Consider the following 72,089-nt stretch of genomic DNA (forward strand, 5'->3'; position numbering starts at 1 on the left):
CACCTTGCTGTCTTTGTCTCCTTAGGTGTCGGAGGGCGGCCACGAGATGGAGAGAGCGTGATGGAATGCTGAAGTACCGCCAAGCAGGTGAGTTCAGCGCGGCGCCGTAGGAATGCGAAGCAATGCTTCAAAGACTTCTGTCTTTCAGCTCTGTGGCGAAATGGATCAGGATTCAGGTAAGGATTAAAGTTAAAACTCCTGTTCTAACCTTTATCCTTCTTTTCTTCTTGTTTCAGGAGTCCCAGGACTGAAGCGGGCGTGGCTGAAGACTGGAGCTTCTGAAAACACGGTGAGCGTTACGCTGCAGCAAGCAGAATAACGCGAAGCACTTGTGGCTGTCCGGGCGTGGTTTTAATAGCCTTGGAAGAAGATCCAGGTAAGTATTCTTCCACAGCCCCAGCCAAGTAACAAAATAGTCCCTTCAGTAAAATAGTTCCTCCTAAGCCTCATTTGGCTTGAGTCTTCATGCAGCATGGTCTGCCTCAGGTGAGTATGCAGCATGGTCTGCTTCAGGTAAGTTATCAATAATGAGACTGGCGCCCATGGCGCCAGGACTGACTTTATCTTTATGAGCCTGGCGCCATAGGCGCCAGGACTGCACCCAAACAGCCCCTAACTGGGGCTTTTGGGCATGCTCGAAGTGGCATGAGGCCTGGTCTGGTCTTCCGGGGGCAGGCATCATGACAGCACTCCCCCTCAAGACTCCTCCTAAAGTCGTTCTCCCCCTTGGCCGTGGTTTGTCTGGAGATTCCCGATGGAACCTCTTCACTAAACGAGGTGCATGCACGTGGTCACTAGGTTCCCAAGACCTTTCCTGGGGACCATAACCTTTCCAGTCAATTAGGTAAAAGAGTTCTGATCTCACTCTTTTTGAGTCCAAAATATTCTTGACTTCGAACTCGGGCTCCCCGTCTATGAGGATAGGTTCAGGTGGAGTGGTTAGCCTAGTTCCTGGTTGCACTGGCTTCAAAAGAGACACGTGGAAGACGGGATGGATTCGCATATGAGCAGGTAGGTCCAACTTGACGGCCACCGGGTTAATAATTGCCTTGACAGAAAAAGGTCCCAAATACCTGGGGTTAAAGGTCCGAGTCCCCTTGAGTGGTAAGTGCTTAGTGGCTAACCATACTTGGTCCCCTATTTGGTATTGAGGAGCTTCACTTCTGTGCTGATCCGCATCCTTTTTGTATTTTTCCTTAGCCTTTTGCAAATGGATGGTTGCTTCTATAAAGGCTTGTGTAATAACAGCGTGGAGATGGTCCACTGCAGGCATCTCTAAATGCTGGGGTGAGTCCAAATCCGAGGTTCGAGGATGGTGACCATAAATGGTAAAAAAAGGACTTTGTCCAGTTCCTGAGTGTACGGAATTATTGTACGCATACTCTGCGATCCACAGAATGTCTTTCCAATTCCCCTCAGATTGATTTAGCATACAACGGAGGTACTGTTCAAGAGTCTGGTTGGTCTTCTCCGTTTGACCGTCAGTCTGAGGGTGGTGACTGGTCGAAAGCCTAACATCAATTTGTGCCAGTTGGCAGCATTTCCTCCAAAAATGTGAAATGAATTGACTGCCCCGATATGAAATTAAACACCGAAGGAAAGCCATGCAGGCGGACAACATTTTCAAGGAATTCCTTGGCCATGACTGAAGCTGAAGGTATCCCTTTTAAAGGAATGAAGTGGGCCATTTTAGAAAAAAGATCTAAAATAACTAGAATGGTATTGTAACCTTGGTATGGGGGTAAATCCGTGATAAAGTCTAATGACAAGGTATGCCAAGGGGTAGGTGGTATGTCTAATGGTTGCAATAATCCAGCAGGTTTTTTCTTTTTCCCCTTTATTTTGTGCGCAAATGCCACAAGACATGACAAATGACTTGACATCCTTTCGCCAGGTGGGCCACCAAAATTGCTTCCTAATTTTAGCTTCGGTTTTTGCAATACCCGGATGCCCTTCTATTAAGGTGTCATGGTAATGGGAAATGACAAGTTCCTGTAGTTCTTTTTGCGGTAAAAATAGCCGGCCTTGGTAATAAGGTAAATCATCAATGTCGGAGTACTCTGGACCTTTCTTTGCCCAGTCCTGTAGGGCAACGGAATCAAAGAGTTGGTGGATCTTGTTTTGAATGTCCTCCAGTGTCTCTATGGATGTCAGGCCAAGGATTCTCTGTTCCGGAATTATGGGTACGGGTTCTAAAGTTATTTCTGCTTCTCCCATTCCAATCCGGGACAAGGCGTCTGCTTTACCATTCTTACAACCTGGTCGATAGGTTATTACAAAATCAAACTCGGCGAAGAACAATGCCCAACGGAGTTGGCGCGAAGATTGGGCTTTGGCTGTCTTTAGGTATTGGGCCTCATTAGGACCCAGGCGGTAAGGGGTTTACGGCGGCGTAAACAGCGCCGACCCTTACCGCCTGATTCCGAGGTCCTTTAGCGCCAATGGCGGATTTAACACCTGCTTTTAGCAGGTGTTAAAATCCATGGCGCTAAGGGACCATGTTGTTAATTACGCCACCGTAATTTACGGTGGCGTAATTAACGCCTTCCCCACTCCCATTATGCCCTATGGGGCAAACATGGGAATGGGGAAGGGTAAATGGGGATTGGGGATTTACCGCCCCGCCGACCTCGGAATGGGGCGGTAAGTCCGCCAACCACCATGGCGTAAATGTAGTTTACGCCATGGTGGTAAAGGTACGACCCAGGCGGTAACTTACCGCCTGGGTCGTAATGAGGCCCATTGTAAGTTGCGGTGATCGGTGATGACCGTGATGATATGTCTGGCACCCAGTAGATAGTGCCGCCAAGCCTTGAAGGCGGACTTGATGGCCAGCAGCTCCTTGTCGGTTATGGCATAGTTTAATTCGGGGGCTGAAAATTTTCTTGACCAAAACGCCACTGGGTGAAGCTGGTTAGTTTCGGGATCCTTTTGGGAAAGGACTGCTCCCATGGGTGAACTGGATGCATCTGTTTCCACTATGTAGGGAAGCTCGGGGCGCGGGTGTCTTAATATGGGAGCAGATGTGAATTTAGCTTTTAACTCTTGGAAGGCGTTCTCGGCTTCCTCTGTCCACACAAAGCGTTTGTTTTTTCGCAATAGCGTCGTAATGGGATGTACAATGTGCGAGAAGTCTGGGATAAACCTGCGGTAGAAATTGGCAAAGCCAAGCATGCTTTGAACTCCTTTGATTGAACTTGGCGAAGGCCAATTAAGAATGGCATCCACTTTTCGTGTATCCATCTGGATTCCTCTCGGGGTCAGAATAAATCCAAGGAATTCCACTTCCGTAGTGTGGAAGATGCACTTTTCCAGTTTAGCATATAATTTATGCTGGCGTAACTTCTCTAGGACTGCTCGGAAGTGTTTTACATGCTCAGATTCTGATAAAGAGTATACTAAGATGTTGTCGATGTAAACGACCAAACAAACGTCGATAAGCTCTCAGAGGACATCGTTCATGAAGAACTGGAAGGCTGCTGGTGCATTGCATAGTCCGAAGGGCATCACCTGGTACTCAAATAGTCTGTACTTGGTACGAAAAGCAGTCTTCCATTCGTCACTCTCTTTGACACGTACCAGATGATATGCCCCCCGAAGGTCTAGTTTCGTGTATATACAAGCACCCTTCACCTGGTCTAGTAGTTCTGGGATCAAAGGCAGTGGGTATCGATTCGTGATGGTTATCTGATTCAGTGCGCGGTAGTCTATACATGGCCTAAGGTCGCCTTCCTTTTTCGGTACAAAGAACAAAGCTGAAGATGCAGGGGACTTGGACGGGCGAATGAAGCCATTAGCAAGGTACTGGTCTGGGTACTGGCGCAAATGGAGATTTTCAGGTTCCGTAAGGGCATAGATTCTGCTGCAAGGTGGTTGTGCTCCAGGTACAAGATCTATTTGACAATCATACGATCTGTGAGGTGGTAAGGTGTTTGCCTGTTCCTTTTGGAAGACATCCTGAAAGTCTTGGTATTCAACAGGTAATTGTATGGCTACTGGAATTACTGGGGCCAGGACTGAGTTTTGAGTTTTCCTTGGGTAGCAGGTGTGAGCTCATTCTGGGAAGGTTAGTCTCTTCTCTCGCCAATCAATACAGTGATTATGTTTTTCCAACCAAGGTATCCCCACTATCAGCTGAAACTGTGGGGCCTTGATTAAGTCAAACACCATAGCCTCTCGATGCCCATCTTGACTCAGCAATGTCATCTCTGCAGTGGAATGAGTTACGGGTCCAGAGGCAATTTCCGTTCCATCTACAGTGGTGACAACATCGGCCGTGGTCTTGCGGGTGAGAGATAGATTCATTCTGGTAACCAAATTTCCAGTCCAAGTAATTTCCTATGGCTCCACTGTCTACGTACACCTTTACCGCGTGCATGCGTGATGGCTGCTCTGGATCTACAAGGACCATGGGTATGGTGAAATGCGAGGTCAGAGTGTCCTTCTTTAAGCTCGGCAAGCGGACCTCTATGCTTGCCGGGCGTGGTCGTTTCCCGAGTCAGATTTCACATGGTTTTCATCTGCTGCTCCTATAACTTTCTTGGGTGGTTTTACAGGGCAGTTCCGAAGAAAATGACCAGTAGTTCCGCAATATAAACATAATTGCAGTTGCCATCTTCTATCTCTTTTCTTCTGGGTTAAGGGTCCTTTAACCCCCCCGATTTGCATAGGTTCTGAGACATCTACCCCCTTGGAGCTTACGTGGGTTTTAACCAACACCCTGTTCTCAAACTTGGTTCGGTCAGCCTTCCTGGTTTGAAGTCTGTGATCGAGCTGGACCACTAGATCTATATATTCAGCACAGTCATGAGGAGGGTTCACGATTTGGGCCAAAACATCTTTGAGTTCTCCCCGAAGTCCTCGATGGAATAATGTGATTCGCTTGGCTTTAGGCCATTCAGTTTCCACTACTAATCTATTGAAAGTTGCAATGTAAGATAAAAGATCCTGGTTACCTTGACGTAGGCATAAAAGTTCGTTGTCCAAAGCCTGTCCTCGGGAGTGTCGGGCGAATAGTCTTTCCATGCTTGATAGAAAACCCTGGAAATCTCGAAGAATCGGGTCATCCTGGTTAACTAGTGGAATGGACCAATCCGCCGCACTGCCGCTGAGATATGACAGTACAAAGGCTACCTTGGCCTGATCGTTTAGGAAAGCTCCAGGTCTACATAAAAAGTGCAAGCGGCATTGATTCATGAATGCTGCAAACCCTTTTGGGTCTCCGGCAAAGCATTCAAGCGGAGCCAAAGGAACGGCTCCAGGTAAATTTATCTGCACCGGGTTACTCGATGATACAGGAGCTGGACTTGCCCCAAGTCCTGGTAGAGGTGTTTGTCCAGCCTGGCTCTGTAATAGTTGTCTGGCCAACTCATCAGTTCGTTCTTTTGACACTATCAGTTCCCTCCTGAGGGCATTGGTTTCTTGGCGGGCGGAATGCACTTCGGCCCTTAATTCCCCTAATAATTGGGCCAACTGATCAGTTTCCAAAGTCTCCATGACGCCCAGGTGGGTATTTGTGGGTAGGCTTCGCGTTCTGTTACGCTCACCTGGTTCCCACGGGGGCGTCGACCGGAACTGGGCCGCTGTTGTTTCCACCAGTGTGACGTGTAGCGCCGAGATGACTGACTGGACTGGCCCAGCCTAGTTTGTCTGGCTCGCAGGAATATTCTTCTGCAAAGGAGAAGAGGAATTAACCACCCGTGGAATTGAGTGTCAACCCACCTTTCCCACTCCCGTTATCTTCCCACAGATCTCTCTTGATTTCCCCTCCTTAGTCTCACCTGATGGTTTGGAAGGATGAGCTCTCCCTCCTGCGTCGACCGCAGGGGCGCGTTGATGACCAGTTACTTCACTGGCGTAGAGGAATTGGTGAGTTCCAGTATTGACTCTAAAGTCCAATTGTTCATAAGAGTTCAAATGTCTGATCTTCACTCTGTCCGATTCCTTGCAGGTTGCCGATTAATCCACTCAAAGATTTCCAAATGGCAATTGGTAAGATTCAGGTAAGTCTATTGTGGGTTTCCCCTTAGGGGCCGGGGTACGGCGATGAAGCAGAGTTGACTGCGCCGACTCGAGATGAGGTGAGTACCCCCCGTGGTAAATCAGGTAAGTCCTTGGGGGTAGCTTGTACAGCCTTAGAGAGTCCCCTTGCTCACCTTGCTGTCTTTGTCTCCTTAGGTGTCGGAGGGCGGCCATGAGATGGAGAGAGCGTGATGGAATGCTGAAGTACCGCCAAGCAGGTGAGTTCAGCGCGGCGCCGTAGGAATGCGAAGCGATGCTTCAAAGACTTCTGTCTTTCAGCTCCGTGGCGAAATGGATCAGGATTCAGGTAAGGATTAAAGTTAAAACTCCTGTTCTAACCTTTATCCTTCTTTTCTTCTTGTTTCAGGAGTCCCAGGACTGAAGCGGGCGTGGCTGAAGACTGGAGCTGCTGAAAACACGGTGAGCGTTATGCTGCAGCAAGCAGAATAACGCGAAGCACGTGTGGCTGTCCGGGCGTGGTTGAAATAGCCTTGGAAGAAGATCCAAGTAAGTATTCTTCCACAGCCCCAGCCAAGTAACAAAATAGTCCCTTCGGTAAAATAGTTCCTCCTAAGCCTCATTTGGCTTGAGTCTTCATGCAGCATGGTCTGCCTCAGGTGAGTATGCAGCATGGTCTGCTTCAGGTAAGTTATCAATAATGAGCCTGGCGCCCATGGCGCCAGGACTGACTTTATCTTTATGAGCCTGGCGCCATAGGCGCGAGGACTGCACCCAAGCAGCCCCTAACTGGGGCTTTTGGGCATGCTCCAAGTGGCATGATGCCTGCTTCCGGGGCTGCTGGGCCTGGTCTGGTCTTCCGGGGGCAGGCATCATGACAGTAAAACTCTCGATTGGCTCCTCACTCTCAACTCACAAGTCACCATTGACTCTATCCTCCCTGTAGACTGGTCAGACCATTTAGTTATCAATTTTACACTGAATAACAACATCAGAGACCACAATATCCCTAAAAAACCTGATACCTTCAAAACCAGAAATATCAAGAAGCTCTCAGCAGACAACCTCTCCCCCGCACTGAACGCAGCACTAGCCAACACATCGCCAGACACCAACAATCTTGCTTAATTAGCTGAATGCTACCAACAAAGTCTCACCCTTACTATTGACTCTCTTGCACACATCACAACCAAAGCCCGAAGGCCTGATAAATGTTCTCGCTTCTGGTTCAATGAGGAACTAGTCTCACTGAGACGCATAGAAAGATCACTTGAGCACCTCCAGAGAAAAACTAACACCTCAGAATCTGAGAAAGCTTTTAAAGCAGCTAATAAAAAATACAAATCAGCAGTAATCATTCAAAAAGCCAATGCCTTTAACTTTCGTATCACCAATGCCTCCTCAGACAGCAAATAACTTTTCTCTATCCTTAGAGAACTAGAAAATCCCTGTCAAGACATAGCACTCACTAACGCCAGCAAAGCCTGGTGCACCACTGTACAAGATGCCCTAGCATCCAAAATCCTACTACTACAAAAAACAATTGACAGTAAAAAAAACTCTATTAGCAGAATAAATTGTGCTGACCATCATAGTGAACCCAACAAACACCAGTGCTGGCACTCCATTTCACTTCACACCGGTCTCACACAAAGAAGTGTTAAACACCATAGCCAAACTCAAAGCCTCTAATTGCAAAGAAGACCAATTCCCATCCCACCTAGTCTAAATCTGCACCCCCACTCTAACACCCATCATTACTGAATGTACTAATGCATCCTTCCACACCAACATGGTCCCCGTTAGCATTAAAAAAGGGTGGGTGACGCCCCTCCTAAAAAAAATGACTTTATACCCGTCAATCCCCACAAACTACCAACCCATTACAACGGTCCCTTTCCTTCTGAAAATAATTGATAAAATAGCTTACACCCAAATACAAAACCAACTAGAACACCACCGATTACTGGGGGACCGACAGTCAGGTTTCCGCCCTAATCACAATATGGAGACAACCCTTCTCGATCTGAAGATCCAAATGGATGCCACCAGAGAAGCAGGCAAACTCTGCCTACTAATGCTACCGGATCTCTCAGCGGCATTCGATCTGGTCGACCATGACAAACTCTGTGACACACTAGCCAACAACTATAAGCTATCCAAGGATGCTACTGACTGGATCAAATCATTCTTAGCAGACAGGAAATCAAGAGTCACCATCGGCAAAGAATCAGCAGACCCCATACCAGTTCCCGTATGTGTCCCACAAGGCTCCTGCCTATCCCCCTCACTCTACAATGCCTACACTAAATTACTCTTTTCAGGCCGGATGCCATGGATGCCATCTACACTAACTTTGCAGATGACACCCAGATCCTCATCCCACTAACAGGCAAAACTGGATGGCTAACAACAACCCTTGCCTCAATGATGATAAAATGGAGCTACTCATATTAGGTTCCTCCTCCAAAATGGACTCTCTTCAGCCTGTTTATACATCATTCATCATTGATGGCACCATGATCCCGGTTCTGAAACAAGTTAAGACACTTGGTGTCTATGTAGACGCCACCCTAACCATGTCAAAACAAGTAAACACATTAGCCTCATCCACCTCCTACACCTCTAAACTCATCTCCCTAAATCACAAATTCCTCTCACCTGATAACTGCGTTACATTTTCAAGAGCACTTATACTTTCCAAGCTCGACTACTGTAACATGCTCTTTCTTGGCACTTCTAAAACCATACAGCCAAACTCCAACTCGTGCAGAATAAAGCGCTCCGATCTGCCCTAGGCATAAAAAAGTCTGAACACATTTCCAATATCAGGAGAGACACCCATTGGCTCCCCATCAAAGCTAGGATACTTTTCCAAACCCTAAGCATTATGCATAAATGCATTACCAACAAAGCCCCCAAATACATCATCAATACAGTTACGAAAAAATCTCATACCAGATTACTCAGATCCAATAATAACTCACTCCTCGAAATCCCACGATATAAAAGAGAGAACGCGGAGGTAGCAACTTCAAAGTCCTGCTCCCAAACATTGGAACACCCTTCCTACAAACATCAAGAATTAAACTTCTTATTCACAGTTCAAAAATCATTGAAAACTTGGCTACTCAACCAATTTTAACGGAGCCAAGACCCCTAACCCAATTAGACTAGGCCTCCACCCTCCACGTGTATATATAATGTATGTAACCTTACCTCTGCTTGGTATTGTGTTTTCTGTTATAATATGAAGATTGTACTTACCCACTGTCTGTAACTATGCCGTGGTACCTCCGGGTCTTGGGCGTATAATGAATGTAATAAATAAATAAAATAAATAAATAAATGAATAAAATACAGGAATACATCCCATACTGGTATGGCTTGCCTTGACTGTCATGGCATGCATGTACAGGGTCTCAATGTATTTATTACACTTCTATAGCCTCACCAACAGCCAAAAGTCATTCTCCCACAAGTACCACTTAAACATTGCACTGCTGTCACATGTATAGAGCTTACAGCTTCTATAACAGTACCTCAGATTAAGCATATCTTCCTCTCAGTGGTGTTATCCTAAGACATACACATACACCACTGCAGCCCCTCACGACCAGCAAAACTCCTGAAGTGCACAATCAGGCCTACGCTACCTACCAGTGCATGCATATAAACCAAACTCATGGCCTGCTCACATCCCTATAATCTCACAATTGCTAACTGGTGACATCAACCCACCATCATTTAGGCCATACACTTTCACCCATAATTATAATTGGTTATTTATAATGTGCTTAATACCCAGAGGTTTCTAAGCACAGACCCAGGGTTCAAAACTGTGTTGCTCCACGTCGTCTTGCTTTCAAGGTGAGTGCGTTGCCCCTGAGCTATCCTCCTGAGACCCATGAGCAATGTCACAACCCCCATGAGAGGTTTACACTATGCAACAAAGAGGGATTATTGTCCTAAATTGCAAACCCCAAAACCATGATCCACATACATTTCCTCAATGTCCTTCTACATGGTACATAGAGTAAAAGGCATATATTCGTTTTCAAAAATGGATAAGCAGATTTTTCTAATTAAACTGTCCTTATGATCAAATAACTGTATTTTATTTGCAATTTTGTACAATTATTTTAATCTCAACAGACGTAATTCATAATCACAACATGTGATGAGTCAACAATGCAGCATTTTTGTGTATTCCTGAAATAAGACACTCATGAGATCAATGTCTCTAAAATGTAAAGTGTATTACAGGGAAGCACGCAATCCTCCTATTCTGAGAACTGTGCAAAACTCTGTGCAGCTGGGTGCAGACCGTGTTGTCCAGGGCAGTGCCGCCATATATTATATAGCATCTCCATTATGTGCTATGTAAAGTGAAGCTTACCTTTCATTGTTAGAGGAAAGTCAAAGCTGAAGAGTAAAGAGCATTGTGTTGCATCAGGCCAGGTAATTTAAAACATCAGCTGGACAAGATTCCCCTTGCCAGTAATTCTAATTAACTGGATTCAATATAAAGATAAATACTGCTGTTGGTGGTAGACAGGGCATGAAACAGACCAACAACCCAAGTCAGGTAGCTCTGAGTGTAGCATTACTAGGCGTGCCACCCTTGGAAGCAGTAGTTTTCACTATTGCCACACCATACTGCCAACCAGTGTGAATATATTTATTTTCTCAATTATTTAGGAAGGCACCTTAGTGTGATTTCATGCACAAAAACGTCCCTTACAAAATACAAACAAATATAATCAAAATGGAAAATAACTATTTTCAGGCTCTGAGGGTAGACTGGGAGGTGCACAAGTGACTGAGCGGATTGGGATGGACGACTCGAGTGAGAAAATGGGACATCGGGTAAAGGGACTCCAGTGGGGCCCCTCGAGAAATGCAGCTAAGGGAATGATCACCAAGATGGCAGACAGGAGAGAAGTGCAGGGGGCCAGTATGGAACATGGGCAGTCACTTTCCGATTCTACCTGCATTGCTGGCCTCCTGCTTGTCTTGTGCCTCTCCCAATGGTGCCAGTATTACAGGGCCTGTGGTAGCGGCCCTGTAGTTATGGTTAAGTGATCAACTCATAGAAATAACATTTTTGGGGTGGCGTACATCTTAAGTGCAGGTCGACAAATCCTCACCAAACTTCGCAAACAAAGTTATTGGCCACCTGGGAATGATTTTGCAAAGTCTGGTGCGGTTTCATCTAGGGGGGCAAAGTTATAGGTGGGTCCCAAAATGTTTGACATCCACATAGACACAATGGGAAAAATATTTTGCTTGTGCCTATATCCCAAATGGTGGATGTATTTTCAGCAAACTTGAGGCAGGAACTGCGGGTTGGTCCCGAAAATGTGCGTTTGTAAATGTGGTGTTAATCTATCCAGTAGTTTTTTTAAAACATTTTGAAAAAAATGTGAGTAAATAATTTAGTGATATCTGGGTCCAGTTTGCAGACTCATTTCCTAATTTGGAGTCCCCGGACACCCCTGGACCAATCATGGGGCAGCTCGATGTCTGCAGACAACAAAAACACACACTGATTGGATGTTCAAAAACTTGAGGTGTGTCAGACTTTTAGAAATGGTTGACATGTTGGATCCACGTACATCGCTGGTGACCGCAGACAGCACCATGAGAAAAATGTCTGCAAAATGCATTAGGCATTATGTTGTGGCCAAAAAATGTCCTGCAAAGGGTGGGGATTGGGAAAAAGTTGACAGGGCGCTGTTTTCATGGGTGAAAAAAAGTGGTGCGTGTGCCGCCGAGTCTGCGGTCATGTTTACTGTTCACGGATGTCATTGGGAGTGTTGTTATTTTAATTTTATTTTAGGTCCTTGTTATATGGTTTTATTCTATTGTGGTGGTTGTGGCCAGTGGCCAGTTTCTTTGGGGCATGCCTGTAGTTATATGTGTATAGTAATTATTGGTATTGTAGGGGGAGTGCATACTATTTGTAATATGTTGGGCTGATATAATTGAAGTATATATGGTGTTTATGATCATAGCAGAATTTAAGATAGTGGTTACAGAATCTGTATTTGTTTCTTTGTGATGAAGAAAACAATAGGACAATAGGGGGTATGGTTACTTATTTGCATACGGTAATAAAGCTGGAATCTCTGGTTCTTTTTCTGTGAAAAAAACAGTGCATGATAGTTTAAAATCGTTATGTGCATACAATTGTACATTTAGATTTACTTTTTTGACCCTCATAAGTAGTCCATTTGATGTACTATGTTTGGTACAACATTAGTGTTTGGTACACTGTTTTGTATTGACATGAAATACTCATTGGGTCATTAAAAAAAAACATAGTGGATTAAACAAAAAACAACTGTATATTTATATACAGTTTTTTTACATTCATATAGTTTTAAAGAATGGGCATGTTACAGAATACTTTTGTGTAGTAGTATGGATATATTATGTGAGTGTAAGTGTGACAGAACGTTTGTTTGAAGTGTGTTGTATTTAAGGGTATGTTTAAAGTAATTAGATACTTGTTGCCGTATTCTACCTAAATTCGAGTTTTCAAGAAGTTGAGTAGTAACTGTAACTCTGATGGCATATTTGAACTGTATTACAATGAAAGATATTAAGAATATAGTTAGATACCCGTTGGCATATTCTAACTATATTGGAGTTTACAACACATTTTGTAGTAACAATAACTGTGATGGCATATTTGAAGTGTATTACAATTAAAGGTATTATGGATGTAGTTAGATTCCTGTGGTGTACTCCAACTGTCTTGGATTTTAAAATTAGTATTGTAGTATTATGGATGTAGTTAGAAACTCTTTGGCATATTTTGTCTTGGATGTTAAAATGACTATTGTAGTACTATGGACTTTGTATTGTGATATAATTTAGTGAGTACATTTGGGTTGAAGTAATATGAATTAGGCATTTGTGAGATTTGCTGATAACTTATGTTTTGGAGTAAAGGAAGTGTCAATTAAACCAACCACTTCTTTTCTTGACAAATGCAGTATGGGGGCCTGAAGTGGTTGTGGCACCAGTGTGGTATATTATGCCTACTGTTGTGAAGGTTTTCTGACAAGAGATACTTGGCCGTGGGTAAAGCTAGTGAGCTTGCAGTTATTTTTGATACATCTGCATTGTACACTAGAAGCATTAGTATCACATATTGGCTATGTGAGTTTATTTGTATGCTGGAATGATTGTCTAAATTACAAAAAGGGCATGATATGTGATGATTTGCATTCTGCAGATGCTGGTGAACATGAATGAATTCACAATTTGGTATGGATGCATACACAGAAAGTTCATTAGGGATGTGCTCTTGTGAAACATGGTTACATAGAGTGTATGTATTTTCCATGTGTATGAAGTCTTCAAGATTTCATTAATAGGGATCTTTTGTGTTTCTAGTACTTGCAGAAAGTACATTAGGAATTCTTGTGGATCTCCCTGTGTGTTTATGGTCAATTTTACCATTCCTGTACAGTAGTTCAATGTTTGCTTTATACCTGTGACACTGTAAGTGCTGTCAGGATTATTTGTGGCATTTCTATGAAGGACGAGCATTTCCAAACACAACTGGTCTGAACTTTTTAAGTAAATGTTGTGAACAATATTGGTAATTGGAAGAGAATATTGATTCCTACATCTGCATAGCAATTTACTCCAGATGTGTTGCTGAATTTAAATAGACCAGAGAGATGTGCCTCTGTATACTTTGATAGTCTTGCAGTTTTTTTTGGAGAAGAGACATCTGTCTCTTTGACTTCTGATGGATGTCGAGTTGTATTTGGACTAGAGAGTTTTGTGGTTGTATTATTTGATGGAGTAGTAATTCTTAGTTTTTTTAGTGGCATTGCTGGGAGATCTGCTATAGGTTCTGTTTGAATTAGTTTTCATTTTAAAGTTATTTTTTAGGTATAGAGTACATATCTAGATGGGGCGTACAGTGCACATAGTTTGTATTATTCTGGGATGAAAGGATTGTCAGTGTTGACTTGGCTTGCATCAAAGTTAACAAGGAAGAGACCATTGTGTGTACATAGAGACATGATCGTGTTATGTAACTCATACCTTGTTTGAAGACTGTGCTGCCAATGTTAATCAATGCATGATCTAGGGTTAGACGTTGTGATTTGTGAAATAGTGACAGCATATGCAAGAGATAGAGAGAATTAGTCTCTGTGTACGTACATGTTTTTGAAAAGACCAAATGTGCTATTGTGTAGCCATTTTTTAACTTCTGCAAGGTTGTCAAATTGTATGTTGATAAACTGAATGTTGTTATTATGTGGATATGTTTGGACGCCAAAAACAGTATCAATTGCTCCTTTGATTAAACCTTTTTGTATATCAAGGTTATGTTTTAGGATCATCTTCAGTTTAGACACAGAGTTAATACTTTTTCTAAATGTTTTCATTTTGCCTGAATCTGGGGTCTTCAGAATGCATCCGTAAAGGGCCATATTCTGATGCTGTTATTGGTGTGGATCTTCCAACATATCTTACTCGTTTTTCTGTAGGAAAGAGTAGAGGAAAGGCATGTGTGTCTACAATTTTCTCCCATATGCTGATTGGAGATCCTTTGGCTTGACGCATTTGATATGTTTCTAATGCATCATATATGGCTTCTTTTGAGTGTAATGGGTGAATTGTATACTGGGACCAAAATATTGGCTGCAATAATAGGATCTAAACATTCAAATTGGCCCGTTGGTGATGAATTCTAAATTATTTGGGTGGTTTCTCTTAAGTTCTCTTCAATGTTTATATCTTTGTTGTACTCATTGTTTTCTTTTAGATATTGTAGGACTTTTCTAACTTAGTTTAAGTCTACTAGTTGTTGCCAATGTTTTGTCTTTTGTTGGTACACCATTAACAAGGATAATCAAAGATTGATCTATTGGCCGGTGCACTTCTAGAGTTTCTACATTTTTGTAAGATCTAATGGCAAATATACTACTTTGCCACAAATGCCTTTTCATAATTCAGAAGGATGCAATTTGGCTATTTTGGGTTGAAGGCATATTATAGCTTGAAATCGTTGTTCTGTTTGGATTGTAATGCTCTCATACAAATTCAGCTGTTGGAGCGATTTTAGAAAATGGGAACATTTTCAAGTTATTAGTGACAACACATGATGGCATTTGGTTATTACCAAGCTTTGTATAGCAGTATGTTCAAAGTATTGAAGGGTTACTTATTTAGTATTTATTTTCTGTTATAAGATAGAAAGATAATTGGAGCCTTTGGGATTCCTCTTTGTCCTCTCTTTTGTAATACACATCTATAATTTTTGTGCTCTTTTTATAATAAAATTCTGTGAAAAACACACACATACTTGGTTTGGTACTTCAGCAGATGTTCTTTCAAACTTTGCTATTTCTTTTTTGTATGTCTTTGTTAGAAGATTGGTGTTTGTAAGGTTTTCGCTAATGTTCTCTAAAGTTACTGAATTTTCTAAGTGATTTTCACTTCTGAAATATGTAATTTGGATGTGTTCTATTTGTTGAAGGAGTTCTTTGGCTGTTCCATGTAATGTTATTGAAATGTTGCAGTCGTAAAACTGGAGTTTTTCCATAGTACAGTCTCTGCAGAAGATTCTGTATAGTGGAATGGTGTGTCCATAACATTTTGATGTGGTGGAAGCTGCTTTTGCAAGCAGTTCCCGAAATGCAGGCTAATTAATGTCCTTGTAGTCCAGTGTATTTGCGCACTCGACAGGGGTACATTGTTTGTAACATGTTTATTCTAACTGTCTCACTGTCACATAGTGACTGAGGAATTGTCATAAAGATTGGAAGGATTTTTGGCGTACATTACACATTGAGCTCCATGACCATTTGTAGACTGGATGGATTGTTTGTGTGAAAGGAACAGTTGATTAAAGGTTTGTAGGGGATGTGTTTTTGATAAGGGTTTCTTCTGCCATAATGGTGTTTTGTACCATTTCATACCCCCTGCCATTAGTATGGATGAGATTTGGGCTTTTCTGTTCTTGTTCAAAAGAAATATGGTTATGTGCTGCTTGTGTAAATCCATTCACCTTTACAGAAGTTTCAAATGTTTTCTATGTTGACATTGCACATGTTTATAAGTACGTTTTGTAATGTACTGATTAATTTTGTTAGTGGTTTCATTCTGTTTAAAATTAATATAAATCATTTTTTTTGCAGAATTGTGCTGTCAATTAGAGGTCCCAGGATTAGTCTTCTGCAGTAATTTGCAAGGGTAGAGCGTGATTTTTCAGCTGTATTCACAAGATTGTGAAGTACTCTGCGGTGGAATATTTTTTTGTTAAATAATTTTTTTGGAATACTTCACTATGGCTATGTTATCATTGTTAGATATAGAAGTAGGGTCATTAACAGTTTTCTTATTCTTTATACATTGTCTTTTGTTTTTCTTTTTTTGAAGTGGGGCCCTAGTTCTTTTAGTGGTTGCTGGTTTACTTTTGTTGACTGATTGTATTAGCAGTTTGTTTTGTAATGTGTTCTATAAATTCTGCTAGAGGAGCATGAATATGTTGCATGCTTTTATTTTTATTGACTCTATTCTTTCTTAGTTTTTTTACAGAGTTGGTTTTTAGTAGTCATTCAGTTCTGTCTGTTGGAGACAAAAGGAAAGGGTGGGTTTGAAAGTTGTGGGATATATATGCGTGCATTTTGAATGACTGTGTGATTATGATGGCAGACAAAAATAGAGGGCTGTCTGATTTTGTAATGGATTGATATTTGTGGTTGGCAGTGTGAATGAATAAGAGAGGACATTACAATGGTTTCAGAATAATAATGGGTGTTATAATCATGGTGTTTAGGTGCGAATAGAAAGAGTATACATGTTGAGGTGTAGTGACCAAGAGTGAAATACATTTTGATTTGAAAGGAATTTTTTAGGCATCTATGCAGCTAAACTATACTGTGAAAGAAGAAAATTAGAGGATATACATGGTAATGGTGAAGTAATATTAGTACAAGAAGACATTATTTATGAATGTAGGAGGAGTTGTTGGAAAGAAGAGTTACTAACATTGGGCCTCATTGCGAGTATGGTGGTAACCCTGTCAGTGCTGCTGATGGGTTGCAACTAGATTCCTAATCATTGTTGGACACCTAGCTTCCCAGTGCCACCAGGACATTACAAGTCCTATTGGCCTGGAAAGTCAGGTGCTGGAAAATCTCAGTACATATTCCTGTATTGTCCCATAGGACTCTATGGGAATGAGGACATGGTAGCACTGGCTCTGTTGCTAATGGGGCCATTGGTCCCATGAAAAGTATGCCTAACGGGGCTGCAGCAAGAAAGTGTGACATTTCTATACAATGCAAAATGAAAAATGCTGAGCGTTTAAAAAACTGTCTTATTTGGGAGGCTGTATATGAAAGTTGAAAAATGGTTTTGTGCATTTATAGCACCACAGTGTATAACTTTTCCATAAAAAAGAAGTGAAGTGGAAGTGGAGATGGAAAATATTTGTAGAACACTTGTATGTGGCACTGTTGTAGCATACTTGCCAATGTGATGCATTACAATGTGTAGTTGCTTATTAAATTATGTTATTTTGTTTCTTTGTGGGAGTTCTGTTTGCACTTCTGTCATTAGAAAAAGAGCTCTACAAGTCCCATAATGCAGACAAAAATATAGGGGCAAATAAGCACGTACATATTAGAAAGAGGAATGTTAGCATGTGCGTCAAAGTTAATAAAATTGCACACACTAAGTGTTATTTCAAAATGTTGCACACATCGTTGCCATTTTCTTTCATTTATTTTGTAAACATTGCACACAGTATTGTTGTAAATGTATACATGCATTCATTAGTTGTACTTGGAATAGTGCTGAAATAAATATTTTAAACGCATTACATTTTGCCATTTTTCATTCCACGTAGATGATATGCTTTAGTAACATACATGCAGTTTATGTTTTGACTTTAGATTGTGAGAGTTTTAGTGTAACGTTGTTAGTCGGAGAAGTGGTATTAATAGTGGCAGAATGAAAGAAAAAATAACCCATGGTAGATTACAATGGGTCATATTGGCCAGTATGCAGGTACTCTCAATTTATTGAACTTTCGCTCAGGATCTGTCTTTTCAACAAGCTGTTGAGGTGTTTTAAATGTGGTTTTCTTTTCTTTCACAAAAAAGACACATACAGTGGTGCTGGAATTGCAAATATGTATTTTTAAATTGTTATGAAAATGCTAATTAAAATAAAACCTTGTAACAAGACAGCATTGTAAGTAACTGCCACTTGATGTCAGGAGATGGGACAAAAGAGAGTATGATTATTGAGAAGGTGAATGCAGGGTAAGTGGCAGGAACCCTGTTTAAATGCATGTGTAGAGAGCTGGCAAAATAATTTTAAAAATATATGCATACCTGTACTTTGTCTTGATAGATGCAGATGGGGTTGAATCTGCAAATAGAAATATTGGAGATTTGTATAGTAGTTTTTGGTGCAGGTGCTTGTGAGTAACAGGAGACAAGTACTCTAACAGTTCAACAATACATCTGAAGTGTTGAACTTAGATGACAGAGTAAGTAGTAGAGTTTTTGGATGTGATTGGTTGAGGGGTGTGTGACTGCTTGAAAGTAGCCAATGAGGGAGTGCTACAAAGCTTTAAGTGGAAAGGGAAGAATGGCTGCTCTGTGTCACAGGGTCCATGGGCAGTAGGGCAGTCCATGGACAGTGCGTGAGACATCCCAGTCTTTTGAGGATGGCTAAAATGGAAAGGGAACTCTGGGGATTAGTGAATGAGGTGTTCTGTTTGTGGTTTATAGGACGAGAGAGAAGCATTTATTTTCATTGCACTGTGTAGGAAACATGACTGTGGTTGTTGGGATGAGAAGTCTTACTGTGTGGACGGCGGGAGATTCCTGGATGGTGAATCTGAAAGGTATACAGAAAAGTCTGGCATTTCTGTTAATATTGGATTGGAGAGAGTGGAGGTTTCATGGTATGGTGTGCCTGGCCAAAACTGGGAGAGTTTATTTTCATATTGCAAAAACATGTCTCATTTCCAATGTCCAGATTTCATTGTGGTACATTGTGGAGGGCATAGTTTGGGCTACATCAGTGCAATATCTTTGCGGATTGCATTGAAACATATGCTGAAAGAACTGATGGAACTATTTCCACGTGGAAAGATAATCTTTTCACACATAGCTCCTAGGGCAGTATGGAGATGCGCCAATGTGTTTTGTCCCCAACCAGACACATGAAGGTGCCTTGTGAACAAAGGGGTATGTTCATTTTTGAATGGTGTTGGGATGACATCCTACCCAAATGAGAACATTGTGCCGAATGATGGACTTGATTTTTTCAGTGATGTTATGATTATCACTGATTTTGGTAATGCAATTTTTCGTCAAAACATTCAATATGCACTCAGAATGTTCCTTGAAATAGATGTAAAGTGCATATGGGTAGTTGTAGGAAAACAAAAACAAAAATATAAAAAGCCCCCAAAAAAATCCAAAACTGAAAAAAGGTTCTTTTCAGAGCCACCACTAAAAATGTTATGTCTTATATTGTGTTCAGTTTCCCTCACCACCCCTTTCAATTGGGCGATCTGTCTGTGGACACTGCGTTAGTCTGGGGATCTAATGTGCCACAGCTGGGTCTTTTGAGGATGCCAGGCATGGAAATAGGATTGTGCAGCCGGGGGGATTAGCCAATCAGGTTTCCTGGGAGTGGTATACAAGGAGAGAGTCTCGCAGAAGCGTTGTTTGCTATGAGGCTATGGCTATGGCTATGTGTTTCAGGAGAAAAAAGTGTATGGATTTTGGGAGACTAGTGGATCCATTGGCTAAGGGTGTATGCAGAGCACTGTGAAGTGGCTGAAAATCTTGGATTTGATAATGTTCATGTACAATGGTATGGAGTGCACAGCATGAAGTGGGTGGACATGCTCCCATTTTGTGTCAATATGGTCACACTGAAACATCCAGACATTATCATTGTTTGTTGCAGAGGGAACAGCTTAGGGTATGTCACTGGAAGTTCAATGCAGTGTGCAATGATGGAGACATTTGGCAATTGAAGGAAATGTTCCTGAATTCAAGACTGATTTTTTCTCACATTACCCAGAGACAGATGTGGATGCTCTCGATTTCATTTGCTCCACAAATGGAGAAAGCGAGGAGTAATGTCAACAAGGCTGTGTGCGGGTTTTTGGGAGATGTTGGCATGATGTATTGCCATACTGAAAATATTAAATTTGACATTGCAAACATTTCCGCAGAGATGGAGTACATCTTACTGATACAGGTAATCAGATTTCTCTGCAAAACATAAAAAAATGCTTTGAAGCAGTTTTTGTAAACGTACAAAGCATTTTTTCAGTAGGTGCAAAAAAACATACATGGAAACACAGGTAAAACAAAATGCCTACTTTTTGAGAAGAGAACTGGCATTAACATTGCTAAAAACAATTGCCAGATGGAAATCAATATCCTTTTATCAGAAATGCATAGAGGAAAGCCTGAAAGGCGCCCTGCAGGTGTTGAAAAAGGCAATGTAGAATCCAAAAGAAAAGCTTCTCAAGGAATGGCTAATCATTTGCCGGTTAACGTGACAGACTCAAATGAATCGGAAGAAACATCGGTCCGAGAGCCAGGGAAGATCAAGAAAAAACTACATATTAATCACTTGATAAACATGCGGGAAGAGATTTACAAATACAAACATCAAGTGGATTTGTGGTCCGGAGTACGCAAATTGAATGAAATACCCAAATATTTACAAATCTTCCCGAACTGGTTCCTGAGAATGCAATATATGAGATTCCGGCTAAACATCATATTGACATGTAGATGGTTAGAAAGAGGAAAGGAAATTCAAAATGCCCGCACATGCAGACTGTGTCAACAACTTGATGAGGCAGACTCACGAAAACATCTAGTAATCAGCTGTCCTGTGCTGCATAGTGAAAGCATTCAAGAAATGGGACCCATTATCGCAAAGCATGGATCGCGGTGAGCAAATACATGGTGGCAGATTCTAATTGAAGCAGATAAAACCCATATCATATTGGCAGTGGCAAAATTCCCGTTAGCAATTGCCGCAAAATTGGAAGTGGCTGGAACAAGGGATCAGGAAGAATAATAGGACATAAATACTCTAAAAATGCAGGAAAGAGACTGTAGAGAACAGGCACCGTTAAATAATAGAAGATCAGAAGAAGAGCTCTGGAGTAACTAGACTTATTCATTAGAACATTTGCTACTGCACGCAAATGTCAATGTTGATATATGTTTTAAAACATTTTTTATTGTGAGTTTTGTTTAGTCTTATTAAGTTTTAAATGTTTGGCTAAAGGTTTTCAATATGGTATACCATTTTAAGTCATAATATATTTTTTTAAATGCCTACTTTTTTGCAAGTTTAAAGAAATAGTTCAGTTTAGTAGAATGTTCTTTCGTTTATTTAAAAACTGAAAAAAATTATAAAAAATAAAATACAAAAAAGTTTCTTTTCAGAGCCACCACTTTCCCATGCAAAAGTGTTACATGTTTTTGATGCCACCACCACACACATCTTTTGATATCCGTGGACTACCGCACTGTACACGGATTCCACAGGCTGCGTAGGGGTACTTTTCTTTTTGAACTGTGAAAGGTTGCTCTTAAAGGAACTGTTTTTTTGTGTGTTTTTTGTGTTTTATATTTTTGGGGGGTTCTGCAGGAGAGACAAGGGAGCGGAGGGAATGGAGGGAAGGGACACCAACCACAGGGGATAAAGGGCAGGTGGAGAGAGGTAGATGTTGGGTGGCCCTTAATCAGGTAGGGGACAGTGTTTCTCATGCTCCTTGATTGTAGCCTCAAACGCACTCCAAAACTGTTACCCGCTAAAGAGCTGTGTGTCACAGTACATGCACAGCACTGTCACCCTCGAAATGTAAGGGTCGACTGTGTTATTTATTGCCTGTGAGGCTTCCGCTGGGATCCTCTGCTCCACAGGAGGGTTCCTTTGTGGTGACAGGAGCAGATGATGGGGATGAGGTAGTGGGCATCAGCCTAATTGTCCCATTGAAAGGTACGATCTTTTGCACTGCTACCTTGTGATTGGACTTGAGGTGGTGCCGCATGGAGGTGGTCCCGTAGGACTACAGAGCTTGTTTTCCTCAACTGAGTAGAACCTTGCACTCAGTGCATCAAACCTCGTCTGCCCTAGCCTTTGCTACACCCCCAATGGTGGTAAAAAGCTGTCACACCTTGGACTCATGACAGTAGCTGGAGAGAGGGACTTCCATACCTCATCCTAATCTTCCTCTTGATCGACTTCTGTATCACCACGCCTGTTCCCATCTCCAGGCCCTCCAGATGGTGGTGGTGGTGGGGGAGCTGTAGTGGCCATAGCAGATGCCATTGAGGTATCTAACAAGCCCAGAAAAACCAGCAGGTGGTCTCTCCCGGATAGCCAGATTTAGAATGAGGAGCAGTAATGTGTGGGTCCCATTAGAGGGACCCACAGACTATTGAGCCAGAAATGGTGCTTAAAAAGTTATAAAAAGTTGTCAGATCAACTAATACATGGTCTAGGAGCTCTGCAAGGGTAATGTTTCAGCTTGAACCCCCCTATATTGCCCAAAAATGCAGTTGTAAACTGTCTGGGGGTACGGACACTCTCTGCGAACATTTCCATCGTGCCACGCGGCTGCATTCACATGATGTTGCCTACCGACATCTGGGGACATGACAGCTGTCCTGCAGACACCTGTTGTGTGGGTGACAATGTACGCAGGCATGCCAGTGTCCGCAGAACAAGGCAGAGTCCCCAAACTAATCAAAAGTGCGACACCTGCAAGCAGACATGTCCAGACAGGTGCAGTGTCCGGGGGCACATTGCAATGAGGTGCAAATACATGCCAGTGTGCGCAGGACAGGGGTGGAGTCCCCAAACGGATTAAAAGTGCATCACAACAGAGCAGACATGTCCTGTCATGCGTGGTGTCCGGGGGCACCTCCATTTGGGTTACAGGCAGTGCGGACAGTAGCGCAGTCCGCAGACTCAAAATTGGGCTTTCTTTTTAAAAAAGCAGCAACAGTCTACACACACAAATATTTATTGAAAACAAAAACATCCATTCAATTAGGAAAGAAATGGGAAATCGGAATGGGAAACATAAATGGGAGGAATTGGATTTTCTACACAATGTTCATGAGGGGGGAAGGGATTGAGGTTACATCATAGCATCTTTCATTTAGGGAATTTGATTGGGATGACTGGCTGGGACTAGGTGAACGGGCACAGTTACAGCGAACATTTTCCTTCACAAACGCCATCAACTGCATAAAATTGTTATTTAGTTCATCCATTTTTGCTGATAGGTTTACCAATTCATTCTGTGGCTTCCGCATTCCCACTATGTACTGTTAAAAAGAAAACCATGTTATAGTGATTTTTGAACAAATTACATCACTTTTTTCGGCTTTCAAAAAAGCATTCTGTAACATTACAGCTGTTTTCTTTACTAATTTTGGCATTGAGGAAATGTTCCGCCAACCCAACCATTCCAGTGTGCTTGCCATTTCTGTTCAAAGAAACCAGTAGTGCTATTTCTTATAAGTTATGTGCACATAATAAATGGTAATTTTACAGAAAGCAATACAGTGCATTTACTATTTTCTAAGGGTTTCTTCTGGAATAACTGGCAGGTTCTTGTCAGTGTGTATGCAAGGTTCCACTGAGGTAATACTATTAGGTGTACAGTTAAACTTTGCATTCCATTATGTTGTGCACCCTATGAAAACATACTTGTGGTTTTTCATATGTGTGTTCAGAATTCATATGTGCTTTTGGGCAGTGTGAATTATGTCCGATGTCCGCCGACATGCATGCGGTCCGCGGACTCTGGGGCTATCCCAATAGGGCAGAGGGGGGTCAGTATGTGTAAGGAACATGTATACAAATTAAGGGTATCCCGGTAAAAACCCATTAAATTCAGTGTTGTGATTTGTAATGTTCTCATACAACATGTAATTAGTGATGTCATCAGTGATGTGATCTGAGATGTCATCTTTGTGGTCATATGCTGCAGGGGCGCACAATTAAGTTGACTTAAGCTGAATTTCAGGGGTTTTGTCGCATTACGTTCTCACCTTAACGGCCCTGCATCTGAAGTGTTTTCCTTGAATTTCAAGGATTTTGTTACAAGGTATTGCTTACCTTAACTTCCCTGCAACTTAAGTGCTTGCCTTGAATTTCAAGATTTTTGTTATTGCATACACAATTCACATTATTACAAAATGTAGCTAATCAATGGAGATGGTATGGCACAGTGGGAGTCCCGTCAAGCAGCTGAGGTGGTCACAGACCCAAGGGCAGCAGCACTGGCAATGGCCTGACAGCAGGCAGTGACAGCAGGCACTCAAAATGCAGGGCAGGTGGGCAGCAGGCACACACAGTGGGCAGGCAGCAGCAGTAGGCTCAGTAGGAGGCAGCGCAGGGCAGTAGGCTGCAGGTTAAATGGTGCAGAGGCAAGAGCATGGGTCTTCCGTGTATTAATGCGTGAGCAGCTGGAAACAGAGTGACAGGACTTTCCATGTAAGAAAATAGCACGGACACATGAAATCCGAGGAAAGGTCCTCAGCATGTAACTTACGTGACACGCACTGCGCACTGGCGTTGAGCACACCAGAATCGGGGATACATAAGGATGGGTAGAAGCAAATACGACCGTACATGCGAATGGGAGTAGATGGACGAGTGGAATACTGTGATTTTTGCATTGCCACGCAATTCGTTCACTTCAGGGACTCTACTAACTTCTTAATTTGTTGGGGGATTTGCCTCTGTGCATACGCATGTCTAATTTTGTATTTTCAGTGTGAGTCCCGTACATATTTTTCATACTCTGGGAGTCCCTTTGTATCGCGTACCTCTGTTGTTACCTTTATAGTAGATTTCTGGGGTTCGTATATGCATTTATTTGTGTTGTTGGGTGCAACTGCATATCGTGTAATGCTTTTTATTCTGACAGAAGCTATCATGGTCTTGCGTATGCATCTTCTTTTTTTGGGAGGTGCCTGTGCGTTACGCATCCTGTTTTTTTGTCACCTGGGGTACTTTTGAGCCTTGCTGGACCACAGAATGACCTTTTCCATTACACATACTGCCCCCTCACTCTAATTCTCCAGGACAATTGCTTGGTGTGCCTTCCATTGTTCAATTACACCTGTAACATGAGTGGAACGGCCTCAAGACGGAAAGGTGCCAGAGGTGGCCGGGGTCAGGGTCATGGATGCAGTGGAAGCTGCTGTCCCAGACCCAAAGGGTAAAGTATGTGCAGTGGAAGCTGCTGTCCCATTCCCTAAGGATAAGGTACCTGTAATGCAAGCTTCTGTCCCAGCCCTGAAGGGTAGGGGCTGTGCAGTGGAAGCTGCTGTCACAGCCCTGAAGGGTAGGGGGTGTGCAGTGGAAGCTGCTGTCCCAGCCCCGAAGGGTAAGGTACGTGCAGTGGAATCTGCTGTCCATCCCCAAGGGGTAAGAGACGTGCAATGGAAGCTGCTGTCCCAGTCCCAGTGGGTGATGGCATGCCCCAGGCCACTAGTGGTCTGGCATCTGGAGCCCTGAGTGATCCCAGCCACACAGGGTCAACACCACATGCCAAGAAGGCAAAGGCTGCACAGCAGGACCAGGCTCAACCCCATGGCATCTAACCGGACACTGGCACGCTGAGGGAGAAGAACTTCAATGATGAAGAACTCCAGAACCTCATGGACTACGTGACCGAGAACCACCAGGACATGTTCCTGGAACCGGGGAGTACACATACACCTGCTCAGCGTATGGTACATTGGCAGCATGTCACGGATGAGATACATGCCTTAGGGTATGAGAAGCGCACTGATGTCAGGTCTTGAAGGGCTGGAATAACCTCAACCGTCACACCAAGTCCAAGATGGGTGCAAACCTCGCCTCTGCTATGGAAACTGGAGGGGGTCACCAAAGGTGGAAGAGCTCACCCTGACTGAACAGGCTATGAGCCAATTCATTCTACTGGATCAGGTGCAAGACTTGGGAGGGCTGCCAGATTACAAGGGCACGTCCAGTGAGTGACCAAGATTGTGCATCCTGAGCACGTGTAGGGAAACGATAACAAAGATGTACAATTGTGTTGCGCTTCTGCATGCATTTGAATGAGTGCCCTGGGTGAACCATGTCCTGGTGTACTGACTCTTGTCCAGTCTACTCAAGAGTGGATACAAACCATGTGGTGTACATCTATTGCACATGGCCGTGTGACAGTACTCATCCTCCACTAGCATATCCAACCAACATCTGCAACATGCTACCACAACATACCAGCAAGTTAGTTGCATTAGTGATGTCAGTGACTCTGCTCTGCTAGACATGTGCTTGTGTCTGAAGCATGAGTTACATTTCATGCACTGCATTGTGTAGATTGTCTATTCACACATGTATGTAGGCAGTTCCATGCTACAGAGAACTTCAAAGAAGACTACCAACATGCCTCACAGAGTGCCATGAGTGACTGTGCACGTCCCTGCTGCAGCTATGGCAATGACTCTGGTGTCAAATTGTTGTGACGACTGATCCCTGTTACCCACCCACACTCATCACACACTCCATGGGTCCATGCCCCTGTCCCTCTTGTGGGTCACTGTCTCTTTTTCCAATCTCCAACTGCATTTAATTACTCATTCCACTTCAGATACCTTGTTTTTGTGTTACTCTTACAGTCATACTTCAACTGGGACTGTTTCCTTTTTTCCAGACTTAGGGCATGTTCCCAATTGTGCAGTCTCTGTGCCAGTTTAACACTGTTGCAGCATGTTTTGTATGCATACTTGGATGTGAATATGTGTGTCTACCTGTTGACCATGGCCATTTCACAGGTATTAGTCAATAGTTTGCAGTACCATGTGCTACAATGTGCTTGCTAAGAACCATGTTTGCTGGCAATGTGTCCACTGGCTGCATAGGCCTAAGCATGGAATGTTGTTGCCAGTCTGCAAATGCCACGGTCAGATTGCTTCTTGTACATAGTGTGTGTATGATGTTTCTCTCATTGTGACATGCCCTGCATTGTGTTGCATGATAGCAATGTGATACACATGTTTACTGTAGACACATTTCACATGACTCCTCATGTGTTTTTCTGTCCTTATGCAAGTGATGCAGAGCAGGAGGAAAGGGAGGAAGACGAGTCTGTGCCGGTTCAGACCACCAGTGGAGGATGGCGCGTGCAGGCCATGAGAATCCACTGGTGCTACATACCATCCTGGGACTTTCTGCATACGACACTGACTCTTTGGAATCCAGTAGCTCTGGTGCTGAACCAGATGTGCAATCCTCAATACTGGCGGAGGTGTGTGCACCAATTGTTTGATGAGTTGGGGTCCATGAGTTTGCAGGGGGTCAGAGCCCTTCACAAGGCCAGTGATTGGTGTCAGGGCCATCTGTGGTGGTTACGGATGCAAGGCCACGCTCCCATGTATTGGTTTCTGATCTTGGGTAAGATGTCCAATGGAGGTGCAGTCATGCAACCATAGACAATGGCTTCAAAGCAAGGGCCATGCTCCCTTGGCTCATAAAGGCGTGGGTCCTGCACACGTGAGGGACGTGTGCAGGCTGGGCAGACAGTGTGGGAGCAGCAGATGTTGCCTGCCACGCACCAATAGTTTGGCTGAGGGCATAGATAAGATGGCCAGTTCCATGATCCCACCAGCAACACAGGTGGAGCAACATCTGCAGGTAATGCAGTCCACATGCCTCTCCCACAGGTTGCCCATGGAGGCCAACATCAGGAGCCGACGGGCAGATCTGAGGTCTCTGCAGGCATCCCTGCTTGCACAGGGTTTGGCGCACAGGGAAGCCCTGAGGCAAGGGTTGTTGGCCCACAAAGCTGCAATCCCAGAGCAAGAGGCAGCCACCAGGAGACTGTTCTAACAGGAGATACTACTATTGAGGCAGAATATCTCGGCGGAACTCCGTGACGTTATGCATGGTGACCTCCAAGCCCTCAGTTTGCTGGTGCATTCATCAGTGTCATGCATGGCCGCTGACACTGAGGAACAGGCCAGCGCACTGCATGGTGAGCCTCCAGTACCACTACCACCCTCTGATTCAACCCTTGAAGGTGGTGCCAGCAGAGGCATGTTTCCCGGTCCACCATAGCCATGTGAAAATGAGCCCATGAAGGGTTTTTTAATATTTTTTTTTAACATAGAAGTTGCCATGCACCCTGCCCCTCCTCCCTCCTGGGTAGAATCCCCAAGCCCCCGGTCCATGATGGACATATTTGATTTTTCTTTTTATTTATTTTGTATCCTTTTAGATGCTTTTGTTCACCCCAGGTCGAGATGTTGGCATTGTATTTTTTTGATTTCCCCTTTCCTGGTTTATCTTTTAATTGCGTTCCTTTATTTTCCCTGAGGTGTGCTGTTAACATCTCAAGGCCATGCAATGTGCAGAAGTGTTCATTCAGGCATGCATAGAGAGGTCAACTTTCATGTTTGCATGGTGGTGCAGAGGATGGCATGTGCAGGTAATTATGGTGTTGGTGTTCCATTGCACATGTGCATTGTGTCAATGGCACTTCGCTATGGCTGTTTTAATCTCTTCTCCCATGTTGTTTCAGGAATCCGTGTTCTGGTGGTGACTGATTTCCCGGAGTAGACACCCTGCACCCTTTGACAACCATGCCCCCAATGCCCTCCACCAGGCACAGTCCCTCCTGTACCTGATTAGGAGACACAGTTCCCGGTGAAGGTGATACAGGATTGACACCATGCCAACGTGAGCACTGTCTTGCATGTTCAGCATGTGCTTTGCATGATAACATACCGGTAGGGTTATTTAATTGGTGCTCATGTCACTGTGTTACCTACCTATGTGTATTCTTCTATGGCCTCACCTACTGTGCTGTACAGCATGTCATTGTCAATCTCCAATCCAGGCAATGTCCTCCTTGCACTGGCATTTCCTTGGGCTGCCCTTTGCGTGTCAGTCTCTCTCCCTCTCTCTGTTGTGGCACACTACACTCCTGGACTGATCACAATCGATTTCAAGTCACCCTCTGGCACACTGTGTTTCTCCTGCAGTGGGTGGTCTCTGCATATTTTCTGTATCAAATCATGTGTTCTCATGGATGTACATGTTGTTTCTGTTGTTACTATTCATGTTATTCCATTTAGGGGAAGCATCTCCCGATGGTGTGCATTGTATGCAAGGCAGTTGGGTTCCCAGTACAGGTCAGTGAATGGCATTAGCGGACACTTGTATGGTGTTTGCATGGGAGTCTAGCAGTGTGTGTGTTCACTTGGGATTGACTTATCTTGTGGTCCATCAGTACTTCTTAAGGGGTGCATGTTTCACAGGGTGTGCTTCTGATGATGGGTCTGGGCATGGTGTTTTGATGGATTGCTGGGGCCACTGTTTTCAAACGATAAAACTGATCTAACTGTGGGGGGCTTTCATGGTTGTTTGGAAGTGGGTAGCATGGCCAACTGTTTGTGGCAGGTAACAGGTGTTGCTGGTTGTGCTGATGTGTGTCTCATGGCACTTTGATCATGCGTAATGATTGACCCGTTACATCCCTTGCACTGTGGGTTTATAGGTTGATGGCGCATTTGGCCTGTCTTAATTATGGATCAACCATTATGGTGTGCAGCACCAGTCTAAACCACATAAATGTATTTATGTATTTTTCTGGGATGCTATCTTGTGTACCAGCACATTAGGGTTAGTGGGGTTGGTGCGTTCTCATGCATGTAGCATGCATGCTGCAACATGGTGTTTGCAGCTTCAATTTCACTGCAGCTGGGTGCATGGTACCAATGCATTTGGCTGAATGCAATATTTGACCATTTGTATGTTGTGATAATTAAGTCTGCATTGACCATGCTCTTTTTGTTTTCATCCTACATTTAGCATGCATTTATCGTTGCTTGCTGTATCACATTGCTTTGTGTTGTCTGCTTATGTCTTCCATATCAGTTCCCTCGGTGGCCAGCATTCCATTGTGACATCAAGCATGGTCCTGGTGGGAGTGCAAGAGGTGAGTATTTGTGAACTTGCCAACACATGAACTGTATCTTCTGCAGCAATTCCTTCACAGTGCCTTTGTAATGCGCTTGCATATAATTTATTTTTTTAAATACCTAGGATTTACTAAACCTACTTGTGACAGGCTCTTCCAACACAACCCTCCACACCTCTGGCCCCCTACCACTTACACTCCTCTTTCCTCATTCACTCACATCTCCCCTGAAGATGTCACCAGAGTTGTCAACTCCATGAGGGTCTCATTCAAAAGTGTGTGCCAGTGTTCATCCAGAACCATCAAGAGCAACATTTCCACTCTGGCACCTGCTCTTTCCGATCTCTGCAATCACTCCTTTCCTGCTGTTTAGTTCCCATCCTCAATCAAGTACTCCCTTGTGCATCCCATCCTTAGTATACCATATGCAGAGCCTTCCTGCCCAGCAAACTACTGCCCCATTTCCATAGCTGTCTTCCTGGAGAAACTGCTAGATAAGTTTGCCCTCCCACAAATGGACGCCCATGATATATTTGTTGGCAGTGTACATGTACACCAGTGTGAATTCTCTCCTTCCCGAGCCACATACAGTACACTCCAGAACACCCATGAACAAATTGTAGCATCCCTCAATTCCAAATCCCCAGCTGTCCTCATCCTCCTTGATATCTCATTTGCTTTTCACATAGTGGACAATTCCATCCTCATTAAAATGCTCCATCAGCGGCCAGTGCACTTGCTTATCTCATTCCTAACCAACCATTCCTACTAAACCATGCTGTGCCTTTTCTCTCCCCGACTTTATCCTCCACCTGTGGCATCCCACAGATCCCCATTTGTTTGCAATGCATCTTTAAGATATACATTTCCCTCCTTCAATGCTTCATTGCCTCATTCTCCCACAAATTCCAGTGCTATGCTGACAACACACTACTCTTCAGCAAAGTTCCTACTGACACACTTGCAAACTCATTCCCCCTGACTGCCTCTCAGACATCCGGGGCTGGCGCACAGCAAATGACCTTGGCTTGTAAGCCATATGAACCGAGAGTGTCCCTATTGGATCCCCTGCAGCCTACTTATGCCATTCACTCTGTCCTTCCTCCATAGGCTCATCCAGGGCCCCCTCATCTGAAGTCAGGAATCTTGGAGTCATCATCGACTACCCCTTTTCCTTCATCCCTTCTATTTGGGACATTGTCAAGAAGTCTTCCATGGGTGTGCCAGCTTTTTTCGTGATCAATTATCTGCATATGTGCTGTATTCACATTTTCATTCTGCATGTTGAGTGACGTGTGCATTGTGTATGTGACATTGTGTAATGAATGGGGATATGTTGCATGCACATTTGATGAATATCTTGAGGGGGACATGCTGTGTGGGGTATGTTGTTGGTTGTCAGTGTGTGTGTATTGGGTGTTTTATTTGCATGCAGCGTGCATGTGTGGGTGTATGTGTGCAGGGACACACAATGATGGTTGTCTTGGGTGTTGTTGTTTGCATGTGTTCGATGTCACTGAGGGGTGCCAATAGCTCTTCAGTTTTATTGGGCATGTACGTGTTAGCTGAACTCTGTTTCATTTTGGTCTTTGTCTACAGATCCTTACATCAGGGAATGATGGCTATTTCATGGAATGAAATTTGACTGTCAACTGCACGCCAAAGGGACAAGTAAGATGTTCTTTTGTATTGAGCGTTATGGAATGTTGATGGAAATGTCAGTCTATACTGCACTTCATTTGTACACCCCACAATAGGGCATGTTTGTGCACATCATGCACACTCTGGGATATGTGTGCATATATTGTGATTTGTGCTTGTTAAAGATGTTTTACATTTAAATAGCTGCTGCCATGTATGGCTTGCACCTCTGACATGATGTTTCTGGATGTATCAATGCTTGCACATTTGAATGATATGTTAGTTATTCAGATCCAACACAACAGAAGGGGACCACTACAGTGGGTATGGTGCACAGAGTTCACGGATCAGACTCTGGCATGGTTAGCCTACTTTCTTTCTGGCTGCCCATCCCAGTTGGAACTAGAAGCATTTCCATCTTCTATCGCACTTTCTGTGGCATTCCCCATGGATGTAACCTATCCCCCTCGTTCTTCAACATGTACATGGCTGCCTTAGCACATGTGATTGCCACTTTCACCACTAACTTCCAGTGTGAAATGGATGGCACACAACTTTGTTTTAGGCTACCCTCAGCCGCCTCCTCTTCCTCACTCATATCTGACTATCTGTCCACGATTCAGTCATGATGTGCTGCAATCAACCTCTGCCTTAACACCAGCAGGACTGAGATCCTTTGCATTGGGACCCCTGCTCCAGTTTTAGCACTTTCACTCTGGACCGACTCCCTTGGCCCTGCTGCCGCACCCACCTGCAAGGCTAAAAAACCTTGGGGTCATCTTCCATTCCACTCTCTGCTTCTCATGTCACATTTCGGACATCTCTAAAAAGTATAACTATCAGCTAAACCTCCCCAGAGGTACTCCACCATTTCTCACTTCCCCCAGTGGTCCTCTGCCTCCAGAGCTCTGGTTATCTCTATGCTGGACTACTGCAATTGCCTCTTTATCAACCTCCCTGCTTCTACTCTGCACCCTCTACAACTCACCCAGAACGTAACCGCAAGACGTATCTTTGGCCTCAAGACCAGGGACCACATCTCTCTGGCGCTGAAATCCTTCTACTGTCGCCCCATGGCTGCAAGTGTCAAATTTTAGACACTCTGCATTGTCCATAAGGCTTTCTAGGGCCAAGGACCTACCATATCTGCAACAATGCCTGCCTAAATACTGTTCCTCCCGATCCTTCCCCTTATGAACCTCCAACCTTCTTTGAATGAGCCAGTTCTCCAAGCAGAGTTTTAGAGGGAGATCTTTATCTTCAGCATGGGCCTCCCTCTGCTCTGGAATAGCCTCCCTGCTGCCCTCTGTCTGGAGCCTGATCACCTTAAGTTCCGGAAACTCATCACTACTTTCCTCTTCTACTCTTCCTTCTCTCCTCCACTTCCCTACTAACCCTGTCCTATGCTCTATCCCTCTCTCATTCCTTTTTTCCATAAAGCTCGCTGACTGGCCGCCTAATGCACCTCAGGGTCTCACAGGTCCCTGGCACCCCCACCAGTGTTTTGCACACTTTTCTCGGGGACCTGCACTTGCCTCATCATCACTGCACTTGGCCAAGTACCATAGAGAGTTGCAACTGGATGCACTTGGACCCCCCCAGAACTTGTTCCCACCCTCCACCTACCACTCCCCTGTAAACATCTGTGCACTTGCTCGATCTGATTGCACCATGCCTGTAGACCGTCTGTCTGTTCCACCCTGTCCTCACTCCCTGCATGGTGGTGCATTTGTGCACTTGGTAAAACTGTACAATCGTTATCAGACCTATTCACTGTTACCCCCACTGTTAATTGTATAATATGCACTTAGTCTGCATGTACAGAGTATTATTGTTTGAGAATTTTAAGGGCTGTGAACGAGTGTTCTTTTCCCCTTTTTCCATCCCTCCTTGAGCGCTTTGAAACACTTGCCTTGTGTATAGGCCCTTTTTGAATAAACATTACCATATCATAACATACCATACCACAGTCTAATTATCATTGTAAATTACATATGGGATGGTTTTGGTGACACAGAGGTGATTTAATTAATTGTTTGGCATGGTGATAGCGGTGTACTCCCTCTTCAATATGTTTCTTTTGGAAACACACAATGAAAGGTCTTTTAGTTCTAAGGGGTGAACACAATTTAGCACTTCCAAGGGCACTTTCTCAGGGTGGTTTTGTGGTCACAGTGGATTGGCCCATTGTCATCAATGACTGGCACCTGGGACGTAGCGGGGTCATGTGCACTCCACAGGATTTTAGGTGGAATACGATTGCACAAGCTGGGTACGTACAGCCTCTTCACATGCACTTTACCCAGCCATATGCAAGCAGAGGGCCTGTGGGTGTGGATGAGGTGTCACCACGATGTCCAAGGAGATGCCATGCCATGTTAAAACACTGTGCAGGACGCATGCAGCAACAATGATCCTGCAGACTACTGGTGGTGCGTATAGCACCACACTACCAGAGTGGTCAAGGGAGCGGAAATGTGGCTTGTGCACTCCGAATGTGCGCTTCACTATGCCTCGAGGTACAATATGGGCAGCATTGTATCTTACCTCGGCAGGTGTGCTGGGGTTGCGTATTGGCATCATCATGTATGTGCTCAGAGGGTAGTCACTGTCCCCTGTAGTAATGAGAATGGTTGTCATTTTTTGACAGTGTCTACGTCTGTGTGCAACATGCATGCATGTGCATGACCTTTCCCACTCACCAATGAGCCTTGTGTTACCATGCTTCCCATCTTCCAGGGCCCGGTATAGGGGAGCATCCTGAAGATGCAACTATCATGGGTGCTGCCAGGATAGTTGGCATCGACTGAAGTAATTATCCCCTTGGCATCACACACAACATGAACATTGATGAAGTGCCAGTGTTTTCGGTTGCGGTAGATATGTTCTGTTGCTAGAGGTGGATGTATATCAACATGGGTGCAATCAATGACACCTACCACTTTTGGGAAGTGCACCACCCCATACAAATCCTGGACCACTGACTGCCTTTCTGCATGTGTTTTGGGCATATAGATATGCCAGCGGACAGAAGGACATGCAGTTATTATTGCCAACACCTGGTGTCGGCAGAGTGACTGTGTGCGCTGTGAAATGCCACCAACTATGTCAGTCGTCTGCTGGAATGAGCCAGTGGCCAAAAAATGCAGTACAGTGAGCACCTTTTGCAAGGAGCTCGGTGCTTGGGAGCACATATTGAGTGATGTGAGGTCATCTTCCCACTCCGCAACCAGGTCTACGATGATATGAGGGGGGAACCTATACCTGGCATAGACCTGGTCGTCAGGCATCCCAAAAAGGCTGGTCCTTGGGTGGAAGATCCAGACCCTGGCCATGATTCTCCTCCAGCCGTGTCCCAGGATGACTGCTGTAACAAATGATGCATTGATTGTGGCTGTATACGTGCATTTGTTGATCCTGCATGCTTTTTATGCATTTCTTGGTGTACGCATTGACGTTTACACCTGCTGTTGCATGGCGTAGCTGTTTCGGAATTTGCACATTCTTTCTCGCGCACCGGCGATCCCTTTTCAATTCCATTCATACGGTTGTTTTTCGCACATATGGGCAGTGCAATTATTTCACTGTTGAACATCCTCATAACAACCATATTTTCACTTGTTCTTCCCCATTCCACATGTTCTGCCCCCTTTTTAGGTGGCTGTGCAGCACCCAGCTGGCCCTTCGCTTGGGGTCATGCGCAAGGCATTTGTGGTTTCACAGTGACATGTTGGACCGGCGCAGATTTCTCTCAAGTCCCGGGTAAGCCACGCACATAGTGTTCCATGAATCGATAGATGGGGACTTGCAAGCAATTTTGCACGCAAGTCACGATTTTCAGCGCAAATGATTATATGCATCGGGGGCAAGTCTCCAGATTGCCTCATATTAATGTTAATTTAAAACAATTCCAAAGGTTAAAATGACCAATACTTCCTATATGTTTTTGAGCATTCATAGATTGCAGCATTCTAAAAACTGGTTGACCTTTCACAAGAGTTAAGTGTAACAAGTCTCCAAAAACAAGTACATGTTTACCTCCAAACAAATAGTTGTAGTCAGTCTTCAAAACCTCTTGCATTCACAAGTGTATACAAGCTAGCATCAAGTTAGACACCATAATTACTTCATCTATAATCAAGGTATTTAATTTTCTAAGAACTTTTCCTACTTTCTTGTGCTGCACTTGAAACAAGTGATATGCTAGTTTGTTGTCATGAACCACTGATAACATTAACAGGCGATGTACAATAACACATTAAATGCTGTTAAAAGTGTTGGAGCAGTTAAGTTACATGATAAAGAGGAATCTGTTACATTTTGGATCATAGCTTTTATTGCATTAATTCAAAATGATTTACCTGTTCCTGCTTGTCCACTAACATACAACAAAACAGGTTTGTATTGCACACAAGAGCATTTGCGCTTGTCATGCAGTAAACCATGTAAGAAACTATTTTAATTGTATTAAGAACTTGATTTTGCTCTATATTAAGTTTACTAACAATTTCATCACATTTCACATCTGCAACTTAACTTTGATTGCAATTTCTACTTCCTCCACAGCAAGCTCAATATCAGTTTGAATAATTGGCTCACCGAGAACATTTTGACTTCCTGATGCAGATTCTTGACTGCCCTTATGAGTTTATTTTGGCAATTCAGCTGCCAAAAGTTCTTCTTGACATAGTTCTTTCTCCAGTAAGTCCAAACACTGCTCAAATTTCAAATATGTAATTAAGCATTTGTTTTTGAAAAAAAATAAATTGTTTCAACATTTCAAAACTTCCCAATAAATCACTCTCTGCACGCCATGGGAAGAACAACTGCAAAATACAAAAAGAAAATAAGACCTTTTTCTCTGCACTTTGGCAAGACAGTTTAATGTGGTTAATGATACTTCCCTTTTCATGTCTCACTACACAACTACTACATCCATGTATATTAAACTGTTCTCTGTCACTGTTCGCTTCAATATTTCAATATGAGTAGTGTTGTGCTGCTTCATATAAACAAAGATCCTCAAACAATTCAGATCAATGTAGATAATATGTATCAATCAAAATCGTTGTACTGTCAGGTGCTGATTCAGCTAACTGCACAATTTCAGCCAATACCCAATTTCTAGTGCTAGCTGGTGAAAGACTTAACCAAGCTACATTAATGCTCCATCCAGACAGAGGAAAACTAGTTAGCAGATCTGCACCTTCATAGCTACCACAGTCTCTATGTGAAAGCATCTTAAAAAAAAAGCTTACAAGTTTAAGACTGAGGCCCTCATCAAGAGTTCGGCGGTAACCATGCCGCTATTGGCGGCATGGCTGCCGCCGAAATCGCGTCGGGGTCCTCGGAATGAGGACTTACTGGGCCATTCTGAGGTCAGAAGGCCCAGTAATTCCTCCATCCGAGGACCTGGACCTGGTTCTTCCCCATTCCCATTTCAGCCCCCATAGGGCTGAATGGGAATGGGAGAGGGAGCAAACAACGGGCGATTACGAGTTGGCCCATTCTTTGCTCCCTCTTCCCCTCGCGGGACCCGCTCTGCACGTCTGGTGAGACCAGACGTGCAGAGCGGGTCCCGTGAGGGGAACTCGGAATCGGGCGGTACAGGGTTGACGGCACTGGCACCTTTACCGGTGCCGATAACCCTGTACCGCCCGACTCGTAATGAGGGCCTGAGACTTTTATCTGATGATAAATCTGCCCACACTTCAGCTGCATTTGTCTTTTCTGCTTTTGTCATGTATGCTGCAATAACAAGCAATAGCTGTTGAATTATTAGCAATACGCAGTACATCAGTATTTGCATTCCATAACTGAGCAATGACAGCATTGTAATAATTAATAAAATGGCATTCCTTATTTATTTTTAAATGATAGGTATTTCTCAGAGACTTACCAGTAACATGGTGTTGAACAGATGACATTATACTATTCACTCTAGCAACTGGTGTCACAAGACTTGAAAAGCCAAATCCACAGTACTTGGCATTATGTTTGTATGTTATTTGTATTTTCTTTGACAGTACTTTCCACAAGAATGCCTTTGAGACATTTGCACCTTGTTTCATAGATAAGCATTCACATGCTGAGCAGGCATAGAACAAGTAATATATTGTTCTATTAACTCCATCACACATCCATCACTTTCCTTACCAAACTGAGGAGCATCTTTAATTCACAGCAGCACATGTATATGTTTAGCCCAACATTCCTGGTACTCTTTCCCTCCAAAAGAAAAAGAAATGTTGTACAGGGTCTACTGCACCATTTTCTTTATTACATATAAAGTGTAAAATGGCTAAAAATATGTGATGAAAAAAGCACAATACACTTACAGGGTTAATAGAACAGAATTCTCCCGGTGTCATGTGGTCTGTGTTGTCTTTCTCTGCATCACTTCCCCAAATCCACTATGCAAGATCATCCCAACCATACTCAGTGCAACTTAAAGTCACAAACCAGGTTGGAGATCCCAAGTTTCTGATAATGCATCTAACCTCAGAGTGTCTCTTATAGCAATATTCTTTAGTATTCTCATTGTAGCAAGAATATTTGTATGTTTGTCCTCTAAAATAATGTTTTTCTTTCACCTGCTGCAGCATCTCACATGCAGAAAGATTTTTAAATCTAGTTCCGGTCTGAAGTGTATGAGCAACAGCAGAGCACAATGTTGAAAATTCACTTTCATACAATAAGTGAAAAATATATGCAACATTGGTTGAGAATCGTGAATCTTCTGAATACATTCTTGTACAACGATATTCTGAAGCAGAGATTTGCACCCTACGGACATCCAATCTCCTTCCAGTGCCAGTTGGATATAGCATTGGGAAACAACGGGCTTCAAATGTCTTTCCCTAGATACTAATTGTTGCACCTTTTGTTGCTTTCATTTGATACCATTTTAAACTGTCACCCATGACTTACTTTTATCAATACAAGCTAGAGAGTGACCCAAAAGTCCTGTTTTTCATGAACTTCACATTCATCTATTCTTTGTAGCATCTTGATTTATCTTTTAACATTATCATTTTTGTGCAATACTTACAAAAACTCTCTTTAAAACTTTATAAGAAAAGGTATCAATAGTGCACAAGTCCATACCGCACAATGCTTCTTTCATTTAATTTGTGACTGACCTACAGTTTCCATTTCTGTATTATTGCACTGTATGATTTCCTCTTTTTTAGAAATCACACGATTTCGGACATCCTAGCTGTGTCCACTCTCATCAATAGCTACTGGAACATTCTTTCCTTGAATGTAACTCACCTCATTAAAAAATGGTTTACCACTCACCACCAAAGATGTCACAAAAGTTATCATGTGTAAGCACTTGAACTGTTTGTATATTTGTATGGAATGCTGTGGTCACCTTAAGCAATTTCATAAGTTTATTCACTATGAAAATGAATAATTTAATTTTCTTTTCATAACAAAAGCTTCTCCAAAGATTGATAAAAACTCAGGAGTGAAACATTCTCATATATATATATATATATATATATTCAATGAAAAAACTTTGTTAAAGGGACGTTATGGTTAAGTTGTACTACTAAAAACCTATGAAATTCAGTGAAAAAACTTTGTTAAAGGGACATTATGGTTAAGTTGCGCTACTAAAAACCTATGAAATTCAGTGAAAAAACTTTGTCAAAGGGACTTTATGGTTCCAAGTAAAACCGAAAAACCCTTGAAATTCGCCAGTTATGGTAAGCTAAGTAACCATAACTCGTGCCACCACCGTGCACTGCTAAGACTAACACCCAGGACATCAAAGATGACATCACAAATGTCATTGATGACATCACTGATGACATCACATGTCTGGCTCACTCTTTTTTCTTTTGCTGACATATCCAGGCCACATGGTTTTCTTCAGTAACAGTCAGAAACTAAACATTTTAGTTTATTTGTAGACGTTTCCTTCAAGTAGGTTCTTACAGTAATTTCCTCAGAGTCCAGTCACATCATATGAAACATATACATACGGGAAGACACAAGCTTGAAAGACAGCAATCCTTTTTCTGCATAAAGATAATCAATAGACTTATGAGCACTTTCTGATAGTTCTGTTGTTTTTTTTTTTATGGCTGTACTTTCCCTGTATATGGTCATATGTATATACATTGTACTCATACTACTTTCCTTAGGGTCCAATCACATCAAGTGATACATATACATAGGGTAAATAGCAGCTTTGAAACAGGGCAATCATTTATTTGCATGAAAATAATCAGTTAAGTTATGAATTGTTTCTGCTACTACTTGTGCTTTTTTGCTAACTTCACTTTCCCTGTATATACCCATATTGGTATGTGTTCTTGTGTCTTTGTGTTTTGTCTATAGTAATGCAATTATGTAATACATGTGTTTTATTAGCTACTTATTACATATTTCACAGTACACAAAGATCTATTAAGAAAACAATTATCATTTCATTATTTAACATATTAACATTACGAACATTATACCTTCATCTTGTACGCTGCACACAATGTTATGTTTCTGTATGAGTAGCTTAGTAAACTAGATAGAACCCCATAATAGAATGCTATTTATATCAATGCATCGTTCAATGCACTAATTAAGGTATGATATTTATTGCAATGATCCTTGACACTTTTTTCGCAACATTATAATAAGAATCCCTTGTACACATATTACATGAAAAGTACATACACATGTGATGTCATTAGTGATGTCATCAATGACATTTGTGATATCATCTTTGATGTCCTGGGTGTTATTCTTAGCAGTGCACAGTGGTGGCGCGAGTTATGGTTGCTTAGTTTACCATAACTGGTGAATTTCAAGGGATTTTCGGTTTTACTTGGGACCATAACGTCCCTTTGACAAAGTTTTTTCACTGAATTTCAGAGGTTTTTAGTAGCGCAACTTAACCATGACATCCCTTTAACAAAGTTTTTTTCATTTAATTTCATAGGTTTTTATTATGCAACTTAACCATAATGTCCCTGTAACACATTTTTTTTTTACTGAATTTTATAGGTTTTTATTAGTGCAACGTCACCATAACATCCTTTTCAATAGATGAAGACTAATAGCATCTTAGGTCCTCAATGTGGGAACCCCGGGTGGTAAAAAAAAAAAAGATTTTCCTTCCTACACCGGCGTCCCGGTGTAGGAAGAAAACCTTTTACCAAGATGGCCACCATGGAAAGGGAAGGCGGGGTGTATAAAGAGAACACAACAGGGCATGAGCGGGGGGTGTGGGGAGGACAGGGGAGACACATGGGCATGAGCGGGGGGTGAGAGGGAACAGGGCACAAACGGGGCATGAGCAGGGGGTGGGGGGGAAAAGGAAGGAAACACGGGGCATGAGCGGGGGTGGGGGGAACACGAGAGAGACACGGGGCATGAGCAGTGGGTGGGGGGAACAGAGGAGACATGGGGCATGAGCGGGGGGTGGGGAGGAACACGAGGGAGACACGGGGCATGAGCGGTGGGTGGGGAGGAACACGAGGGAGACACAGGGCATGAACGGGGGTGGGGAGGAACACGAGGGAGAAACGGGCCATGAGCGGGGGTGGGGGGGGAGTGGAGAGACATGGGGCATGAGCAGGGGGTGGGGGAAAAAGGGCACACACGGGGCATGAGCGGAGGTGGGGGGAACAGTGCACACACGGGTGAGCGGGGGGTGGGAGGAACAGGGCACACATGGGGCATGAGCAGGCGGTGGGAGAATAGGGCACACACGGGGCATGAGCAGGGGTGGGGGAACACGAGGGAGACACGGGGCATGAGCGGGGAGGGGGCAACAGGAGACACGGGGCATGATCGGGGTGTGGGGGGAACATGAGGGAGACACGGGGCATGAGCGGGGTTGGGGGGTAACACAAGGGAGACACGGGACATGACCGGAGGGTGGGGGGGCAACAGGAGACACAGGCATGAGCGGGGGTGGGGGGAACATGAGGGAAACACGGGGCATGAGCTGGAGTGGGGAAACAGGGGAGACACGGGGCATGAGCGGGGGTTGGGGGGTAACACAAGGGAGACACGGGGCATGAGCGGGGGTTGGGCGTAACAGGGGAGACAGGGCATGAGCAGGGGGTGGGGGGCAACACAAGGGAGACACGGGGCAGCATGAGCGTGGGTGGGGGTAACAGGGGAGACAGGTCATGAGCGGTGGGTGGGGGGGAACAGGGGAGACACACGGGGCATGAGCGGGGGTGGGGGGGAACAGGGGAGACACACAGGGCTTGAGCGGGGGGTGGGGGGAACAGGGGAGACAGGTCATGAGCGGGGGTGGGGGGAACAGGGGAGACACACAGGGCATAGGCGAGGGTGGGGGGAACAGGGGAGACACAAGGGGCATGAGCGGGGGATGGAGGTAGGGGAGAGACACACAGGGCATGAGCGTTGGGTGGGGGAAAGGGAAGGCGGGGTGTATAAAGAGAACACAACAGGGCATGAGCAGGGGGTGGGGGGACAGGGGAAACAAATGGGCATGAGTGGGGGTGAGAGGTAGCAAGGAAGGAAACACGGGGCATGAGCGGGGGTGGGGGGAACACGAGAGAGACACGGGGCATGAGCAGCGGGTGGGGAGGAACAGGGGAGACACGGGGCATGAGCGAGGGGTGGGGAGGAACACGAGGGAGACACAGGGACATGAGTGGGGGCTGGGGGGAACAGGGGAGACACAGGGCATGAGCGGGGGGTGGGGGAAACAGGGCACACACGGACCATGAGCGGAGGGTGAGGGGAACAGGGCCAGGGCACACACAGGGCATGAGCGGGGGGTGGGGGAATAGGGCACACACGGGGCGTGAGCAGGGGTGGGGGGAAAGGAGAGAGACAAGGGGCATGAGCGGGGGGTGGGGGGAACATGAGGGAGACACGGGGCATGAGCGGGGGTGGGGCAACAGGAGACACACGGGGCATGAGCGGGGGAGAGGGGGTACACGATGGAGACACAGGGCATGAGGGGGGGTGGAGAGAACACGAGGGAGACACTGGGCATGAGCAGGGGGTGGGGGCAACAGGAGACACATGGGGCATGAGCGGTGGGTAAGGGGGTACACGAGGGAGACACGGGGCATGAGCGGGGGGTGGGAGGAACACGAGGGAGACACGGGGCATGAGCGGAGGTGTGGGGAAGAGGGCACATGGGGCATGAGCGGGGGTGGGAGGAACAGGGCACACACGGGGCATGAGCGGGGGTGGGGGGACAGGTCACACACAGGTCATGAGCGGGGGTGGGGGAACAGGGCGTACACATTGGGCATGAGCGGGGGTGGGGGAACAGGGCGCACACACGGGGCATGAGCGGGGGTGGGGAGAATGGAGAGAGACACGGGGCATGAGCGGGTGGTGGGGGTAACATGAGGGGGACACGGGGCATGCGCGGGAGGGGGTGGGGAGTAACACGATGGAAACAGGAGGCATGAGCAGGGGTGGGGGTAACACAAGGGAGACACGGGGCATGAGCAGGGGGTGGGGGGTACACGAGGGAAACATGGGGCATGAGCGGGGGGTGTGGGGGAAGGAGGGAGACATGGGGCATGAGCGGGGGTGGGAGAAACAGGGGAGACACGGGGCATAAGCCGGGGGTGGGGGGTAACAAAATGGAGACACGGCGCATGAGTGGGGGTTGGGGGTAACAGGGGAGACAGGGCATGAGCGGGGGGTGTGGGGGTAACACAAGGGAGACACAGGGCATGAGCAGGGGGTGGGGGTGTAACACAAGGGAGAGACGGGGCATGAGCTGGGGGGTAACACAAGGGAGACACAGGCTATGAGCGGGGGTGGGGGTAACAGGGGAGACAGGTCATGAGCGGGGGGTGGGGGGAACAGGGCACACGGGGCATGAGCAGGGGGTGGTGGGAAGGGGAGAGACACACAGGGCATGAGCGGGGGGTGGGAGGGAAGGGGAGAGACACGGGGCAAGAGCGGGGGATGGGGGAAGGGGAGAGACACAAGGGGCACGAGCGGGGGGTGGGGGGTCAGGGGAGAGAGACACGGGGCATGAGTGGGGGTGTGGGGGGAACAGTAGGGAGACTCGGGGCATGAGCGGGGGGTTGGGGGTTTAGGGGAGAGATACACAGGGCATGAGCAGGGGCTGGGGGAAGGGGAGAGAGACACGGGGCATGAGCAGGGGGTGGGGGGAAGGGGAGAGAGTCACAGGGCATGAGCGGGGGCTAGGGGGGAAGGGGAGAGAGACACGGGGCATGAGCGGGGGCTGGGGGAAGGGGAGAGAGACACGGGGCATGAGCGGGGGTGGGGGGAAGTGGAGAGAGACACGGCATGAGCGGGGGTGGGGGGAAGGGGAGAGAGACACGGGCATGAGCGGGGGGAAGGGGAGAGACACGGGGCATGAGCGGGGAGTGGGGGAAGGGAAGAGACACACGGGACATGAGCAGGGGGTGGGGGAAGGGGAGAGAGACACGGGGCATGATTGGGGTGTGGGGAGAAGGGGAGAGACACGGGCATGAGCGGGTGGTGGGGGAACACGAGGGGGACACGGAGCATGAGCGGGAGTGGGTGGGGTAACACAATGGAAACACGAGGCATGAGCGGGGGTAGGGGATAACACGAGGCATGAGCGGGGGTGCGGGCAACAGGAGACACGGGGCATGAGCAGGGTGTGGGGGGAACACAAGGGAGACACGGGGAATGAGCGGGGGTGTGGGGTAACACGAGGGAGACACGGGACATGACTGGAGGGTGGGGGGACAACAGGAGACACAGGGTATGAGTGGGGGGTGGGGGTACACGAGGGAAACACGGGGCATGAGCGGGGGGTGGGGGAGAGAACAGGGGAGACACGGGACATGAGCGGGGGTGGGGGGAATAGGAGAGAGACACGGGGCATGAGCAGGGGGTGGGGGTAACAGGGAAGACATGGGGCATGAGTGGGGGGTAACACAAGGGAGACACGGGGCATGAGCGGGGGGTGGGGGTACACGAGGGAAACATGGGGCATGAGCGGGGGGTGGGGGGAACAGGGGCGACACGGGGCATGAGCGGGGGGTGGGGGGAAAGGAGGGAGACATGGGGCATGAGCGGGAGTGGGAGGAACAGGGGAGACACGGGGCATGAGGCAGGGGTGGGGGGTAACACAAGGGGAAACACGGGGCATGAGTGGGGGTTGGGGGTAACAGGGGAGACAGGGCATGAGCGGGAGGTGCGGGGGTAACACAAGGGAGGCACAGGGCATGAGCTGGGGGTGGGGGGTAACACAAGGGAGACACGGGGCATGAGCGGGGGGTGGGGGGTAACAGGGGAGACAGGGCATGAGCGGGGGTGCGGGCAACAGGAGACACGGGGCATGAGCAGGGTGTGGGGGAACACAAGGGAGACACGGGCATGAGCGGGGGTGGGGGGTACACGAGGGAAACACGGGACATGAGCGAGGGGTGGGGGAGAACAGGGGAGACGCGGGGCATGAGCGGGGGTGTGGGAATAGGCGAGAGAGACAGGGCATGAGCGGGGGTGGGAGGAACAGGGGAGACAAGGGGCATGAGCGGGGGGTGGGGGGTAATACAAGTGAGACACGGGGCATGAGCGGGGGTGGGGGGGTACACGAGGGAAACATGGGGCATGAGCGGGGGGTGAGGGGGAACAGGGGAGACACGGGGCATGAGTGGGGGTGGGGGGAAAGGAGGGAGACACGGTGCATGAGCGGGGTGTGGGGGGGTAACACAAGGCAGACACAGGGCATGAGCGGGGGGTGGGGGGTACCACAAGGGAGACATGGGGCATGAGCTGGGGGTGGGGGGTAACACAAGGGAGACACGGGGCATGAGCGGGGGATGGGGGTAACAGGGGAGACAGGTCATGAGCGGAGGGTGGGGGGAACAGGGGAGACACACGGGGCATGAGCGGGGGGAGTGGGGAACGGGAGAGACACACGTGGCATGAGCGGGGGGTGGGAGGGAAGGGGAGAGACACAGGGCATGAGCGGGGGGGAAGGGGAGAGACACGGGGCATGACGGGGGGTGGGGGGAAGGGGAGAGACACACAGGGCATGAGCAGGGGGTGGGGGGAAGCGGAGAGAGACACGGGGCATGAGTGGGGTGTGGGGGGAAGGGGAGAGACACAGGGCATGAGCGGGTGGTGGGGGGAACACGAGGGGACACGGGGCATGAGCGGGAGGGGGTGGGGGGTAACACAATGGAAACACAAGGCATGAGCGGGGTTAGGGGGTAACACGAGGGAAACACGAGGCATGAGCAGGGGTGGGGGGAACACGAGGGAGACACAGGGCATGAGCGTGGGTGCAGGCAACAGGAGACACGGGGCATGAGCAGGGTGTGGGGGAACACAAGGGAGACACGTGGCATGAGCGGGGGTGGGGGGTAACACGAGGGAGACACGGGATATGACCGGAGGGTGGGGGGACAACAGGAGACATGGGGCATGAGTGGGGGGTGGGGGTACACGAGGGAAACACGGGACATGAGCGGGGGTGGGGGAGAACAGGGGAGACACGGGGCATGAGCGGGGGTGGGGGGAACAGGGGAGACACGGGGCATGAGCGGGGGGTGGGGGGTAACACAAGTGAGACACAGTGCATGAGCGGGGGGTGGGGGGTACACGAGGGAAACATGGGGCATGAGCGGGGGGTGAGGGGGAACAGGGGAGACACGGGGCATGAGCGGGGGGTGGGGGGGAAAGGAGGGAGACATGGGGCATGAGCGGGGGGTGGGGGGTAACACAAGGGAGACACGGGGCATGAGCGGGGGGTTGGGGGTAACAGGGGATGCAGGGCATGAGCGGGGGGTGGGGGGATAACACAAGGCAGACACGGGGCATGAGCGGGGGATGGGGGTAACAGGGGAGACAGGTCATGAGCGGGGGTTGGGGGAACAGGGCACACGGATCATGAGCAGAGGGTGGGGGAGAACAGGGGAGACACACGGGGCATGAGCGGGGGTTGGGAGGGAAGGGGAGAGACACAGGGCATGAGCGGGGGGTGGAGGGAAGGGGAGAGACACACGGGGCATGAGCGGGGGGTAGGGGGAAGGGGAGAGAGACACAGGGCATGAGCGGGGGGTTGGGGGTAACAGGGGATACAGGGCATGAGCTGGGGGTGAGGGGTAACACAAGGGAGACACGGGCATGAGCGGGGGATGGGGGTAACAGGGGAGACAGGTCATGAGCAGGGGTTGGGGGGAACAGGGCACACGGATCATGAGCAGAGGGTGGGGGAGAACAGGGGAGACACACGGGGCATGAGCGCGGGGTGGGGGGAACGGGAGAGACACACATGGCATGAGCAGGGGTTGGGAGGGAAGGGGAGAGACACAGGGCATGAGCGGGGGGTGGGGGGAAGGGGAGAGACACACGGGGCATGAGCGGGGGGTAGGGGGAAGGGGAGAGAGACACAGGGCATGAGTGGAGGTGTGGGGGGAACAGTAGGGAGACACGGGGCATGAGCGAGGGGTTGGGGGTTTAGGGGAGAGATACATGGGGCATGAGCGGGGGGTGGGGAGAAGGGGAGAGAGACATGGGGCATGAGCGGGGTGGTGGGGGAACAGTAGGGAGACACGGGGCATAAGCGGGGGTGGGGGGGATGGGGAGATACACACGGGGCATGAGCAGGGGTGGAGGGAAGGGGAGAGACACACAGGGCATGAGCGGGGGTTGGGGGGAAGGGGAGAGACACACTGGGCATGAGCAGGGGGTGGGAGGGAAGGGGAGAGACACGGGGCATTAGTGGGGGGTGGGAGGAGGGGAGAGACACACGGGGCATGAGCGGGGGGTGGGGGGAAAGGAGGGAGACATGGGGCATGGCAGGGGGTGGGGGAAGGGGAGAGACAAACGGGGCATGAACGGGGAGTGGGGGAACAGTAGGGAGACACAGGGTATGAGCGGGGGTGGGTGGGAAGGGGAGAGACACATGGGGCATGAGCGGGGGGTGGGGAGGAAGGGGAGAGACACACAGGGCATGACCGGGGGGTGGGGGAGAAGGGGAGAGACACACAGGGCATGAGTGGGAGGTAGGGGGAAGGGGAGAGAGACACAGGGTATGAGCGGGGGTGAGGGGGAAGGGGAGAGACACACAGGGCATGAGCAGGGGGTGGGGGGAACAGTAGGGCGACACGGGGCATGAGTGGGTGGTGGGGGGAAGGAGGAAGACACGGGACATGAGCGGGGGGAACGGGAAAGAGAAACGGAGCATGAGCGGGGGGGTGGGAGGAACACACGGAGAATCAGCAAGGGGGGGGACATGGGAGACACGGCCATGAGCAGAAGGTGGGGGAACAAGAGAGAGACACGAGGGCCTGTGACTCAACGCCTTTTCGTGGCCAACGCAGCCCACATCTACACTGTGCAGGCAGCAGATCCCGCTCCGATAAACAAAGATGGCGGGCGTCTCTGAAAATAGACGCAGTGCACGCTTCACGGCAGCCCATAGAAAAGCATGTCAGATGTCCGCGGACATCACGCAAGCTGCTTGCCCAATCATCGTCCTGTCCGCAAAGCGAACAGGGAAGTGTGTCCACGAAGCGAACACAGATATCACTAATTTTTTCTGACCTTCTTTTTGGTCATTTAAAAAAAAACTACTGGACGGATTTTAACCAAATTTGCAAAAGAACGCTTTCGGGACCAAGCCGCTGCTCCTGGTCCAGATTTGGTGAAAATCCATCCAGCGGTTTGGGCTGTAGGCGCGAGCAAAGATTTTTTTTGCTCACTGTACCTTTCACAGATGGGAAATATCCATTTGCATATCAGTCTTTGTCCCGCCCACATGGGCAGTCCAGCACCGAAATGCTATGGCAATTCCTCTCTGAACAAGAGTCCCAAAAGCAACCCCATACACGTGTTTCAGCCTTGTTGGGCCTCATCAATGAGGTGAAGCTTTGTCTCTCTGAGCACAGTGAGCAGGGAGTCCACGTCTGGTTGCCCCCAGGTAACTCAGGGTGACCAACCCCAAGTTCTTTGCAAACATTTCAAAGAAGGTAGCAGGCGCTCCTCTCCAGAAAGAACATGGCATGATAACCTGTCCTGAGATGAGAGTTTGAAGCACACGCTTTTTGCTCACTGTACCTTTCACAGATGGGAAATATCCATTTGCATATCAGTCTTTGTCCCGCCCACATGGGCAGTCCAGCACCGAAATGCTATGGCAATTCCTCTCTGAACAAGAGTACCAAAAGCAACCCCATACACGTGTTTCAGCCTTGTTGGGCCTCATCAGTGAGGTGAAGCTTTGTTTCTCTGAGCACAGTGAGCAGGGAGTCCATGTCTGGTTGCCCCCAGGTAACTCAGGGTCATTCACTACCTTTTTTTCTAAAAATCTTTCTTTGTTACTAGCTGGTAACACATTTGATTTTTAAAAACATAATAATTTACTTTCAGTAAAAACATTATCGGTTCCAGTAAATCTTTGTGTTGGCATATCTCTTATTTCAACTTTAACATTTCTAAAACTATCCTCAACACTAGAAATGGTTGCATTATATGCAGGATTTGTATCGACAGATCAGACAACACTACTTTAAAAACATGTATACAAAAAAAAGCTGAATATAAAAAAAACGGAAATTGAAATGATTTAGTTCACATATGCCTTTCTTTATATTTTCAATATAAAATATAAGTTTCAAGCTCAGGCTAACAGGTGGCAATGCACTTTTAGGGCCCGCCAAGCCAGGATTTCTAAACCAAGTGAAACAAGACACTCACTCAAAGCTGCAGAACAGAAAACCCTGCATCTGCCCATCAGCACAAGTGTAATAGTTAGTCGCACCCTGGGAATTTTCCTGTTTGCAGATCATTTTCTTTTTTTTAATTCCTGATAAAATATTTACTAAAGTGAGGACACCTCGCACCAGAAAACAAATATAGCACCATGATTTAAATCAAAAGACACTTGTTCCCTTTTCAGATGACAGAAAACATAAAGAAACTGTTCTAAATTGGCCACCATAGTTAAAAACGGAACGTTTAAAATAAAAATGAGTACTACTCTACAAAACATATCAACATGTCCACCACCCCTCCAGTACCCATCCCCAATATCACTACAGTTTAAATGGCTAAGTCCCCTAGTAGTGCCATAAAAAGCCTCACAAACCTCTACTTAACAGCTAAACGACAACCCAGTATTAAGTATATTAGTATTCACATAAATAAACCCTAAGACACCCTTGCTTCTATCAGCACCCATTGAATTACTCCTTCTTAACCATCTTCAATAGAAAACATGCTCAATTAACTACGTCTCCTGATTCCACCCATTTCAGCATAATAACACAATAGCCTAGAACATTATCCTGACTTTCCCTTAAAAAATAATAACTACGACTGCTATTAAACAAAAAGATATCAGAACCAATGTCCTCCCTTCACTGTCCATCCCCACTCTACTGAAGTTTCAATGTCCATATACCCTGAACAACCCCAGAAAACTTTCTTAACAAACGTCATGAATAATTTCGCACCTCGAAACACTTGTGTATAGGCGCGTTATAAACGCCATATCATATCATATCATACTGTTTCCTCAACCCACTATGCAACCCCAATAATATGACATCTTACACACCACATTACCCATTTCCTACATACCATAACAATTTCACGTTCACACCACATCCAGAAAAAAAGGGTGTAATTTGTTGAAAACCAATACATGCTATAACAGAGAAACCAGGATTTGGAAAAAACAGGATGTAGATAAACTGACACAACAGATGCTTGGAAATCAACCATTTGGTCTACCTGCAATGCCAAATATAAAACATTAAACCACCAAAATAACCTCCATCACTGAAGAGGTAGGCATGACTGCAATGTGGCCTCAAAGGAAACAGAGATACAACTGGCCATTACCTTTGCCAACTTCTAATATATCTGCTCTTGAAAACATACATTTTTCAATGATAAACTTAATCACCAATATAGGGTCACAAAAAACAGCATAATATCCAACTACAAAGCACACACAAGGCCACAAAAGTTGCCAAGGGTAGAGTTATACTGCTTGGTTCACACTAGTTTTTCTTATGCACCCTCATTTATAGCACATCTTCCAAAGTCACTAAGGAACAACCTTTATTTTCAAATATAGTTTTTGGCAAACATAAGCATAAGATACCATGTCATACTGCTTCATCACTCATCTAAAAACAAAATATAGAAAACCCTACTTTGCAAACAATACTTAAAATGTGACCAAATGAGACACCTAAACATACTTCAGTTATCTTACAAATACAATAATTCAAACCGTACATAACATATTTAAAAACACACTATCACTCACCTTCAGCTGCTCTGAATAATGAATAAAGCTTCACCAGAAACAAACTCGGAACATGTGCACACTCTGAGTTCGGAAATCATAATGTCAAAAGTTCACACAAATTTCACTTCATAACTTTCACAATTCAATAGCACAAAAAGAGGACTATAGAAAGCAAACAAGTAAAATAACAAATACATTTCTATTAAAAGCTATATCAATCAATAAACCCCAACACAATCCTTTAAAGAATACTTTACACAATATTTACACACTACATTTTTCCCAATGACATACCCGCGGATAGAAACCTGGTTACATGACAAAGCCCACCCATAGTCGCGGATACAAGAACATTCTTCTAACGTGCTCAAAAATACATATCAGAAAAATGTCAAAATCAATTCACATTAGCCTTCAAGTGACAACATCCAAATAGAAACACATGTACAAATCTTAGCTATAACATGCATAATCAAATATGATCACTGCACCAAAATACAACTGGATGTAGTTTCAGCTATAGCAACACAATAACAATAGTCACAACTGCCCCCACCAAAAATACACAATGAGCCACTTGTACCCAAGGATATCAAAGACCCCAACATGTGATTAGTACACTCATACCCATGACTAAGACACAACAGTTCTAGCTTCGGCTGAACCCACCAAAAACATGTGACATGCCATTTACCTGCTCATACCCTTCTCAGTACATATGCTGATGACACACATTTAGTGTTTCGACTGGATTCCCCTCAGACTGCCCTCCAGGAAATCTCCGAGACTGTCTTGACAAGATCAGTAAATGGATGGCAGTGAACTGGCTGACATTAAATGGCAATAAAACAGTGGTGATGGTGTTCAGCTCACAAAGGGTTGATAACCTTTGGAACACCCAAATGGGCCTGCTTCTCTGGACCCATGGCCAATTGCCTGTGCATCAGTGATGAGCCTGGGGGTGAAGCTACTCCTGAATGGCTCATGATAAACACAGATCTTGTCAATCTTAAGTGCAGGGTTCGGGAAGCTCAACATTTTGAGGAAAAGTTATCCTCTGCCCCGCCTGCCTGTCGTACTGTAGTGTTTACTTCCACCATAATGGGGTCTCTTTATTACTGTAATGGTATCTACTTAGGGCAACCGAAATACCAAATTCAGTGGTTGCTGGTTCTAAAATCCACAGCAGCCAGACTGGTGCTAACAGGGATCCTGGATCACTCAGTCTACAGAGCTTTTGCAGTGTCTCCACTGGCTTCCAGTGGTTGCGAATATAGAGTTACGATGCTTTGCATCACTCACCGGGTGGTTTATAACACTGGTCCAGAATATCTCAAGAAAAAGGTCAAAAGATACCATCCAGCTAGAAACTTACACTCAGCATCTCAGTTGCTTCTACAAGTACCAAGGTACCAGAGGTCCCGGCTAGGAGGCCAGTCTTTCTCACTTCTGGCTCCAAAACTGTGGAACTATCTTCCCCTATCAATAAAAGCCATTGAGGTTATTTTTGTTTTTGTAATACTCTGACAACATATCTGTTCTGATCGACCTGCTGGTTCTTCCCTTTACTGTATCTGGTGTTTCTTGCTGTACTGTCTCTCCTAGCACCTTTGGGCATTAGTTTGCGCTATATAAGTATTAAATAAATAATAAAGTACCCGTATCTATGGCCTGTCCCATGGTCGGTACCGACGGCTGCAATACGCCTGACAGAGCACAACATTTAATTGGCTGTTACCATAACCGCAACTATTTTTAAAAAAAGACAACAAACTTATTTTCCTTTTCCAACATACTTAAAAAGTTCTCTGAGTGGCTCGTAAAAGAGCCTTTGAATACTTCTACCAAAACATCACGAACATTTTCAAAGCAGAGAAATACTCTTCACATCCATGATGATTCAAAACATTTTGAAAAACTTGTCTGTACTCTGATGATTATTTTTTTTTTCTCCAAAGAGATAAACACCTGTGGTCCCTGTCAAAAATATTTCTCCACAATCACAACATACACCTCTCATTTCAAACACTCCATCTAATATAATATTATAAAACCGGAAAAACCTTGAATGCCAATACTTTGAAAAACTCATTACCTTCAACATCACTAGTAGCCCCATTCTCACAGAATTCTCCAAAACCTTCTGAACAAAGTAATTCCTCTCCTTCTATAATTTGTTCCCATGTTTCAAATATCAAATACAACAATAAATATACCCCCAAAACAGCACTATTTCCTCAGGTTGCACCTCACCCATCTACAATTGTATTGACATATATAAACATCACTGAAAAAATACATTCTCTCAAAGGCACTATACAAATCAGAAGCATCTGGGCTAAATGAAAACCTATTGGCAGCCACCCACCACACAAACAATGAACAATGAATCACAAATCAAACACAAACATTCCACCTTCTCCCCTCATTAATCCTCCTCCATTCCAAATTCAAACTCTGAACTGACAATAAGTATTTCTCTGTACCACTAGAAAAATGGAACAATACATGGAATGGCTGGAGGAGAACTACCATACAGAAGAAGAAGTTAGAAAAGAAGACACGCAAAACAATGCTCTAGAAGAAGATACACCACAATAAGGATTTTGTAAGTGCATTCTATATATTCATGTAAAATGTGACTAACAGCTACATTTTACATTTATCAGTCACCTAACACATATAATTTATCTACCTATTGTCAAACTATAAAATGTGTATAGAACCAACCCACATATTTTGAAAGTGTGTTAAATCTTCAGTTGTTTACAAATATTTCACATATTTCCAAACAGATGAAGAAGTGATTCAAGTGTCTAGAAGATTCCCAAAGGAAGCACCACAACAAGGACCCACCAGTCTGATTATGGATTCCTTGATAGAATTAAAAGAAAGAATTATGAATATACACAAAGACATGCAAACAATGAAAAAGGACATTGGACATTTAAAAGTAATCATCTAAAAATGCAGACAGTGTGGCTACAGAACAAGATTATATCATGTACTACAAATAAAACTGAATGAAAACATATAGCCACATCCCCTCCCAAAAAAACTTGTTTTCAACAAACTCTGTTTGAATATGTATTTACCCCTTTCAGATATGTACACCTATATACATTATTATTGATTAAAACATATTTCAAATGTTACACTAACTGTTTACAAAAACTACACTCAATACATATTTTAAATATATTCTAAATTTAAGTAAAAAAATATATATATCTTTAGCCATGGCTACCAAAATATCCAATCAGGCTGCCTGCGCCATCAAAATCATGCTTGGGACACCCCCGACCCCATTGTTGCTGCGGTTACCCAGGTCTCCAACTGCTGACAACTCATTAGGCTGGATCCTAGCCGCGGCTATACATCTCTATGTATGATATCCTGCTATCTGAAAAAAAGAAAACAAAATCAATTCAATAACGCACACTTTAATAAACACAATTTAATACACACATTTTATGACCCTCATATTTTATATGCAGTACACACAGGCACTCTATAACAGACACAACATTAGTGCATATGTTCTCTTTGCACATACTAATCAGAAAGCTTTGTGTTGCAAACTCGGTCCCTGGACGCCCTCCAACTCCCAAATTTCACTCAGTGCTTTCTAGCCATCCCCCACCTTTACCCTGATGGCATGTGTATGAATTTTGACCTGCAAATAGCTTTTTTACTGCGTTTAATTTTCCCATAACCTTGGCTACGGCCGTGATTATCTCTTGCATCGAGGAAAAATCCATATGCCAGTCGTTTCATTTCTGAAAACCATGATCCTGCAATGCACCATGGTAGATATAACTGTACTTTTTGGGGAAAGGTGCACCCACTTCACCATCAAATTTTAAAATAACCACATCAAGGAATATCCCCAAACTACACATGGCATGTTAATCAACACTTTGTGCCCAATTTGTTTCGGACCTGGTCCAAATCGGTCTAGTGGTTTGGGCTGTGCGCATTGGCAAAAATTGACCTTTTTTATCTATTGGAAAATGAATGGGATTTCGGCCGCAGTTTTGGAAAAAAAATATTATTTTGACAGTTAATAACTTTTAAATTTTGTAACAAATCTGGGGAATTTTGAAAAGTTCCTATGTGTCTCCGACTCACCTTAACCATAGGGAACTGATAGTTATGGTTAAGTTGCTAATCCCATAGGAAGAACACTTTTTGGACGGCTTATAACTTTGCTCCTCCTGAACGAATCCTCACCAAACTTTGCGATATGGCCCACTCTGAATTTATTTGCACATTTTAGTTAGGTTTGGTTCAGGGGGGGCAAAGTTATAGGGGGGTCCCAAAATGTATTTTTTTCCCATAGACATAATGGGATAAAACTTTGCGCATACCTACAGCTCAAACCGCTGGATGGATTTCCACCAAATTTGTGGCAGGAGCATTTGTTAATTTGGTGTAAATCAATCCAGTAGTTTTTTTTAAATGGCCAAAAGGCAAGGCAAACATATTTGTGATATCTATGTCCGCTCCACGGACACACTTCCCTGTTCGCTCCACGGACAGGACACCGATTGGATAATCATCTTACGTCATGTCCACGGACATGCAACGTGTTCATCGACTGGCTGGGGTGAGGAGTGAGGCGAACAGAGGAAAAATGCAATTTTGGGGAGTGTGTTGGTGTGCAGGTGTGATTGTGGAGGGTTGAGGAATAAGAGGTGGGTCAAATACTGTATTTGCTTCGGTAGCAGGTGCTCTTGATGTGTTCACCATGCCCGCGGTCGTAGCAGCTGCCCGCAGATATAATGAATGCGCTACTAGCTAATGTACTTTAGTATGATTTTGGTTTTGAGTTGGTAGTACAGCATTGATTATTATTAATATGTTCTATAAGCAGCCTGATACCACAGTCAGAATGTTTGGTAGTAAAGGTGTGTTATTCTGCGGTGGTTGTGGCCAGGGCCTAGAGTCTTGGGTGCATGGCCGAAGACCGTAGGCCGTAGGCCATGCACCCAAGACACTAGGCCCTGGCCACAACCACTGCAGTATAACACACCCATAGAATCAAACTCCCATCAAATATGCACAACCCAAAAGTTTGTGTACTGTTTCATTTGAAGAGTTTGTATGTGAGGTTTTGGCTAGGTTATGCAGTTAAGATTGAAGAATTTTTAACAAGGAGTGCAGCATTTCTGACTTTATTTATTAGATACTTACTGGTTGAGTTTATTGTGGTTGTATGCAGTTTTTTCATGACATGGGTAACTGGACCAGACATACTTTTTTGAACTCTGTGATAAAGGAAAATATCATATGTTAAATCAGATAGTCCATAATGACTTATTGCATTGCATAATAGACATTTCTGTATTTTTCTAACCCTCATATTTAGTACTTTACAAGTACTGTCGTTGAAACCAGTTTACTACACAATTTTCTCAGATTCTTGTTTGTTTTCTAAATCATTGGGTCTGTGGGGAAAAAAAAAATCCATGTTGGATTAAAAAAAAAAACTTCTATGTTGTGGTACAATATATTTATTTCATTGTTTTACTGTTTATTTCTTGTTTCTTTCTAATCTTCTATCTCTTAGCTTGTTGCAGATTTTTGGGGCAATTAGATACCTGTTGGCATATTCTAATTGTTTATTTTTACGTTTATGCTATTCCTCTATCTGTTGGGTTGTTGCAGATGTTTTGGGGCAGTTAGGTACCTATTGGCGTATTCTAACTGTATTTGTATGTTGTATTTATTTTATTTATATACCGCACTAGACCCCAGTGCATCAGGGCCCCGTTACTTAGTTACAAGCATAAAAACAGAGCAGTGAAGTGTGTACAGTCATTGGATAAATAAAATATACAAGTTATACAAATTATACAGGAGAAATATATAATGTATATTTCTTGTTTGATTTGAGTAGTATTTGTTTATCTGTTTGCTTGTTGCAGATTTCTGGGGCAGATACCTGTTGGTGTATTCTAACTGTATATTTCTTGTTACATTTTAGTGGTATTTATTATGTGTTCGCTTGTTGCAGAATCTTGGGGCATTTAGATACATGTTAGTGCACAGTTTTGAAGTTGAAGTTTTGCTTATGTTCATACACAGATTACGTATTCAATTTTGGTTTTAAGAATATTAAGTAAGCGTTTACAAGATTTGCTGGCAATCTCTGCTTTAGAGTAATGGTAATATCATTACATTTGAACCATCCACAATTCTTTTTCATATATGCAGTGTAGTGACCTGCATTGGTTGTGGCTCCTGCGTGGTAGATTACACCTATTGTTGTGAAGGTTTTCTTACCAAGTGATACTTGATCATGTGTGAATCCAGTCAGTTTTCAGTTGTTTTTGGTACCATCTGCATTGTAACATAAAACAATTACTATTACGTATTTACTATGTGTCTGTATTTGTAAGATGGAACGATTCTCTGAATTGCAGGTAGTACATAATCTGCATGGCTTGCATTTTGTATAAGTTGCTGAAATGGAATGGATTCACAGTTAGGTATGGATACATACACAAAGGGCCTCATTACGATTACGGCGGTAGGGGGCTAACGGCACCGGAAAGGATGCTGGTACCGTTAACCCCCTACCACCGCATTCCGAGGTCCCTTAGCGGGTCCCACTAGGGCTGACTGGTTTTAGCAGGCCCGTTATTAGCTCCTTCCTCATTTCCATTGAGCCCTATGGGGGCTCGAATGGGAATGGGGAATGGTTTCCAGAATGGCGATTTACTGGGTCCTCCAAGGTTGGAATGACCCGGTAAGTCCCCATTCCGACTACCCGGACACGGGTTTGGAGGTAGCCATGGTGCTAATTGCACCATAGCTACCTCCAACCTCGTAATGAGACCCAAAGCGTTCCTGTGCCACATGGTTGCAGAGAGTGCATGTATGTTTCCACACGTATAAAATCTGAAAGATTTTATTTATAGGTATGTATTTTTGTTTTCCAGTACTTGTAGTAAGTATATTCGACATTCTTGTGGATCTTCTTGTGAGTTTATAGTGAATTTGACAATTCCCGCACGGTAGTCCAATTCTTGTCTTATTCCATGAACACTGTAAGTGTTGTCAAGATTGTTGGTTGCATTTCTATGAAAGATTAACATTTCCAAACACAATTGGTCTTTACTGTGAAAGTAAATGTTCTCAATAATTGGTGGCAATTGCAATAGAATATTTATTGCTACATTTGCATAGCAATTTACGGCAGTTGCATTTGAACATTTGAATGGACCTCGTAGTTCTGTGTGGAAGTCATTTGTTTGGAGCGTGTGTTGCTTCTTTGAAGAAGTAGTTGAGTTACTTTGACCACTAGATTCTTGTTTGATTGTGGCACTTGATATAGTATTAATTTCTTTTTTTTTTTCATTGGAGGAATTGTAGTGTCGTTTTAGTTTGAAGTAGTTTTCTTTTACAACATTTTGCTTGTTGTGGAACAGGATAGGTTTTCAGATGGGGGTGTGGAGTGAACACAGCCTAGTGTATGCTAGAATGCAAGGAATATCACTATTTACTTTACTTGCATCAACGTTGATTAGAAATAGCCTGTCAAGTGTATGTAAGTGTGATAGCGCTACATAACTCATGTCTTCCTTAAAGACTGTGATACCAATATCTATTAATGCTTTATCTAGGGTAAGACCTTGAGATTTGTGAATTGTCACTGTGTATGCTTGAGTTAGTGAACATTGTTCTCTGTATACATACATGTCTTTGAAAAGAAGGAAGCCGGCTGTTGAGCGTCCTATCCCTTTAACTTCTGATAGTTTGTCAAAGAGAATATTGACAAATTCAATGTTGTTGTCATGTGGGTATGTTTGAAAGCCAACAACTGTACCAAATGCTCCATTAACTAGTCATTGCTCCACGTCAAGATTACGTTTAAGCATTACTCTACAGTTTAAAGATAATTTTAATATTTTCTCCAAACCGGCTGTGTTGCAGATTGAGATTTCTAGGGTATTTATGTCAGGTTCTAGTTTGTTCTCAGATGACAGCTACCCCAACTCCTCACCTGAGCTTCCGGAGCTGAGGATTCTTCCGTCGGTAGTCTTTCTTTTTATGAAGATAAGGTCTATCATGGGAAGCCGCCACAGTGACCCCTTAATGAACAAGGAGCCCAGTGGTTCGGCTCCTGGGATAGCCAAATAGGGGAAAAAGCCTGTCCTTTCCTGATGTTCGAGGCGAGGCGTAGAAGGAGGATTTCCCAGTGATAAGGTTCAATCCAAACAGGGTGATGGTATCACAGATGCTGGAACCGGCAGAGAATGAAGGACGGGAGATGGGACTCCAGAGGAGAGCGGAGGAAGAGATCCGTGGGAGGCACTGTCTCAGGGGAGCAAGTCAGAGCCGAGCAAAGGATAATGGCTCCAGAAGAAGCGGGAGACCTGCGAAGGAGAAAGGGAGCCACGGGGGATGGAGGAAGAAAGAACAGGGCAGAGAGGAAAAGGGAGAAGAAAAAGGAAGTGAGGGGAGAAGCCTCAAAAGGCAGGACCAGCACCGAGCAAAGCCAGCAAAGGGACAGAGCAAGGGAGGAGCGAGGAGAGAAGAGAAAGCAGAAGCCGGGCTCAGCAGAGCCAAGGAGAAAACACAGCATGCGGACCCAAAGAGGACAAGGAGTGCTCACGGGTTGTAACGCGCCGACCGTCGGGGGCTGGAAAGCTACAATCCTCCTGGTGGCAGCCATGTTGAAAAGAACTAGAACGCCGAAAGGCGACCTGTGAACAACGTGGCGTTGAAATCAATGGTGTCCGGCGTGCCACCGACCCACAGCCTCCAGGAGGGAAGGTGCGTGACAATTTTGTCTTGTTGTGGCTTGTTGACACAGGGGTAGTGCTATACCATGTACGTCTAGTTTATCTGTGGAGCAAATTTCAAATATTGGTTGCATTTCTTTTTTCAACATGGTTTCATTGAATTTGGAGAAGCTCGCAAGAGTTGGCATCAAGGACATACAATGGACATTTTTGTGTGCCAATTGTTGCATGACATCAGTAGCACATGAGTTATGGCCCTAGAGAGTATGGATGTGCCTGATTTTTAATATTGATTGTGCTTCTTGAGATAGTACACCAACTCTAATACTTTTTTAAATGTTGGCGTATGTGAGGTCTGCAGACTGGCGCATATTTTCAGTTAATTCTCTGTATTGGAAATGTTGCCAAAGGTTGACATTTCCTATGATGCCAAGAGTTTTAACGCATGGTTTGTGCACTAAGGTTTTAAAAATAGGTTCAGGTTTCACTGGTGTCAATTGAAAAAGATCTCTGAAAACAATAATGCGTTTTCCTCCAAAGAGCTGGTCATAGCCTGTTTTGAGGACCTCTTGTAATCTGAGGTGAATCAAAGCCAACATTACGTTGGAGACCATGCTCACCTCATCTATCAGCAGCATTTGCATTTGTTTGAAAACTCTGCGTAGCTCCATTGCAGCTTCTGTGGAAAGTTTGTAATAGTCTAATTTTGTGGAAAGTGGAAAGTTTGTGGAAAGTTTGTAATAGTCTAATTTTGTTTGGTGTTCTAATGGAAGTAGTAGTAATTGGTGTAAAGTGGTGTAAAGTGACACCACCTATGTTGTAGGCAGCTAAACCTGTGGGGACAGTTGCAACAACTGACAGTTTGTTGTTTGTCAATTGTTGAAGGAACTTGCTGATGATTTTGATTAAGAATGTTTTGCCTGAACCAGCTTCACCACTCACATATAGCAGTATAGGTTTTTAGTCTTGGCAGGTACAGTTTTTATTTTCATGTTCCACACCATGTTCAATTTGTTTTGCTATGCTGCTCATTGTTCAGTTGTGATTTCAGTACAGCAAAGTCTTCTGTAGCTTGTTCATACTGACACATGGTGTTTTCTACTTCTATCATGGCTAATTCAGCCTCATTTGCTATTAGTGGCTGTCCAAGTGGTTCTTGGCTTCCTGTGACAGAAGTTGACTACTGTTGGGAGTGTCCACTTGTAGTTGGGCCTGGCATTCTTCTTCGTGTTGCTGTTCATTGTGCAACATTGTTTGGTACTGTGTAAGGTTTACGCCTGTTATAGTGCTTTCATTTGCTTTGAAAGCGTCTTCATGTATCCAGTAACTCTTCTTCTTTTCTCCATGTTTTTAAAAGTTATAGCAGAGACATGTAATACAATTCTTTATGTTGAAAAGTTTTTAATGACAATTTGATATGATTAATTAAACTGTGTTTCGTAAGTTTCACTAAGCTGCCTTCACAATTTACCACTCTGGACCTACATTTCTTTTAATCTGGTTTAACATTATTTTTGTATGTGAAGTTTTGGGCTAAGTGATAGAGACACATGGTTTCCAAAGTGGTACTCCTGTTAGCTTTGAGTAGTATGTGTCTAGTAATTTGTTTGTTCTCTGTTGGGATTATTTTTGGCTATTGTTTCTATGTCCTCATATGATTTGAGAACTCTTTTTCTAAATTTAGCAGGACCAAGACTTAGCCATACTATATTGTCAGATTTTACATACAAGGCAGTACCTGTTAAATGGTCTGGAGCTTCATAACATTCTCTATGAGAGAGTATTTTTATGCCTAAACTGTACAATTTCTGTGATAGTGTTTTGTCAGATCATATGTCATCCCAGAGGTCTTGAAGCTCTGTTTTCTCTGCTTTGGTTAAGTAGGCTGTTACATATCGCGCAACTGCAGTGGAGCTGTCTGCAATGTACTGCACATCTATGTTTGCATTCCATAGGAGGGAAATGATTCCATTGTAATCATAGATGTATTTTGATTCTTCTGTTCTTTTTATGTAATATATGTTCTTAGGTGATTTACCTTTGACACTATGTCTGACTGAAGACATGCAGTTGTTTACTTGACCTGTTGCTGAAACTGGTCTACGGAAACCATAGCGGCATTTGGTGTAGCATTTCCCTTTTTTATACTTGCGGCAGCAATATTTCCCACATTTGTGTCTTTGAAATTGTAAAATTTGTGCATGAAGTCACTATGTGTTGTTTGTGAAGGGATTTCACAAGTGACATATTTTTGGATGAACTGCAAAACAGTGGCATCACTGTCCTGACCAAATTTAGGAGCATCTTTAATCCATAACAGCATGTGGATGTGTGGTGCTCCTCTGTCTTGGTATTCTGTTCTCCAAAAGAAGTGTTGAACTTCTCCGAGGGGAGGAACAGTCTTATTACAAATAAAGTGTAGCATAGCAATGAAGCGATGATGGAAATATCTTGATACATTTACATGAGCTAGAGAGCAGAGTTCTCCTAGTGATTGTATATCTATGTTTGTTTTATTGTTGTTTGATATGCGTCGGAAATCGTGTAAATCTTGCCATGCATATTCTGCACAACTTAATGATACTAACCAAGTGGGTGGGCCAAGGTTTCTTATCATAAAGCGTACATCTTTGTGACGTCAGAACAAGTATTCTTTTGTACCATGAATGTGTGCTAAAAGATTTGTAATACATGACTGTAAAACCTCATCTTTTTCGTGCACTTTTTGTAATAATTGCATAGCTGACATATTTTGAAAATATGTACCTGATTTGAATGCGTGTGCAACTCCGTAGCATAGAGTTGCTAGTTCACTTTCAAAGAGAACGTGGAATATGTATTCCACATTTTGTATGAATCTGGTGTCATCAGAATACATTCGTAGAGAGCGATATTCTGATGCTGTTATCTGTGTGGGTCTATCATCATACCTAGAGAAGTGGGAGAAGGTCCATCTATACTCCTCTATACCATCAGATAGGCACAGGGTTGAACCTGTTTACTTCCCGGTGTTCTCTTGCAACGCATACACATCCCCTCTCTCAGGTTTTCGAATTGCTAACTGATGAATACTAAATGCAACACACGTACGCTCTCACAGCGCATACATTTCTTGTACATTAGCAGATACTTTTCTGTACAATGCGTCAGTTCACTAATAGTTTCCATGGTAACATCCCCGACCTGGGGTTCAATTTGTCTACCTCCGCGTGTTCACTTGCAATGCAGATACACTCTCTTTTTACATTCACCGTATTGCCAATTTATAGATACATCAGACGCCTGCATTCTGAGCGCTTAGTTTTCTCGAACACATACAGATATTTTTCTACTGTCGCCTTTGAGTTTCCATGGTGACATCCCCGCCCCAGGGCTTACGTCCGGGGTTGGGGCGTGAGGCGTACATGCTCCAGCCAGACCACGATGCCTCACAACGGCTCCATGGCAACTAACAAAAGGAAAGCGAACCGACGCGAGCACGCTTTACAGCGGCTCACTCGGCTCATACGACTCGCGAGCAGAAGCTGGACGGTAAGAACGCCTCGCGCAATAGACTACATGTGCTGACTTCTTTGAGACGAGAAGTAGAGTGACATCTAATCTTTCTGTTTGTAGATACAACTGTGTACAGGCATGTACATCGTCAAGAATTTAACATAACTCAGGTGGGACATGCAAATTAATTCCATATCTTCAGATCGAGTACATTACACTGCTAGCTAACTAATGTATGCATTTACTTTGTTTTCTTTCACCTATGCGCACGGATGCTATCCACACGATATGGTATGTGATTTTGTATTGATTTAATGGGAATGTTATGTTGTTTGAATATTTACCAGATATGAATGTAATATCAGTTATGTGACACAAATGTTGCCATAATACCACCCTGAAGAAGGTTTAATCCAAAATGCAATTCAAGATGTAAACCCATTTACTGATTTTGGATGTGCAAGATCATGTCATTTTAAGGAAAATTACAGGAATGTGAATTAAACATTTCCTGCTGCAAAACATATACTTTTGAATCTATTTACTATTTTTGACTCAGATTGTTATACACATTTTATGAATTGGCAGCAACCGAATGGGGCAAACTTAGAAGGGCCATTCCTAACAAAGTAGAGTTACTTTGTTTTTGGATCTATCATCATACCTTCCTCCTTTTCCTGTAGGAAAGAGTAGCGGAAAGGCCTGTGCTTCTATACTTTTTTCCCAAATGCTGATTTGAGATCCTTTGGCTTGTCGCATTTCATACGTTTTAAGTGCATCATCTATAGCGACTTTAGAGTGTAAAGGATGAATTGTATAATGGTCTAAAATATTGGATTCTGTAGTAGGATTTTGAAGTTCAAATTGACCAGTTTCTGGTGACTCTTGAATTATTTGAATGGATTCTCTCAGGTTTTCTTCAATATGAATTTCTTTGTAGTATTCATTGTTGTTTTTTAGATATTACAGAGCTTGTCTAACTTTATGTAAATCCATGAGTTGTTGCCAAGTTTGTTTGTCTTTTGTAGGTATGCCATTTACTAAGACAATTAAAGATTGATCTATTGCCCGTTGCACTCCTAGAGTGTGTACATTTTCTGTGAGATCTAATGGTAAATAAACTACTTTGACACAAATGCCTTTGACTAATTCAGAGGGAGGTAATATTGCTGTTTTTGGTTAGAGGCGTATTATTTCTTGAAATGGGTGCACTGTTTGAATTATGATGCTCTCATATAAATTTAGCTGTTGCAGGGGATCAGTAGTGGGAATAATTCCAAGTTATTTGTGATAGCACGGGAAGGCGTTTGGTTGTTGTCAAGTTTTGCAGTGCAGTAATTGCAAAGTATTAAGAGGTCAGCAATGTTGTATTTGTTTTCTGCTATAAGGAAGAGAGCTAAATGGAACCATTTTGAATCTTCATTGTCTTCCATTTTGTATGTTATGTCTATAGTTTTTGTGGTACTTTTATAAGAAGTCCTGCAGCAACACATGCACACATGGTTTGGTACTTCAGTGGAGGTACTTTTAAACTTTAGTATTTCTTTTTTGTATGTGTTTAACAGAAGGTTGATATTTGTACAGTAGTTGCTAGTTTGTTTTATATCTCTTTAATTTTTTAAGTGGCTTTCAATTCTAAAATATTTTCTCTGGATATGGTCTATTTCTTCGAGTAGTTGTTTGGCTGTACCATGTAGAAGATTGTTATTTAAGTTGACTAGTGCTAAAGCAGGACTTTTAGCATAGTAGAGTTTTTGGGCTAGATTTCTTATAGTTGAATGATGTGTTGATATCATTTTGATATGATGGAAGGTGCTTTTGCAAATAGGTCCTGAAAAGCAGGCTAATGAATGTCCTTGTAGTCCTGTGTATTTGCACACTGGACAGGCATCCATATTTTGTAGTAGTTTCATTTTGAATTTGTATTTGGTTTTTACATACCTATTGAGGAACTGGCGTAAAGATTTGACATTTTTTTTTGGCAATGTGACACAATGATGTGCACGTCCATTTGTAGACTGGACTTTTTGTTTCAGTAGATTGGGGAGGTGATAGTGAGTTTTCTGGGGATATTTCTGCCAGCAGAGATTCTTGTTCCATTATGGTGTTATTAAGTTTTTCATACCCTTGTCCACTGCTATGTATGGCAATTGGGTTTGGTTCTTTTTTTTTGTTTATATGCTTCTTTTTTAAAGTATGGTTCTGTGGCCGTGGTGTGACTCCATTCACCTCCACAGATGTTTAAGAAGCTATTTTTGTTGATATTCCATTTATTGAGAATTTTTTTTAGTAGTTTAGTAGTTAGTTTTGTTAGTGGTTTCATTCTGTTTAAAACTAAAATAAATAACTTCCTTTTCAGAAGGATTGCACTGTCTACGAGAGCTTCTAGGATTAATTTCTACGGTTGGTTTTAAGGGTTGTGCATGATTTCTCTCCTGTTTTTAAAAGGTTCTGAAGGACTCTGTGGTGGAACATCTTTTGTAAAACCTTTTTTTGGTATGCCTACTTGCCACTACATCAAGATTTATAGGTCCAGTGTTAGCAGTAGTGGTAGTTGAAGTCTTGTTAATCACTTTCTGTTTGGTATTACGTTTTGATAGAGGAGGGGAAGTTTTTGTACTGGAAGCTTGTTTTGTTTCACTTAATGAATGTATTAACTGTTTTGTTTGAACTTTTTGTACACAATCTGCTGGAGATGGATGCTTATTTTGGACACTTTTATTTTGATTTGCTCTACTTCTGCATTGCTTTCTACGGAGTTGCTTTTTTCTTTCGGGTCTGTTGAAGAAAAAAAAGAAAGTGTGGGTTGGGCTGTTGTGCAGTGTATGCATGCTTTGTGAATGAGTGCCTGAGTATGATGGTAAGTATGATTGTGGAGGTGTGTGATTGTTCAATGGGCAGGTACATCAAGTTAGGAAGGCTATTCTTGTATGTGTGTGTTACTATACTGGACTTCAGATGACAATATAAAGTATGTAGTTGGAAGGGAAAGCACTAATACTACATCTAATGGTAAAGGGTTAATATATTTGTTTCTTCTACAACACTAAAATGCTAGTGTGTTTGAGTAACAGTTAGAACATTGGGCCTCATTACATGGACGGCGGTAAGGGTTAACAGTCACCGTTAATGGCAACGGTGACCGTTAACCCTTACCGCCGTACTACGAGGTCCCTTTGCGGGTTGGAGGATTTAACGCCTGCTTCTTGCAGGCGTTAAAATCCAACCCGCTAAGGGACCTCAGAGCTATCTACGGCACCGCAAAATTGCGGTGGCGTAATTAGCGCCTTCCTCAGTCCCATAGAGCCCTATGGGGCAGAAATGGGAATGGGGAAGGGCAATGGCAGAAAGGGGATTTACCGCCGTCCAACCTTGGAATGGGGCGGTAAATCCCCTTTCCGCCAAGGCGGTGCCGGTATTTTACCGCATGAGCCATGGCGCTAATAGCGCCATGGCTCACCGCCTACCGTGTAATGAGGCCCATTATGTTAGTTTTGTACTTACTTTTTTTATGGAAAGTGTAGGTTTCTAAGTCCTTGTTCGTACTTCAGACGCTGCTGCTTTTCAGGAGACTGGTGGTCACTGAAAGTGTAAAAGAAAGAAGTCAGTGCATATGTGTGTTTATGCAACTTTTGTTAATGTAGACATTGTTTTCCACTTGTCTTTGCCTATGTGCATCCTGTATATTTTATTTAGAATCTGTTAGTTGAATATTTTTTTCGAATGAGTATAATAGTAAACCTATAGAGTACACTTGTTTTTTTAATGTTATGTTAATGGATGTTAATAGATAGAAGAAATAATCATAAGCATTTTGTGCTATTTTTACAGGGTAAATGGCAGAGATTGTACATAACAACATTCAATGTATGCCTTTGTGAAGGTGTGGGTAATAAATCAGAAGGATTTGATATAGAGGCAGTGGTGTTGTGTTTGATCTGGGAACCTTTCTAATGATATTGGCTGTGTGTGTGCTTGAATGAAGATGTAGGTACTCATCTTGGTTGCATGTAATTTTATAACACACTGGAGAGTCTTTTTCATAATTATACTGTTATTTTTCACATCTTATAATATGAACCAATATTTGTATAGATAGGTGTGTGTGTAAACAAAAATTTGGAGCTGAAAACTTTGCAAGTGACACTTCATCATAGCAGATGGGAGACATGACAGTAAGTTCATTTTACAGTTTATACAGGGTCAGTGGCATTTACTCTGTTCATATTTTTATTTATTTTGTTTTACATTTTTAAAGCGCTTACATAACCCGTGGCCATCAAAGTGCTGATAAAGCAATTATTTGTTTTTTAGTTGCGTAATAATGTTGTCTTAGTTGCATATTTATAAGGCGCTTAAACACCCAGAGGTTTCTAAGCGCGGACCCGGGGATCGAATCTGCATTGCTTTGTGTCGTCTTGCTTTCATGGCGCGCACGTTGCCGCTGAGCTATGCTCCCGGGATGTATTGTATTTCTAGAAGAGGTGTACATGTACTGTGTACAAAATATTCATACCTGTAGTCTGTGTTCTTGCATGTGGATGTGCTTGAATCTGAAATTGGAAATCATGGGAAGTTTTATAGTAGTTGTTGCTGTAGGTCCTTTGCAGTGACAGCCAAATTGTACTGAGAGTGATCAATAGGACATCTAAATTGCTGATCTGTGATGACAAAGTTAGATATAGAGTTCTTGGATGTGATTGGTGGATGATTGTATGACTACTTAACAGTAGCCAATGAGGAAATGGTGCAGAGAGTGCAGTGGAAAGGGTAGAAGGGCTTCCCTCAGTGTTACTTATGTGCTCTGCGGACAGAGCGGCTGTTCGCAGACAGGACATGCTACATCTGGGGTTTGGAGCATGAAATTGGAGTGTATTTTGAGGATTAGCCAATCAGGTGTTGAGGTTCTGCTTCATATTGTGAGAGGCTGTGTGTAGTGAAGATGGCAGTGGTGCAGAGAGTCAGAGTGTTGGTGGTTGGAGATATGTTTGTGAATGGTTTGGAGCAATCTGCAAAATCTAGGAATGTGGCTAACCATTTTGACACAAAAGGAGTTGATGTGGTGTGGAGCAGTGTGCCTGGTTTGAATTTGCAGGCAATTCTAGTAGTTTGTCAGGATGTGGCTAGGTTTCATAGTCCGCGTGTAGTTGTCTTACACTGTGGCTCTATGTTGTAGTTGTCCTATGTTAGTGGTCCTACTTTGTTGCAAGATTTGCAAAATTTGGTTCAGGCAATCATGAAAGTCCATCTAAATGCCAAGGTTATTTTTTCTGGGTTGACACCTAGGGCAATATGGGACAATAGTTCAGTTTTTTGTCCTCGGCAAAATGTTGCTAAGTGCTTAGTCAACCGATACATGTTTGGTTTTATGACTAGATCGGTCATGTTGTTTTGCAACAATGACAACATTTATTCTGGTAATCTTGATTACTTTAAGGAAGATGGCATTTCTTTGTCTTTTATAGGAAATGCCATGCTGTTTTGGAACTTAAGAGTTGCTTTGGAGAAGCTAATGTGAAGATTTTTGGAGTAAAATATGAAAAATAAAACAAGAAAATAGAAAATGAAAGGTGTTTCTGAAACATCTGCAAAAAACCCCTAAAAAGGCTCTTTTCAGAGGCAACCTCTAAGGGGAAATGGGGCACACTATTACATTTTCATCCCCCATGCTCATATTTTTCTATTTGTCCGCAGACAGCACGGTTGTTCACGGGCAGCGCTTATTACATACAGGGATTTTGGGGTTGCGAGGCATGCAAATGAGACTGAGCAGCAAGGGATTGGTCAATAAGGTTTACTGGGTGTGTTGTGTAAGGAGAGAGTTTGTCAGTGGGTCTTTTTCCTGATAGAAGAGCAGATAGCTATGGCTGTGTGTTTCAGAAAGTAGATTGTTTGGATTTTGCGAGATTCATAGATAAATTAGTTGGAGGTGCATGCATATCGCTGTATAGTGGCTGCACATCTTGGATTCTCTCATGTGGAAGTGCACTGGCATAGAGTGCGTGGAATGAAGTGGGTGGATTTGGTACCTCTCTGTGCTTCTTTGGTGACAGAGCGCCATCCAGACATTATTATTATTCATTGTGAGTGAACAGTTTAGGTCATGTGTCTGGAATCTCTTTGCAATTTGCAATGAAAGAAGGACTTGGGAAAGTCATGGACATGTGTCCAAACTCCTGAGTAATTTATTCCCGTATTGCGCAGAGAGAAATGTGGCTGTGTTCTTTTTCATTTGGTCTACAAATGGAGAAAGCAAGGTGCAATGTTAACAAGGCTGCTTGTGCCTTTTTGAGAGATGTTGGTATGTCCTCTTTTCAGAATTAAACATTATGTTTTGTAGCACACACATTTTTCGAAGAGATGGAGTACATCTTACTTATGCCTGGCAATCAGATTTTTCTGCGAAATATACAAAATGCATTGCAACCTTTTTTGGAATTAGAGGAATCCATGTTGCAGTAGGTGTTGACCATTTGAAGTTTTCGAAACATAAATAAACACCACAAGAAGGCTCTTTTCAGAGCCACCACTTCCTCCCAGAGAAAAGTGCAATGGTTGTGACAGGGAAGCACTGCACAGTTTCTAGATGTCTGCAGACTTCTAAAAAATGCACAGGGCCCTGCACTATTTATTTGTCACTTCTGTTTTTAAACTGTAAAAGCGGCTCTGAAAAAAGCGTTTGTTTCTTTTTTAGTTTTTGTTGTTTTATTTTTTTGGGTTTTTTTGGGGGTTTTTTAAACATGACACACAAGGAAAGGAGGGGAAAGGAGGGTAAGGAAGGGACACCAACCACAGGGATAAGAAAGGGCAGGTGGACAGAAGAAAATGTAGCGTGGCCTTATTCAGGTAGGTCGCAGACCTTCTGATGCTCCTTGACCGTAGTCTTGAAAGCAGTCCGAAGGTTCTCCCTCCTGCAGAGTACTGCGTCGCAGTGCATGCACAATATTGTGACCCTCGAAAGGTAAGAGTCAACATAATGGCCTGTGAGGCAGCTGAAGGGATGCACTGTCCGACAGAAGTGTATCTTATGGTGACAGGAGTGGAAACGCAGGATGCTGCAGAGGAACTCAACCTACTACGTTTATCGCAAGGTACAACCTTATGAATAGCCCCATCGTGGAATGACTTTAGGTGTCGCTTCATTGATGTAGTAGCAAAGCTATACGAACCAGCTGTGCAATGACCCAGCACCATGTGGCACTGAGTGCAGATCACCTTGTTCGCTTGAGCTTTTGACTTTCCATTAATGGTGGTAAATAACCGCCACACCAAAGACTCACGATGAGTGCTAGTAGTAGGGATTTCCAATACCTCATCCTCTTCATCCTCTTCATCCATCTCCTCTGTATCCTCATACCTGTTCCCCTTTGCAGGACCTTGTGGACGTGGTGGTGGTGGAGGGGGTACGGGTGCTGATGGCAAGGCAGTAGCAGCAGAAGCAATTTGGGATGCCATCTGGAAGGTTAATAACCAGGAACTAGGAATGAGGAACCAAGAACAGCAACCTGCAAAATGAGGATCAGCTCTGGGGTGTGGCCTTTTATAGGAGTGCTGAGGTGTGCTTTGCAGACACCCACACTGTCCCCGAACACTTCGAACACCAAGAACAGGCTCAAAAAGTTGCAAAAAGTATGTAGATAGGCAGGGACATTCTCTGGGACACTGGTGAACTTTTACTGTAAAATACCATGGATTGCTCAAAAATGCAGTTTTTATATGTTCAGGGGCCCAGACAGTGTCTGCAAATAAGGACACACACTCAGCATAGGTGCGGTGACATGATGACGTCACGGACACGTTCGCAAATTGGACGGCTGTCCGCATGACACCAAATGCAGAGTGACGGTTGTGTGCATGCGCGCGGGTGTTCTACGGACAGTGTTCGGGTCCCCAAACTAATTAAAAGTGCGAAACACGTGCGGCAGACAGTTGCAGAGAGGCGCAATGTTCGAATGACCCAAGTGTGTGATGCGCATGTGCGCGGGTGTTCTACACACAATGTTGAACTCCTCGAATAAAATAAATGTCCGTCAAATCTTTGCGGACAGGCAGACAGGATATGTGTTCTACGGATATATTCATTCTGGTTGCGGACATTGCATTACATTAATGTGTGTTCTAAGGACATCTCCATTTCAATTGAGAACATTAAGAACAGTTATGGTGTCCTTAGGACACCCTTATTTGGATTAATTGTGGACAAGCGGACCTCTTGTGTGTTCTGAGGACATCATCATTTCAATTACGAACAGTACAAACAGGTATATTGTCCTTAGGGCACCCCCATTTTGGTTAATTGCAGACAGGCAGACATCTTGTCTGTTCTAAGGACATTTTAATTACAGACAGTACGAACAGGTACTGTGTCATTAAGACACCTGCATGTTGGTTAGTTGAGAACACTCCGGACAGCGACACTGTCCACGGACACCCTGACCACCTTTTAAAAAAAAATAAGACACTGGCATATACTAAGAACACATTTAAAATGTTATTGTTATTTAACAGTAGAAATATTAGAAAAGAGAGGCGGACACAGAACAAATTCACAAGAATTAGGGGTTTGGACATGATGTATGGGAGGGGAGGAAGGAATGGAAGTTTCATCGTACCATTTTTCTAGGTGGGGAGGGTTTGGGGATAGTTGGCTGGGACATGGAGAGGGGGAACAGGTATATGTGGGACAGTGATATTTCATGTTTTCTTTAATGTGGTCCACAATACACTCTTTTAGTTGATTGAAGTTTTGTAGTAATAAATCAATTTTCAATTCCATTTCATTTGAGAGGATCTTCTATTATCTCTTTTGGTATATTAGTTTTATTGGTTGTATGATCTGTTAACAAAATGTGTTAAGTACATATAAAGTAATGGCTATTAATTGGCTTATAGAGAGAAATGTTGTGCCTACCATTATTATCACCCTCTTCACTCATTTCATCTCATGGGAAATTCTCTTCCAGCCATTCCAAATTACTGGACATGT

Source organism: Ambystoma mexicanum, chromosome 10 (genome assembly GCF_040938575.1).
Source record: "Ambystoma mexicanum isolate Mex_15411 chromosome 10, UKY_AmexF1_1, whole genome shotgun sequence".
Classification (NCBI taxonomy): domain Eukaryota; kingdom Metazoa; phylum Chordata; class Amphibia; order Caudata; family Ambystomatidae; genus Ambystoma; species Ambystoma mexicanum.